Source organism: Elephas maximus, chromosome 10 (assembly GCF_024166365.1).
Source record: "Elephas maximus indicus isolate mEleMax1 chromosome 10, mEleMax1 primary haplotype, whole genome shotgun sequence".
Taxonomy (NCBI): Eukaryota; Metazoa; Chordata; class Mammalia; order Proboscidea; family Elephantidae; genus Elephas; species Elephas maximus.
Window position 1 is genome coordinate 32,112,714 of NC_064828.1, and position 72,089 is coordinate 32,184,802.

Sequence of the window (72,089 nt, forward strand, 5' to 3'; positions counted from 1 at the left end):
CTGATATGAACCCCACCTGGTCATGATGTATTATTTTTTTGATATGCTGTTGAATTCTATTGGGTAGAATTTTCTTGAAAATTTTTGTTCATGAGGGACATTGGTCTGTATTTTTCTTTTTGTGTGTGTGCGTGTGTGTGTGTGTGGTGTGTTTGCCTGGCTTTGGTACCAGGGTATTGCTGGCTTCATATAACAAATTCAAATGTATTCCTTCTTTTTCTATGCTCTGGAATAATTTGAGTAGTACTTGTGTGAGTTCTTCTCTGAAAGTTTGGCAGAATTCTCCAATGAAGCCGTCTGAGCCTGAGGTTTTTTTTTTTGGTTCATTTATTTATTTATTTTTATTACCTCTTCAATCTCTTGTTTTGTTACAGGTCTGTTTAGTTTTTCTACGTCAGTTTGTGTTAGTAGGTAGATAGTGTGTTTCTAGAAATTTATCCATTTCCTCTAGGTTTTCAAATTTGTTGGAGTACAATTTTTCGTAGTATTCCATTATGATCCTTTTTATTTCAGTTGGGTCTGTTGTGATATCACCCATCTAATTTCTTTTTTTGGGTTATTTGATTCCTCTCTCTCTTTTTTTTTTTGTCAGTTTGGCCAACAGTTTGTTGATTTTGTTGATGTTTTCAAGGAACCATGTTTTGGTCTTGTAGATTCTTTTTATTGGTTTTCTATTCTCTATTCCATTTATTTCCTTTATTATTTCCTTTATTTTGGTGCCCAAGGGCTCCTTTCGCTTCTCTCTTTCTGTGTGTTTGAGTTGTAGGGTTAGTGTTTTGATTTTGACCCTTCTTTTTTGATGTATGTGTTTATTGCTGTAAATTGATGTCTAAGCACAGCTTTTGCTGTTTCAAAGCTTTTGGTAGGATGTGTTTTCATTCTCATTTGAGTCAATTAATTTTTTTATTCCATCCTTGATTTCTTTTATTTCTCATTAGTTTTTAAGCAAAGTGTTGTTCAGTTTCCATGTATTTGACTTTTTTCCCTTGTTGTTTCTGTTATTGATTTCTACTCTTATGGCATTGTGATTAGAGACATTGCTTTGTATTATTTTGATGTTTTGGTTTTAGTTAAGACTTTCTTTGTGGCCTAACATGTGGTGTCTTCTGAAGAATGGTCCAAGTGCATTGGAAAGGAGTGTATACTTTGCTGCTGTTGGGTGGAGTGTTCTGTATATGTCTATGAGGTTGAGTCGTTAGATTGTGACATTTAGATCTTCTGTGTCTTTATTGAGTTTCTTTCTGGACGTACTGTCCTTCACTGAGAGTGGTGTGTTGAATTCTCCCACTGTTATTGTGGAACTGTTTATTTCTCTTTTCAATGCTGTTTGAGTTTCTTTTATATATTTTGGAGCCCTGTCATGGGGTGTGTATATGTTCATTATGGTTATGTCCTCTTGACCCCTTAATCATTATATAGTGTCCTTCCTTATTCTTTAAGGTGGATTTTGCTTTAAACTCTGTTTCATTGGAGATTAATATTGCCACTTGTACTCTTTTTTTGGTTATTGTTTGCTTGATATATTTTTTTGCATCTTTTGAGTTTTAGTTTGTCTACGTCTTTGTGTCTAAGTCATGTCTCTTGTAGATAGCATATAGACGGACCATGTTTTTAACCCATTCTGCTACTCTGTGTCTCTACACTGTTGCATTTAGGCCATTTCTACAATTACATTTCTAGTCAGTGTAATTATTGATAGGTACGAGTTTACTGCTGTCTTTTTTTTTTTTTTTTGGTCATGTTGATAGTTTATTTGTTCCACTTAATTTTGTGTGCTAAGTTCTTTTTGTTTATGGATTTTCTTTTTATTTCTTTCATAATTGTTGATTTTGTGTTTGCTGAGTCTTTATGTTTTCTTCTTTTTTATTTTGATGGTTTGGTTTGTTAGCTTCATTTGTGGTTACCTTGAAATTTACCTTTATTTTTCTAAGCTTAAACCAGTTTTTTATTTCTACTTATCTCATTGACTTCTTGTCCATATGGATGGTCTGTGACTACAACATTTATTCCCTTTTTTGTCTTGATGTTGTCATCTTTTACATACTGATGTTTTTGATTCCCTCAATTTAGCCTTTTAGCTTTATTTTATTTTTGTGAATTCCCTGAGTTGGTTTCTGGTTGATTTGTCCTATGTCCTAGTCTTGGTTGGTTGTCCTACGTGGCTGGTTCTCTAAGTGGAGGTCTTCCTTTAATATTACTTGTAATTTTGGCCTGGTTTTTACATATTCCCTTAATTTCTGTTTAAATGGAAATGACCTAATTTCATTATCATATTTGAGAGACAGTTTTGCTGGATATATAATTCTTGGATGGCAGTTTTTTCCTTCAAGGCTTTATATATGTCATCCCATGGCTTTCTTGCCTGCATGGTTTCTGCTGAGTAATCAGAGTTTAGTCTTACTGGTTCTCCTTTGTAGGTGACTTTCATGCCTAGCCACTCTCAGGATTCTTTGTTTGTCTTTAGTTTTTGGCAAGCTTGAGTATAATATGTCGTGTTGACTTTCTTTTGGGGTCTATCCTATATTGGTTACTTTGAGCTTTTTGGATAGATATTGTCTCATCTTTCATGATATCAGGGAAGTTTTCTGCCGGCAAATCTTCACAATTCTCTCTGTGTTTTCTGTTACCCTCCCTGTTTTTGTGCTCTGATCACTTGTAGATTTTTCCTCTTGATAGTATCCCACATAATTCTTAGGCTTTCTTTATTCTTTTTTCTGACTTTTCCTCAAACAAATTGATGTCAAGAGGTTTATCTTCAATCTCACCAATTCTGACCTCCACTTTCTCAATTCTGCTTCTATGACCTTCTATTGAGTTGTCTAATCTTGAAATTTTATTGTTAATCTTTTGGATTTCTGGTTGCTGTTTTTGTATGGTTCCTAGCATCCTGTTTTTTCTGTTGTTTTCTTCTTGTATTGTTTTCCTGGGCTCTTCTCTTGCTTTGTCTGTGTGCCTTGGTTTTGTCTATGTCTTGCCCGATGTCTTTTTTTGATCTCTTGGAGAGCTCTATATATTAGTCTTTTGAATTCTTTATCGGATAGTTCCATTGCCTTATCTTCCTCTGGATGTTTTTCTGGTTCTTTATTTTGGTTACTTGTTGTAGCAGCCATTTTGTCCTACTTTATGTGATGTGATATTGATTGCTGTCTCCGAGGCATCAATGTTATTGTGTTTATTTATTGTATTTTTGTTTACTGCATGCTGAATTTTTGTTTTGTTTTCCTTTGTTTTGATATGTCCAGTAGGCTGGGTGTGTGTGCTAATCTGGTTGAACTGGCTATGTCGAAGCTCTCGCCTCCTGTCTCCAGGGGGTTGGAGTAGCTACTAGGTATGCGAACCCGGGTGTCTGTTTAATGTTCTTTTGGGGTTGCTGAAGATGTAGGTGGCATTTTTGATGAGGTGTTGTGTCTGTCATACTGGTCACCTGGTAATGGATGCTGGGGGTTTTATCCCTGGTCACTGGGTTGGGTGTTGTGTGTGTGGTCCACCACTTACCAGTTTTTTGGGTGCAGGTATATGGGTTGTCAGTAACTGAGTGCATGGTCCGGAGACTCCTACAGTCTTGGGTGGGCAGGGCTGCATGGTAGTGTTCAGAGCAGGCACAGGTCTCTGGTTGCATTGGGGGAGCAATACTGGGGACAAAGCAGGGGACTCTGTGCTGCCCCAGGTGCCCATGTGGAAGGTGTGTTCCTGTCCTTTAGAGTGCATAGTGGGGTAGGATATTACAGTTGGTTTTGGGGCACCCAGTGCCATTGCTTGGAGTTATTGGGGGTGCCACTGGTTCTCAGGTCCGCATTGTGGGTCATGGGCAGCTTGATGGAGTGAGTGGTACTGCCAGTCTTCAAGTCTCTGGTGTGAGTGGGTGAGGCCCCTCCTTAGGGGGCATAAGGTGTCTAGTGTCACAAATTACAGTTCCCACGTGGTTGCTGCAGGTGAAAATGGGCTTTAGCTGGGAGCCCTGTCTGCTGAGTCAGCCAGCAAGGCAAAGATGTGGGTGATCAGCAGGTGTGAAGGGCATCTGCCTTCACTTTGTGAAGGAGCAGGTGCCACCGACTGCACTGTGAGTTCTCTGCTTAGGGTGCATGACAGTATTGAATGCCTCAGGTAATAGTGCCAGAATGGATAGGGTGATGGGTGAGGAGAGGGAGTGCTCCTTGGCCATGATGCTCTGGTGGAGAAAGAGGTATGGCAGTTGTGGTGGGTTGGGAGCTTGCAATTACCTTTTGCAGGTCTGATATTGGTCCTGTTTGGTTCCGGAATTGCGTGCAGATTTGCGGCTGCTTAGCTGAACCAGATGGGGTGGGTTTTCTCTTAGGATGCTGTTGCTTGCCTCATTATGTCTGCTCAAACCCTAGTGGAAGAGTGGTAAAATGCTACGGCTGCTAACCAAAAAGTTGGCAGTTCGAATCCTCCAGGCGCTCCTTGGAAACTCTACAGGGCAGTTCTCCTCTTTCTTATAGGGTCTCTGTGAGTTGGAATCGACTCGATGGCAGTGGGTTTGGTTTTTTGGTTTGGTGCAGGTTCAGCTGGCAGGACATAGGCAATCCATAATTCCCCATATCTGCTGTTTCTGCATTGTCTTTCCTTCTACCTGTCACTGAGTCTGATTCTTCAGCTTTGTCTTTGATGCTTAAGATTCTTAGATTGTTGCGTATATCCAATTTACTTGTTATTTTGGGTCTTTGTTGTAAGAGGGACAACACAAAGCATTTGACTCTTCAGCCACCTTGGCCCTGCCTCTGAGTCCACAATATTAAACAGTGCAATGTTCTCCTTCCTCAGGAGGGTAATTATATATAGGGATAAATATACACAATGTTTTCATTTAAGCAATGACTCAAGAAACATAGTTTGGTAGTTTCTAAACAGTGACTTTTAAGGAAAAGAAAGTTTGAGGCTGCCTACAACCTACATGAATGAGCCCTGGTACTGCAATGGTTAAGACCTTGGCTGCTAAATGGAAGGTGGGTAGTTTGAACCCACTAGCTGCTCTGTGGGAGAAAAGACCTGGTGATCTGCTTCTTTAATGACTACAGCCTAGAAAACCCTATAGGGGCTGTTCTGCTCTGTCCTGTCAGGTTGCTGTGAGTCAGAATTGACAGCACAAAATCACAACAACCTTAATGTGTATGATATTTACCATTGTCCTCAGATCTGTAAATTCCTTCACTACTGCCTCCAGTAGGTGACAGTGTCCCAGGCAGGACAGGCAAGAAGACAATAGTGGCCAGGACTGCCACATGATTCAACTGCAGACTCACACCCTACCAGGCCACTGAGGATGTGCTTTCTTCGATTTAGTAGAGAAGTGGCCAATATTATTTTACTTGGAGTTTTTTTCGGCATTCATTTGTGCAACAAATATTTACCTTGCCGTACTGTAATAGGCACTAGTTAGTGGTTGAAGTTATCATATTCTGCAATATAGATAAGTTTTCTGCTGTTACAGAATATTTAATCTATTGTGGGGAGAGAGCATAAGGAAACAAACAAATGATTTCAAAATATAAGTACTATTGAGAAAATAAAATAGGGTGATGTGAATGAGAATCACAGTGTTCATGGAGGTTTTCTGGAGTGGTGACATTTGAGCTGAGTCTTGAATGACAAAAACAGATCAACTGTGCTAAGACTGGGGTAAGGAAGAGTTCTCAGCATGCAACCACGGTCATTATGCAGAAGGTAGTTTGGTGTGTTTGTGACAGATCCATTGTGTAGGTGAAACAACAAGACTGGCTGATGGCTTGAATGTGGGGGATGAGAAAAAGATGAAAATGTAGGGTGAATTTTAGGATTTTGGCTTATGAAGTTGCATGAAAGTTGGTGTCATTTACAAGGTGAAGAATTCTGAACTTGGAAAATGTTTGTGATTATAGTAGGCAGATAAGAGAATTGTTTTGGACATGTTAGGTTTGAGATGTGTTTAGGAGGTCCAAGTGAAGATGTTGACTTGGCAGTTGGATATTAAGCTTGGACCTCAGCAAGGACATGGCTGGCTTATGAATGATATCAAAGCCATCTGAATTGACTGAACAGAGCTCATGGGCTCTTGCTTGAGGTTTAGCAGAGAAGGAGGAGTTGGCAAAAGACACTGAGGTCAATAATTGAAGTGAAGACCAATAACGTGTGGTGTGACAAGGTAAGACAAGAAAATACCTCATAAAGTATTAATACATAAGCTTTTGCCTCAGGCACTGTTTTCTAGGGAACTGAAACTAAGACAATATCCAATAAGGTAACATCCCCCATTTTTGCTCTTCTTTTTAAGCATTTAAACTTCACTGAATTTGGTCTCTAGAGTGGGAGATGCTGTATGAATAGTACTCTGGAGTAGTGAAACAAGGAGCCACAAAGCAAACATGCTTTTTGAGGAAGAGCCTTTTGCTCTACATAGTTTTAATCTCATCTACCTCTTTCCAGGCTTTCCAGGTTGTGAAGTTTTTTACACCTAATAATCACCTACCAGTTGCTATTGAGTTGATTCAGATTCACAGTGACCCCATGTGTACGACAGTAGAACTGTGCTCCATATGGTTTCAGTGGTTGATTTTTCAGAAGGAGATTGCCAGGCCTTTCTTCCAAGGCATATCTGAGCATACTTGACTCTCCAACCTTTCGGTTAGCAGCTAAGCACATTAACTGTTTGCAATCCCATAGGTCTCCACTTAATGTACCTCTGGAAAGGAGCTCCGTGGCTCACATGTCATCAGTGCTTGAGATGATGATCTTCATCTTCAGAGGAAGATCTGATGAGTTTTAAAACAATGTGTTCACACCTTAAAGCTCATTAAGGAGGAAGGTCTTTGTTGTTTCCAGAGCCTCTGAAATATGAGTGGAGGGATGGAAACAGCATTCTTGGGTATAGTTTACCTTAGGTCACTCCAACAGATGAAGCTATATGTGTGTTCATGTGTTTATGCGACTGTGGATATGTGTTGTGTGTGCGCATGAACATGCACATGCGCTCATGTCTGATGAGGTTTGGGAGAATGTGAGCAAAAGAAGAGACAAGGTAAGTGAATTAACATTTATTAAGCACATACTGGGAACTAGAAATGTTGTCAGGTACATTTCATATATTACCTCGTTTAGTCCCAAGACATCTCTTTTAAGTAGTGTAGCACTCAAAGTGTATTCCTTCCATCTTGTTTTGATGCTTCCTTGCATTGTTCAATTTTTTGCCTGTAGATTCCTTCAAAATTGCAACTCTGAGGCTTGAATTTTTTTTCTTCAATTCTTTCATCTTGAGAAATGCCGAGAGCCTTCTTCCCTTTTGGTTCTTCTAACTCCATGTCTTTGCACATTTCATTAAAATACTTCACTTTGTCTTCTTGAGTCGTGGTTCTAAATCTTCTGTTCAGGTCTTTTACTTCATTATTTCTTCCATTTGCTTTAGCTACTCTACATTCAAAAGCAGGTTTCAGGGTCTCTTCTGACATGCATTTTGGTCTTTTCTTTCTTTTCTGCCTTTTCAATAATCTTTTCCTTTCTATGTGTATGATGTCTTTAATGTCTTCCCAGAACCTGTTTGGTCTTTTGTCATTAGTGCTCAATGTTTCAAATCTGTTCTTGAAATGGTCTCTAAATTCAGATGGGTCTCTAAACTCAAGGTCATACTTTGGCTCTCGTGGACTTATTTTAATTTTCTTCAGCTTCGACTTGAATTTGCACCTGAGTAATGATGGTCCGTTCTGCAGTCAGCTGGTGGCCTCATTCTGAATGATGCTATTGAGCTTCTCCATCATCTCCTTCTAAAGATGTAGTCAATTTGATTCCTGTGTATTCCATCTGGCGAGGTCCAAATGTGTATTCACCGTTTATGTTGTTGAAAAAGGTATTTCCAATGAATAACTCATTGTTCTTGCAAAATTCTATCATGAGATCTCCTGTGCCATTTCTATCACCAAGGCCGTATTTTCCAACTACTGATCCTTCTTTGCTTTTCACTTTTGCATTTCAATCATGAGTAATTATCAGTGTATCTTGATTGCATGTTTGATCACATTCAGATGCCAGGTTGGTAAAAATCTTTGATTTCTTCATCTGTGGCATTAGTGGTTGGTGCGTCAATTTGAATGAGTCGTATTAAGTGGTTCCTTGTGCGCTTATGGATAACATCCTGTCATTGACAGCACTGTACATGAAAGATAGATCTTCAAATATTCTTTTTGACAATGAATGTGATGCTATTTCTCTTCAATTTATTATTCCTGGGATAGCGGACCGTGTGATTGTCAGATTCAGAATGGCTAATACCAGTCCATTTCAGCTCGTTAATGCCTAGGATTTTGATCTTCAAGCATTCCATTTCATTTTTGACAACTTCTAATTTTCCTTGATTCCCACTTTGTACATTACTCATGGAAGTTTGCAGCTTTTTCTTTTCCTTTTTAGTCATGCCACATTAGTATGTGAAGGTCCTGAAATGTTTACTCCATCCACATTATTAATGATAACTCTACTTTCAGGGGGAATTTGCCCCATAACAATGTCAGTTTCCTGGGAATGGCAGGATCAGGGAAAGTCCAGGCCGGGAGAAGTAGAGGTTACAGGGTTGCGTATCTGACATATACAGTGGACCTTTCTCTTTTACACCAATCTATGCACTAAAATGTTACCTTTTTTTTTTTTTTTTTATGCACTAAAATGTTACGTTTAGGAAGAATTTTCCACTGTGAGAGCTAAACCAAGATGACTTAGATAATTAATTCTCTGGCAAGTTTAAAAAGAGGATGGTGAGGAGGAAAGCTTTACTCCTCAATGGCTTAGCAGAGTCAATCATGGTATTTTTCTTAAGTAGAGCAAGCCCATATTGAATAAACATAGGAAACATCCAACTCTTTCCAATTAATTGAAAGTGACTCCGAGTGTGCTGAGGAGAGAAAATAGAATTCTGAACCCTATGTTTTTATTATGTTTATTTCTTGCTATCCCACATACTTTCTGATTGAAAACACACTTGGAACCCAGTTTATCTGACCTATTGCTGCTTTGTGTGTCAGTGTCTGTCGTGTCAGTTAAGAGTAGAGGATTTGACTAGCTGGTTTAGTAGTTGGGGTCTGACCAGAAGATGGCAGAGCATCTCTGCTGATGCAGAACATCTGAAAGGTTCCTTTTGGTGGATTTCTCTGAGAAGGCTAAAGGCAGCAGCACATTCCTCTGTAGGTGACTTAGGACACTACTGTGTTTTGGAGGAAGGATATACGTAACCTGATTAAAGAAGGAGCTCTCTTGTCTGGAGGCTGCAGGTCCCAATTGGGAGGACAATGAAGACACTTACTGGGCCTTTGTTAATATTCTTGTGGCTGCAGCTAGACTGTAAGTGAGGGTTTTGTGGGAGTGGGATGGTTTAGTAAATACTCATTAGAAGTCTGAGCGGGAGACCAGCCTTGTCAGATTTCCAGTAGTTGCTGTAGGAAAAGAAATGCAAACTCTGGAGAATGGTGACCTGATGACATTTTCCTTTGTCTGATGTTTCCTTTTTGTACAGGTATTGGTAGCGGAGAGAAGGTGGAGCAGAGTCCTTCTTTGCTGAGTGTCCAGGAGGGAGAGAGCTCTGCTTTCAACTGCACTTATACTGACAGTACTTCCAACTATTTCCTCTGGTATAAACAAGAACCTGGAAAAGGTCTTCAGCTTCTTATATATATTTTTTCAAGTGATGACACGAAACAAGAGCAAAGACTCACTCTTCTATTGAATAGGAAAGAGAAACATTTCTCACTGCACATCGCAGATGCTCACCCTGGGGACTCAGCCACCTACTTCTGCGCGTCAAGAGCACAGTGCTCCCCAGGCACCTGCAGCCTATACCCAAACCTGAGCCTGGGGTCAAGGTCCACCCTCATCCTTTAGCAGATTTTCGAGTCAGAGACTTTTCTGTATTATATTTCTAATTCATAAAACCAGTTGCCATTGAGTTGACTCAGACTCAGGGCCAGCCCGTGTCAGAATGGAATCATGCTTCATAAGATTTGCCATGGTTTATTTTTTGGAAGTAGATTGCCAGGTCTTTCTTCCACAGTTCTTCTGGATGGACTGGAACCTCCCAGCATTTGGTTAGCAGTGAGCATTTTAACTCCTTGCAGCACATAAGGATTGTTTTAGAATTACTAATACACAGACATTCTAAAACATCCCCGGAGAAGGTCAGTTTCAAAATGACGCAACAACAGTTGGAACATTTGGAATTGAATCTTAAGGGGAATTAGTGATTTCTTGTTACATATCGAGGCTTCAGGGTTGACTTTGTGGATGTCATTCAGATTTTTCCGCTAGCAAAAACACCTTGGAGTCAATGTCAGAGAATATTCTTCTTTTAGAAAGACTTAAGACTATAACTCTTCCTGATTAGTATTAATTGCATATTAGGGGAAAACACCAGGGAAAAAGAAAATCAAAATCTTTTGTAATCTTATCAATGAATGTAATAGCAAAGTAAGTGATACTCACTTAGCACTTACATATGGTGAGCACTGTACAACGTTGTTTAATATCATTTAATCTTTACAGTGCCTTATGAAGCAGGTACTGCTGTTGTCCTTATTTAGTTTATTTTTTTTACAGACCAGGGAACGAGGTTTAGAGTAGTTTAAATGACTTTCCCAAGATCATGTTATAAAATGGCTGATCCAATATTGGAAGGAAGCAAACTTCCTCCAGGTTCCACAATCTGTGTTTTAGATGAAAGTTGTTTTTATTAATGAAAACAGCATTTTCATACATGTAAAAAATGTGAAACCTTTTTTTTGTTTGTTTTCCCTTGGAGTTTTAAACTTTAGCAGTTTTTTTAAACTTCATTGTGCTTGAGGTGAAAATTTATCGCTCAAGTTAATTGCTCATTCAAAAACTTATCCACATATTCTTTTGTGACATTGATTGTGACCCCCACAATGTGAAAGCTAGCTCAGCCTTTCTACCTGGGTTCCCTGTGTCCATTTATTCAGGTCGTGTCCCTTCCTGCCTTTTTGTCTTGCTTTTGGGCAGGAGTTGTCCATTTGGTCTTGCATATTTCATTGAACTAAGAAGCATGTTCCTCATGTGTGTTATTGTTTGTTTTATAGGCCTGTTTAATCTTTGTCTGAAAAGTGAGCTTCGGGAGTGAATTCAGTTCTGAGGCAGCAGAGGGCCATAGTCTCTGGGTTTCCTCCAGCCTCTGTCAGAGCATTAAGTCTGGTCTTTTTTCATGAATTTGAATTCTGTTTTACAGTTTTCTCCTGTTCTGGCCAGGAGTCTGTTGTGATTCTTGTCAGAGTGATTTGTGGTGGTAGCTGGGCACCATCTAGTTCTTCTGGATCAGGCTGGTAGAAGTTCTGGTTTCTGTGGTCTTTAGTCCTTTAAGTTAATATTTTCTTTGTGTCTTTATTCTCCTTTACTCTGGACAGAATGGCACCAATACATGTGTTTTGATGGCTGCTGCAAGCTTTTAAGACCTCAGATGTTACTCAGCAAAATGGGATGTAGAATGTTTTCTGAACTATGTTATGCCAATTGACCTAGATGTCCCCTGACTGAGAGCATGAGTGGGATTGCTGGATCTAATCGTATTTGTAATTCTAGCCTTTTAAGGAAGCGCCATATGGTTTCCCAATGTGGTTGTACCAATTTTCATTCAAACATTTGTTATTTTCTGTTGTTTTTTATTTTTTATTTGTGCCAGTACTGTCAGGGTGAGATGGTATGTCGTTGTTTTGATTTGTGTTTCTCTAATGGCTAATGATCACAATCATTTCACCACGTGTGTGTTATCTTCCTGAATGTCTTCTTTGGTGAAGTATCTGTTCAGATCCTTTGCCCAGTTTTAAACTGGATTATTTATCTTTTTGTTATTAAGGTGTTGAAGTATTTTCTAGATTTTAGAGATTAGGCCCGTGTTGGATATGTGGTAGCCAAAAAATTTTCCCAGTCTGTAGGTTCTCTTTTTACTCTTCTGATGAGCATAAGTATTTAATTTTTTGGAGATCCCAGTTATCTATTTTCTCTTCTGGTGTTTATGCACTGTTAGTTGTGTTTTGGATACTATTTAGGCCATATGTTGTCCCTAGTTTTTCTTCCATGATCTTTTTCTTTTTAGATTTTATATTTAGGTCTTTGATCCATTTGGAGTTAGTTGTTTTTTTTTTTTAAATTGTGCTTTGAGTGAAAGTTTACAATTCAAGTCAGTCTCTCATACAAAAAGTTGTACACGCCTTGCTATGTGCTCCTAGCTGCTCTCCCCCTAATGAGACAGCACATTCCTCTTTCCTTCCCTGTATTCCCCGTGTCCATCCAACCAGCACCTGTCCCCCTCTTCCTTCTCACCTCGCCTCTGGACAGGAGTTGCTCACATAACCTCATGAGTCTCTACTTGAGCCAAGGAGCTCACTCCTCACCAGTATTGCCTATCTTGTAGACCAGTCCAATCCCTGTCTGAAGAGTTGTCTTCAGGAATGGTTCCAGTCTTGGGCTAACAAAGGGTCTGGGGACCATGACCTCCAGGGTTCCTCTAGTCTCATCAGACTGTTAAGCCTGGTTTTTTATGAGAATTTGAGATCTGTATCCTACTGTTCTCCTGTACCATCAGGGATTCTCTGTTGTGTTCCCTGTCAGGGCAGTGATTGGTGGTAAGACGGGCACCATGTAGTTTTTCCAGCCTCAGGCTGATGTGGTTGAGTCAGTTTTTGTGTATGGTGTGAAGTAAGGATCTTGTTCATTTATTTTATTAATTTTTTTTTTTTTACAGATGGATATCCAGTTATGCCAGCACCACTTGTTATAGAGACTGTCTTTTCCCTATTTAATGGACTTTGACCCTTTGTCAAATATTAATTTCTCACAGACGGATGGATTTCGGGGTAGATTCTCAGTTCTGTTACATTTGCCTATGTCTCTGTTCTTGTACCAGTACCAGGCTGTTTTGACCACCGTCTTTCTCATAGGTTCAAAAATCAGGTAGTATGAGGCCTCCCACTTTGTTATTCCTCTGCAGTAATGTTTTACTTATCTGGGACCTCTTTCCTTTCCATATAAAGTTGGTGATTTTTTTTCGCATTTCGTTAAAGAATGCTGTTGAAATTTGGATCAGAATTGCATTGTATTTGTAGACTGCTTTTGGTAGAATTGATATTTTCACAATGTTGCGTCTTGCTGTCCATGAACACGGTATGTTTTTCCACTTAACGTAGGTCTCTTTTGGTTCCTTGCAGTAGGATTTTAGAGTTTTCTTTGTACAGGTCTTTTCCATCTCTGGTTAGATTTATTCCTAAGTACTCTGTCTTCTTGGGGGCTACTGTAAATGGTATTGATTTGGTGATTTCCTTTTTTGAATTTGTCTTTGTTGGTGTAGAGGAATCCACCTGATTTTTTGTGTTAATCTTGTGTCTTGCTACTTTGCTGAAATCTCCTATTCATTCCAGTAGCTTTCTTGGGTATTCTTTGGAGTTTTCTTTGTATAAGACCCTATCCTCTGCGACTAGGGATAGTTTTACCTCTTCCTTACCAATTTGGATGCCTTTTATTTCTTTTTCTTACCTTATTGCTCTAGCTAGGACCTCCTGCACAATGTAGAATAAAAGTGGTGATAAAGGCCATTCTTGTTTGGCTCCTGTCCTCATGGGGAATGCTTTCAGCCTCTCTCCATTTAGAATGATGTTGGCTGTTGGCTTTGTATAAAAAAAATATTATGTTGAGAGATTTCCCTTCTATTCCTATTTTGCTTAGAGTTTTTATCAGAAATTGGTGTTAGACTTTGTCAAATGCCTTTTCTGTTTAGTTTGATAAGGTCATGTGGTTCTTTTGTTTTATTTATGTGGTGGATTATGTTGACTGATTTTCTGATGTTGAACCATCCCTGCATATCTGTATGAGTCCCACTTTTCCTGATTTCTTTTTGGATATGCTGTAGAATTCTATTGGCTTGGATTTTGTTGAGAATTTTTGTGTCTATGTTCCTGAAGGCTATTGGTCTGTAGTTTTCTTTCTTTCTTTTTGTAGTATGTTTCCCTGGCTTTGGCATCAAGGTTATGCTAGCTTTTTTGTTGGGAAGTTATTATTATTATTATTTTATCTCTTCAGTCTCATCTTTTGTAACCGTTTTGTTTAGGTTTCTATCTCAGTTTGTGTTAGTTTAGGTAGGTAGTGTGTTTCTAGAAGTTTGCCCCTTTCCTCTAAGTTTGCAAATTCATTGGAATAAGATTTTTCTTAGTGTTCTGTTACAATCCTTTTTATTTCAGTTGGGTCTGTTGTGATATCACTCAGCTGATTTCTTCTTTGGGTTATTTGTTTCTTCTCCTGTTTTTCTTTTCTTTTTTTTTTTAATAACTTTTATTAAGCTTCAAGTGAACGTTTAGAAATCCAATCAGTCTGTCACATATAAGTTTACACACATCTCACTCCCTACTCCCACTTACTCTCCCCGTCTTGAGTCAGCCCTTTCAGTCTCTCCTTTCTTGACAATTTTGCCGGCTTCCCTCTCTCTCTATCCTCCCATCCCCCCTCCAGACAAGAGTTGCCAACACAATCTCAAGTGTCCACCTGATATAATTAGCTCACTCTTCATCAGCGTCTCTCTCCCACCCGCTGACCAGTCCCTTTCATTTCTGATGAGTTGTCTTCCGGGATGGTTCCTGTCCTGTATCAACAGAAGGTCTGGAGAGCATGGCCGCCGGGATTCCTCCAGTCTCAGTCAGACCATTAAGTTTGGTCTTTTTATGAGAATTTGGGGTCTGCATCCCACTGATCTCCTGCTCCCTCAGGGGTCCTCTGCTGTGCTCCCTGTCAGGGTAGTCATCGATTGTGGCCGGGCACCAACTAGTTCTTCTGGTCTCAGGATGATGTAGGTCTCTGGTTCATGTGGCCCTTTCTGTCTCTTGGGCTCTTAGTTGCCGAGTGGGCTTGGTGTTCTTCATTTTCCTTTGCTCCAGGTGGGTTGAGACCAATTGATGCATCTTAGATGGCTGCTTGTTAGCATTTAAGACCCCAGACGCCACATTTCAAAGTGGGATGCAGAATGATTTCATAATAGAATTATTTTGCCATTTGACATAGAAGTCCCCGCAAACCATGTTCCCCAGACCACCGCGCTTGCTCCGCTGAGCTTTGAAGCATTCATTTTATCCCGGAAACTTCTTTGCTTTTGGTCCAGTCCAATTGAGCTGACCTTCCATGTATTGAGTGTTGTCTTTCCCTTCACCTAAAGCAGTTCTTATCTACTGATTAATCAATAAAAAACCCTCTCCCTCTCTCCCTCCCTCCCCGCCTTGTAACCACAAAAGTATGTGTTCTTCTCAGGTTTACTATTTCTCAAGATCTTATAATAGTGGTCTTATACAATATTTGTCCTTTTGCCTCTGACTAATTTCGCTCAGCATAATGCCTTCCAGGTTCCTCCATGTTATGAAATGTTTCAGAGATTCGTCACTGTTCTTTATGGATGCGTAGTATTCCATTGTGTGAATATACCACAATTTATTTACCCATTCATCCGTTGATGGACACCTTGGTTGCTTCCAACTTTTTGCTATTGTAAACAGAGCTGCAATAAACATGGGTGTGCATATATCTGTTTGTATGAAGGCTCTTGTATCTCTAGGGTATATTCCTAGGAGTGGGATTTCTGGGTTGTATGGTAGTTCTATTTCTAACTGTTTAAGATAACACCAGATAGATTTCCAAAGTGGTTGTACCATTTTACATTCCCACCAGCAGTGTATGAGAGTTCCAATCTCTCCGCAGCCTCTCCAACATTTATTATTTTGTGTTTTTTGGATTAATGCCAGCCTTGCTGGTGTGAGATGGAATCTCATCGTAGTTTTAATTTGCATTTCTCTAATGGCTAATGATCGAGAGCATTTTCTCATGTATCTGTTGGCTGCCTGAATATCTTCTTTAGAGAAATGTGTGTTCATATCCTTTGCCCACTTCTTGATTGGGTTGTTTGTCTTTTTGTGGTTGAGTTTTGACAGAATCATGTAGATTTTAGAGATCAGGCGCTGGTCGGAGATGTCATAGCTGAAAATTCTTTCCCAATCTGTAGGTGGTCTTTTTACTCTTTTGGTGAAGTCTTTAGATGAGCATAGGTGTTTGATTTTTATGAGCTCCCAGTTATCGGGTTTCTCTTCATCATTTTTGGTAATGTTTTGTATTCTGTTTATACCTTGTATTAGGGCTCCTAGGGTTGTCCCAATTTTTTTTCCATGATCTTTATCGTTTTAGTCTTTATGTTTAGGTCTTTGATCCACTTGGAGTTAGTTTTTGTGCATGGTGTGAGGTATGGGTCCTGTTTCATTTTTTTGCAAATGGATATCCAGTTATGCCAGCACCATTTGTTAAAAAGGCTATCTTTTCCCCAGTTAATTGACACTGGTCCTTTGTCAAATATCAGCTGCTCATACGTGGATGGATCTATGTCTGGGTTCTCAATTCTGTTGCATTGGTCTATGTGTCTGTTGTTGTACCAATACCAGGCTGTTTTGACTACTCTGGCTGTATAATAGGTTCTGAAGTCAGGTAAGGTGAGGCCTCCCACTTTCTTCTTCTTTTTCAGTAGTGCTTTGCTTATCCGGGGCTTCTTTCCCTTCCATATGAAATTGGTGATTTGTTTCTCTATCCCCTTAAAATATGACATTGGAATTTGGATTGGAAGTGCGTTAAATGTATAGATGGCTTTTGGTAGAATAGACATTTTTACTATGTTAAGTCTTCCTATCCATGAGCAAGGTATGTTTTTCCACTTAAGTATGTCCTTTTTAATTTCTTGCAGTAGAGCTTTGTAGTTTTCTTTGTATAGGTCTTTTACATCCTTGGTAAGATTTATTCCTAAGTATCTTATCTTCTTGGGGGCTACTGTGAATGGTATTGATTTGGTTATCTCCTCTTCGGTGTTCTTTTCGTTGATGTAGAGGAATCCAAGTGATTTTTGTATGTTTATTTTATAACCTGAGACTCTGCCAAACTCTTCTATTAGTTTCAGTAGTTTTCTGGAGGATTCCTTAGGGTTTTCTGTGTATATAATCATGTCATCTGCAAATAGTGATATCTTTACTTCTTCCTTGCCAATCCGGATACCTTTTATTTCTTTGTCTAGCCTAATTGCCCTGGCTAAGACTTCCAACACGGTGTTGAATAAGATCGGTGATAAAGGGCATCCTTGTCTGGTTCCCGTTCTCAAGGGAAATGCTTTCAGGTTCTCTCCATTTAGAGTGATATTGGCTGTTGGCTTTGCATAGATGCCCTTTATTATGTTGAGGAATTTTCCTTCAATTCCTATTTTGGTAAGAGTTTTTATCATGAATGGGTGTTGGACTTTGTCAAATGCCTTTTCTGCATCAATTGATAAGATCATGTGGTTTTTATCTTTTGTTTTATTTATGTGATGGATTACATTAATGGTTTTTCTGATATTAAACCAGCCTTGCATACCTGGTATAAATCCCACTTGATCAGGGTGAATTATTTTTTTGATGTGTTGTTGGATTCTATTGGCTAGAATTTTGTTGAGGATTTTTGCATCAGTGTTCATGAGGGATATAGGTCTATAATTTTCTTTTTTTGTAATGTCTTTACCTGGTTTTGGTATCAGGGAGATGGTGGCTTCATAGAATGAGTTGGGTAGTATTCCATCATTTTCTATGCTTTGGAATACCTTTAGTAGTAGTGGTGTTAACTCTTCTCTGAAAGTTTGGTAGAACTCTGCAGTGAAGCCGTCCGGGCCAGGGCTTTTTTTTGTTGGGAGTTTTTTGATTACCGTTTCAATCTCTTTTTTTGTTATGGGTCTATTTAGTTGTTCTACTTCTGAATGTGTTAGTTTAGGTAGGTAGTGTTTTTCCAGGAATTCATCCATTTCTTCTAGGTTTTCAAATTTGTTAGAGTACAATTTTTCATAATAATCTGAAATGATTCTTTTAATTTCATTTGGTTCTGTTGTGATGTGGTCCTTCTCATTTCTTATTTGGGTTATTTGTTTCCTTTCCTGTATTTCTTTAGTCAGTCTAGCCAATGGTTTATCAATTTTGTTAATTTTTTCAAAGAACCAGCTTTTGGCTTTGTTAATTCTTTCGATTGTTTTTCTGTTCTCTAATTCATTTAGTTCAGCTCTAATTTTTATTATTTGTTTTCTTCTGGTGCCTGATGGATTCTTTTGTTGCTCACTTTCTATTTGTTCAAGTTGTAGGGACAGTTCTCTGATTTTGGCTCTTTCTTCTTTTTGTATGTGTGCATTTATTGATATAAATTGGCCTCTGAGCACTGCTTTTGCTGTGTCCCAGAGGTTTTGATAGGAAGTATTTTCATTCTCGTTGCTTTCTATGAATTTCCTTATTCCCTCCTTGATGTCTTCTATAATCCAGTCTTTTTTCAGGAGGGTATTGTTCATTTTCCAAGTATTTGATTTCTTTTCCCTCGTTTTTCTGTTATTGATCTCTAGTTTTATTGCCTTGTGGTCTGAGAAGATGCTTTGTAATATTTCGATGTTTTGGACTCTGCAAAGGTTTGTTTTATGACCTAATATGTGGTCTATTCTAGAGAATGTTCCATGTGCGCTAGAAAAAAAAGTATGTTTTGCAGCAGTTGGGTGGAGAGTTCTGTATAAGTCAATGAGGTCAAGTTGGTTGATTGTTGTAATTAGATCTTCCGTGTCTCTGTTGAGCTTCTTACTGGATGTTCTGTCCTTCTCCGAAAGTGGTGTGTTGAAGTCTCCTACTATAATTGTGGAGGTATCTATCTCGCTTTTCAATTCTGTTAAAATTTGATTTATGTATCTTGCAGCCCTGTCATTGGGTGCGTAAATATTTAATATGGTTATGTCTTCCTGATCAATTGTCCCTTTTATCATTATATAGTGTCCTTCTTTATCCTTTGTGGTGGATTTAAGTCTAAAGTCTATTTTGTCAGAAATTAATATTGCTACTCCTCTTCTTTTTTGCTTATTGTTTGCTTGATATACTTTTTTCCATCCTTTGAGTTTTAGTTTGTTTGTGTCTCTAAGTCTAAGGTGTGTCTCTTGTAGGCAGCATATAGATGGATCGTGTTTCTTTATCCAGTCTGTCACTCTCTGTCTCTTTATTGGTGCATTTAGTCCATTTACATTCAGGGTAATTATAGATAAATAAGTTTTTAGTGCTGTCATTTTGATGCCTTTTTATGTGTGTTGTTGACCATTTCATTTTTCCACATACTTTTTTGTGCTGAGGCGTTTTTCTTAGTAAATTGTGAGATCCTCATTTTCATAGTGCTTGACTTTATGTTAGTTGAGTCGTTATGTTTTTCTTGGTTTTTATCTTGAGTTATAGAGTTGTTATACCTTTTTGTGGTTACCTTATTATTTACCCCTATTTTTCTAAGTAAAAACCTAACTTGTATTGTTCTATATCGCCTTGTATCACTCTCCATCTGGCAGTTCAATGCCTCCTGTATTTAGTCCCTCTTTTTGATTATTGTGATCTTTTACCTATTGACTTCCATGATTCCCTGTTATGTGTATTTTTTTTTTAATTAATCTTAATTTGTTTGTTTTTGTGATTTCCCTATTTGAGTTGATATCAGGACGTTCTGTTTTGTGACCTTGTGTTGTGCTGATATCTGATATTATTGGTTCTCTGACCAAACAATATCCTTTAGTATTTCTTGTAGCTTTGGTTTGGTTTTTGCAAATTCTCTAAACTTGTGTTTGTCTGTAAATATCTTAATTTCGCCTTCATATTTCAGAGAGAGTTTTGCTGGATATATGATCCTTGGTTGGCAGTTTTTCTCCTTCAGTGTTCTGTATATGTCGTCCCATTCCCTTCTTGCCTGCATGGTTTCTGCTGAGTAGTCAGAACATATTCTTATTGATTCTCCCTTGAAGGAAACCTTTCTTTTCTCCCTGGCTGCTTTTAAAATTTTCTGTTTATCTTTGGTTTTGGTGAGTTTGATGATAATATGTGTTGGTGTTTTTCTTTTTGGATCAATCTTAAATGGGGTTCGATGAGCATCTTGGATAGCTATCCTTTCGTCTTTCGTGATGTCAGGGAAATTTTCTGTCAGGAGTTCTTCAACTATTTTCTCTGTGTTTTCTGTCCCCCCTCCCTGTTCTGGGACTCCAGTCACCCGCAGGTTATCCTTCTTGATAGAGTCCCACATAATTCTTAGGGTTTCTTCATTTTTTTAAATTCTTTTATCTGATTTTTTTTCAGCTATGTTGGTGTTGATTCCCTGGTCCTCCAGATGTCCCAGTCTGCATTCTCATTGCTCGAGTCTGCTCCTCTGACTTCCTAGTGTGTTGTCTAATTCTGTTATTTTATTGTTAATCTTTTGGATTTCTACATGTTGTCTCTCTATGGATTCTTGCAACTTATTAATTTTTCCAGTATGTTCTTGAATAATCTTTTTGAGTTCTTCAACAGTTTTATCAGTGTGTCCCTTGGCTTTTTCTGCAGATATCCTAATTTCATTTGTGATATCATTAAGCATTCTGTAAATTAGTTTTTTATATTCTGTATCTGATAATTCCAAGATTGTATCTTCATTTGGGAAAGATTTTGATTCTTTTGTTTGGGGGGTTGGAGAAGCTGTCACGGTCTGCTTCTTTAAGTGGTTTGATATGGATTGTTGTCTCCGAGCCATCACTGGGAAACTAGTTTTTCCAGAAAATCCGCTAAAAAAAAAACTGCAGTCAGATCCCTAACAGAGTTCTCCCTCTGGCTCAGGCTATTCAGATGTTAATGAAGCCGCCTGGGGAGGGTGGGGGAGGGAACAGAGAGATAGGAGAGTAGCACCTCAGAATATAGCCAGAGTTGCTTGTCTTGCTTGGAATGACTATTATATCTGAGACTCCCGCGGGGCGCGTCGCCTATGTGTGCTGGCTGTGTGGAGATTGCCCCCCGGGGGGTCTGGCCCGCTGGAGTCACGGTCAGATCCTCCGCTTCCAGCCCCACGCCCAGCGTCAAGGCTCCCCTACTGGGACAGTGCACTCTCGACTCCAAAATCAGTCGCTGCCTCCCGGGGACTTCTCGTCCCTCCAGCCACGTGGCCGTGCCGCCTCCGAGAACCAGTTGGGCCTCCTCCCGGGGTTAGTTCAGGTGGGTGGAGCAGGTCCCCGTGCTTGTGCCGTGACCGAGTGTCCCGGCTGGGACGCCGTTCTCCCCGCTCCAATACCAGTCGCTGCCTCCCGGGGACTTCTCCTACCGGCTGCGTCCCACGCCGCCGGCGCGACCCGGCTGGTCCCCTTCCCGGGGTTAGTTCAGGGGGGTGGAGCAACTCTCCGTGTTTATGGCATACCTGCGTCCAGTCCAAATCCCTGCGGGACGGTTCTCCGTCTCGGATGCTGCTCTTTCTGCTCCAAGATCAGTCACTGCCTCCCGGGGACTTCTCCTACCGGCTGCGTCCCACGCCGCCGGTGGAACCGGCTGGTCCCCCTCCCGGGGTTAGTTCAGGGGGGTGGAGCACGTCTCTGTGCTTGTGCCGTACCTGACTGGTACGCTGGCTCCAGGCTCTGGAAACAATCGCTGCTTCCCCGTATTAGTTCGTTCTCCGTCTCTAAATCTGTGTTTGTTTTTCAGGGTTTGTAGATTGTTATGTATGTGATCGATTCACTTGTTTTTCCGTGTCTTTGTTGTAAGAGGGATCCGAGGTAGCGTCTGCCTAGTCCGCCATCTTGGCTCCGCCTCCTCCTGTTTTTCTTTTGTCAGTTTGGCCAGTGGTTTGTCACTTTTGTTGATTTTTTCAAAGAACCAACTTTGTTGATCTTGTTGGTCTTGTTGATACTTTCTATTGTTTTTCTGTTCTCTATTTCATTTATTTCTGCTCTAATCTTTATTTTTTCCTGTCTTCTGGTGCCTGAAGGGTCCTTTTGCTTCTCTCTTTCTACATGTTTGAGCTGTAAGATTAATGTTTTGATCTTGGCCCTTTCTTCTTTTTTGATATGTGCATATGTTGCTGTAATTGACCTCTAAGCTCTGCTTTTGCTGTGTAACACATGTTTTGGTAAGATGTATTTTCATTCTCATTGGATTCTATGAATTTTTTTTTCCATCCTTGATTTCTTCTATTACCCAGTAGCTTTTATGCAAGATGTTTTTCAGTTTCCATGGATTTGATTTTTTTCCTTGCAGTTTCTGTTATTGATTTGTAGTTTTATGGCATTTGAATCAAGGAAGATACTTGCATTATTTTAATGCTTTGGATTTTATTAAGTTTTTTTTTTTTTTTTTTCCCATGGCATAACATGTGGTCTATTCTGCAGAATGTTCCATGTGCACTGGAAAGAATGCATACCTTGTCGCTGTTGGATGGAACATTCTGTATATGGCTATCAGGTCAAGTTGGTTGATTGTGGAATGAGTTTCTTTCTAGATGTTCTGTCCTTCACTGAAAGTGGTATGTTGAAACCTCTCACTATTATTGGGGTACTGTCTATGTCTCTTTTCAATGCTATTAGTGTTTGTTTTATGTATTTTGGAGCCCTGTCATTGGGTGTGGATGTATTTATTATGGTTATGTCTTCCTGCTGTATTGATCCTTTAGTCATTATATAGTGTCCTTCCTTATTCTTTATGGTGAATTTTGCTTTAAAGCCGATTTTATCAGAGATTAATATTGCCGCTCCTGTTCTTTTTTGCTTATTGATTGCTTGATATATATATTTTTCCATCCTTTGAGTTTTAGTTTGTTTATGTGTTTGTGTCTTGTAGACAACATATAGGTGGATTGTGTTTTTTTTTTATCCATCCTACCACTCTGTGTCTCTTTATAGGTGCATTTAGGCCATTTCCAGTCAGTGCAATTATTGATAGGTGTGAGTTTATTGTCATTTTATTTTTTGTGGCATTGACGGTTTCTTTGTTCCACTTAATTTTCTGTGCTGAGTTCTTTTTGTTTATGGATTTTCTTTTCTTTTTTTTCATTACTGTTAATTTTGTGTTTTCTATGTCTGTGTGTTTCTTCTTTTTTATTTTGATGGGTTTGTTTGTTAGCTTTGCTTGTGGTTACCTTGAAATTTACTTTTATTTTTCTAAGTTTAAACAAGTCTTTTTTTCTTGGTATTGCTTTTACTTCCTCTCCATATGGAAGTTCTATAACTACAGTTCCTATACTCTTTTTTTGTTTTGACTTTGTCATTTTTTACATACTGACATGTCTGGCTCTCTATTTTTTTTGCCTTTTAGCTTTGTTTTATTTTTGTGAATTCCCTAAATTGGTATCTGGTTGATCTGTCCGATGTCCTTGTCTTGGATTATTGTCTGATATGGTTGTTTCTCTAACCAGAGGATTTCCTTTAATATTTCTTGTCATTTTGGTCTGGTTTTCACATATTCCCCTAATTTCTGTTTATCTGGAAATGATCTAATTTTGCAGTCATATTTGAGAGGGAATTTTCCTGGATATATAATTCTTGGCTGGCAATTTTTTTTCCTCAAGTTTTCATATATGTCATTCCATTGTCTTCTTGCCTTCATGGTTTCTGCTGAGTAATCAGAGATTAGTCTTATTGGTTCTCCTTTGTAATGACTCTTTGTTTATCCCTAGCCATTCACAGGATTCTTTATTTGTCTTTGGTTTTGGCAAGTTTTATTATGATATGTCTTGGTGACTTTCTTTTGGCATCTATCTTTTATGGGATTCTTTGAGCTTCTTGGCTAGATATCTTCTTGTCTTTCATGATATTAAAGAAGCTTCGTGCCAGCAAATCTTCAACAGTTCTCTCTATGTTTTCTGTTATCCTCCCTGTTCTGGTGCTCCAATCACTTGTAGGTTTTTCTATTGGTAGAATCCCACATGATTCTTAGGCTTTCTTCCTTTTTCTTCATTCTTTTTTCTGATTTTTCCTCAAACAAATTGCTGTCAAGGGATTTATCTTCAATTTCACTAATTCTGAGTTTCATTGTCTCAATTCTATTCCTATGATCTTCTATTTAGTTGCGTAATTCTGAAATTTTGTTGTTAATCCTTTGGATTTCTCGTAGTTGTTTTTGTACAATTTCTAGCAACCTGTTTATTCTGTCATTTTGTTCTTGTATTGTTTTTCTGAATGATTTTATTGCTCTGTCTGTGTGTTCCTCAGTTTATCTGTATTTTGCCTGATCTTCTTGATCTCTTGGAGAGCTCTGTACATTAGTGTTTTGAATTCTTTATCAGGTAGTGCTATTGACTTATTTTCCTCTGGAAGGTTTTCTGGTTCTTTATTTTGGTTGCTTGGTGGAGCCATCTTGTCCTGCATCTTTATGTGATGTGATATGGATGGTCGCCTCTAAGGCATCAATGAGTTGTTACATTTGTTTATTTATTGTATTTTTGTTTGTTGCATCCTGAATGTTTTGTTTTGATATGTGCAACTTGTCTTCTCAGGTCTTTGTTGTAAGAGGAACAACACAAAACATCTGAATATTCCTATATCTTGGTCCCGCCTCTCAGATTCCACATCCTTAAACTCTGCAATGTCACTACTTCCTCAGAAATCTGAAAGGAAAACTATTTATAGTGAGAAATGTGCACAATATTTTCATTTAAGCCAATAAATGAAGAATCACATTTTGATAATTTCTAAACAGTGACTTCTAAGGAAAAGAAAGTTTGAGGCTCCATAGAACCTACATGAAGGAGCCCTGGTGGTACAATGGTTAAGACCTCTGGTGGTAAATGAAAGGTTGGCAGTTTGAAACCACCAGCTGCTCTATAGGAGAAAAGACCTGGTGGTCTTCTCCTTTAATGATTATATGCTAGAAAATGCTATGGGGGTGGTTCTACTCCATCCTGTATGGTTGCTATGAGGCAGAATCAACTTGACAGCACAAAACCACAACAACCTAAATGTGTATGGCATTCACCCATTGTCTTCAGTTCTGTAGATTCACACATTGCTGCCTCCAGCAGGTCTCAGTGACCCAGGCAGTAGAAGCCAGAAGACAAAAGAGGCCAGGATTGCCACATGATTCAACTGCAGACTAATACTCTACCAGGCCCTTGGGGATCTACTTTCTTTGATCTAGTAGAAAAATGGCCAATATTAGTTTACTTGGAGTTCTTTCAGACATATTCTGCAATACAGAAAGTTTATTGCTATTATGGAACTTTTAAACTACTATGGTGAGATAGTAGAGTAGATTTTTAATCTACTATTGGGAAACAATTAAACAAATGTTTTCAAAATAGAAGTTCTGTTAAGAAAATAAACTAGGGTAATGTGAATAAGAATCATAATGTTCATGGATAATTTAAGTTTTAGAAGGATCATGCTCCGGGCTCTGGGGAATGACTCATGGAGGGGTGGGGTGGGGCTAGACTGGAGGATAATGAGAAGTTAGCAAGATCTCTGTTGGGAATGCAATAAGACTTGATAAGGCATGAACTAAGGTTGCAGGAGTGGGAATGGAAAGAAGTGAATGAATTAAGGTACATCATTAAGGTCAACTCTACTTTAAGGAGGCATCTCTTCCTCAGTGGTATTTCGAGTGCCTTCCAAACTGGAGCCCTGGTAGTGCAGTTGTTAAAAGCTTGGTTGCTGACCAAAACTTTGGCAGTTTGAATCCACCAGCTGCTGCTTGGAAACACTATGGGGCAGTTCTACTTCATTCTATAGGGTTACTATGATTGGAATCGACTTGATGGCAATGGGTTTGGTTTTTAGTTTCCAACCTGAGGGGCTCATCTTCTGGCATTATATCAGACAATTTTCTGCAGCCATCCATAAGGTTTTTAGAGGTCAATTTTTTTCAGAGGTAGAACACCGGGTCCGTCCTCGTCTGTCTTAGTCTGGAAGCTCAGCTGAAAGGTGTCAATCATGAGTGACTCTGCTGGTATTTGAAATACCGGTGTCATAGCTTCCAGCACCACAGCAACATGCAAACTACCACAGTAGGACAAAGTGACAGACAAGAGGTGGGATTTGGCCCATAGCATTATCAATTTTATGGGAATGATAAGATTAGGGATAAGTCGATAAGTCCAGGCTTGAAGGAGTAGAGGCTACAAGGTTGTGTTTCTGAAATACATAGCTGACCTCTCTCTTTTTCTCAATCTTGTGCTTAAATGTAACTTTAAAGTTTTCCATTGTGAGTGCTAATCCAAATGACTGATTTGGCTATTTAATTCTCTGGCCAATTTAAAAAGAGATGGGTGAGGAGGACTGTTTTATTCCTCAGTGGCTTAGCAGGGTCAATCATGGTATCTTCCTTACTTTAACTAGTGCCAACCCATGTTGAATAAACAAGGAAAACATCCAACTCTTTCCAATTAATTCAAAGTGAGTCAGCAGTGTGGTGAGGAGATAAAATGGAATTCTGAATCATATATTTTTAGTGTGTTTACTTTCTGCTAACCCACATACTTTCTGATTAGAGACACACTTGGAATATAGTTTATTTGGTGCATTGCTGGTTTGTGTGTCAGCGTCTCACATATGCTGGTAAGAGTAGAGGATTTGACTAGCTGGTTTAGCAGTTGAGGATCTGACCACAAGATGGCAGAGTACTTCTGCTGATGCAGAACATTTGAAAGTTTCCTTTTGGTTGATTTCTCTAAGTAGGCTAAAGGCAGCAGCACATTCCTGTGTTGGTAGTTGAAGAAACTACTGTGTTTTGGAGGAAAGGAAGGGGTAACTTGATCAAAGAAGTAGCTCTCTTGGCAGGAGGTTGCAGGTCCCAATTGGGAGAACAATGAAGACAGTTAATGGACCTTTGTTACTGTTCTTGTGGCTTCAGCTAGACTGTAAGTTGAGGGCTTTTGGGTGGTTCAGTAAATATTCATTAGAAGTCTGAGAGGGAACCAGCCTTTCCAGATTTCCAGGAAAAGAAATGGAAACTCTGGAGGATGATGACCTGATGACATTTTCCTTTGTCTGATGTTTCCTTTTTGCACAGGTATGGGGAGAGGAGAGAAGGTGGAGCAGAGTCCTTCTTTCCTGAGTGTTCAGGAGGGAGAGAGCTCTGCTTTCAATTGCACTTATACTGACAGTACTTCCACCTACTTCTTTTGGTATGAACAAGAACCTGGAAAAGGTCTTCAGTTTCTTAAATCTATTTTTTCAAGTGACGGCAAGAAAGAAGAGCAAAGACTCACTCTTCTAGTGAATACCAAAGAGAAATATTTCTCACTGCACTTTGAAGACACTCATCCTGGAGACTCAGCTACTTACCTCTGTGCAATGAGAGCACAGTGCTCCCCAGGCACCTGCAGCCCATACCCAAACCTGAGCCTGGGCTGAAGACTCACCCCCTTCCTTTGGCAGATCTTCGAGTTGAGGGTTTTTCTATATTGTATTTCTTATTTATAAAACCGGTTTGAATTGAGTTGACTCAGACTCAGGGGCTCCCTACGTGTATCAGAGTAGAACTGAACTCCATAGTATTTTCAATGGCTGATTTTTCAGAAGCAGATTGCCAGACCTTTCTTCCAAATTGTTTCTGGGTAGACTTGAACCTCCGGTCTTTCGGTTAGCTGAAAGCATGTTAACTCTTTGCACCATCCAAAGATTGTCTTGAAATTACTCATATATAGACATTCTAAAACATCCTAAAAGAAGGTCAGTTTTGAAATGAACCAGTAAGTGCTGAGACATTTGGAATGGGATGTTAAAGGAAATTAGTGATTTCTTGTTATATATCCCAGCTTTAGAGTTGTATTTGTGCGTATTATTCGGATTTCTGTGCTAGGAAAACACCTTGGTGTCTATGTCAGAGAATAGTCTTCTTTTAGAAAGACTCAAGAATAGTAGCATTTATTAACTTTTTCTGATTATAAAAGTATTAATTGCATACCAAAACCAAAAAAAGTAGAACTGCCCCATAGAGTTTCCAAGGAGCACCTGGCGGGTTTGAACTGCCGACCCTTTGGTTAGCAGCCGTAGCGCTTAACCAGTACGCCACTATGGTTTCCCATTAATTGCATATTCAAGGAAAAAACCAGAAAAATATAAAATGAAAATCTTTTGTAATCTTATCATCCACATAAATCGTGGCTTACATTAGGTATACTTTCCTTATTAGAGTCTTATTTAAAATTAGGATCAAACACTATGGTATTCTGACTTACTTCCACTTAATATTATATCCTATTTTGTGTATTTTACATTTTGTCAAAAATTTCAGATCCTAGTTTTTAATGATATCATGAGTGATTTTTTTTTGTCACCATTTTATTTCTCTTCTAATTGTGCCTTATATTTGTGGTGATAGGCAATATTTTTCTGAAGTTAGATGTTACCCTTTAAAGAGATACTTTCTTACATGTAGGAAGTGTAAATTTCTCTCCTACTCCTGGAAGTAATTTGTTTCATCTGTAACAGGTGCTCTGTCTGCTCAGTTCTCTCCCCTTCCTTGAAGTATTGAATGTTTTCATTTCTCCTATAATTTTCCCATTTTTACATCATTATACAGGGGAATTTTTGTGTTTCTGACATTGGGAGTTAAGAAGATTTGTTTTAATACCGATGACATTGGAGTTTATTAGAAATCTTTTAGGTCCAGACAAGAAGGCCAAACCGGAAGCCAGTCAAATGCTAGTCAAAATGGTGCCTCACCCATGCTGAGGCCCAGATTAGTTGGAGACCTGCGCAGACAGTCTGGGACAACTTCTGTGCCTGAATTCCTTTTATACCTCCATCTCCATGTATAACTGAATATTTATAATAGGGAGAGTAGTTTGGTGCCTTAATAATGACAGTGATGCTATTTGGTATTCTTCTAAGGGCCCGCAAACATAGCATGTTTTGTTTCTAAGATAAAATTTTTGATGAAAGCAGGTATTTACTTTCTGAAATGTCTTATAGAGAAGAGTTGATGTTAAGCTGACCTATTTGTTTTTTGTTTCTACTCTCTTTTCACTTGTTCTTATTATCATTATTTTCATTAAATGCAAGCCTGCTCTTCCTCATATATTTTGTGATCAGATTTAACCTTCACTTCAACCCTTCGATCTCTTCCTACTACCCAGCCCTCCATTCGCTGCCATGTAAGCTTGAGGCTCGTTGCTCATTTGATCCTACTTGTGTCTTGTGTGGGCTTTATTTCATGGAGGCAGTAGCACATGAGTTGGTTGGACATGCCTCAAGCCCATCTCCTTTGCATTATCTTGAACAAATTCCCCAGTGTTTTTGGTCTAAGTCTCGTGCCCTTCCCTGGGCCCAGAATTTGTATGTACTTCCTCTCTATTTTTATGTGTTATCAATGGGAATGTAGGAAAGGGGCTAAGTAAAATGCATTGGCACAGGCCACCAACTTCAGTCAACATGTCTGAAATACAGTAAGTCCTCAGGCTACGAACATATGACTTACAGACAATGAATGTCTGACTTATGGACAACTCCTACTTGCCCTTTAATGTTATGTAAATTTGCCCTCATTTTGAAGCGATTTAACCAACCCCTACTTGCAACACATTCTTCAAAACAATTACCTTCACTTGCTGCGCATGCAGCTTTCAGATCATTGAAAAGGTTTTGAGCCTTTTCTTGTACTAAAAGTAAGGCTAAAGAAGAACAACGTGCACCTGTTATGGTTTACCTACAAATTCCTAAAGACACACTTGGGAGCGAATCTCGTTAGTAACCTAGTGACTGCCTTTTATGTATGGGAAGCACCTAGCATGATGGGCATATATTCATCGTCATTTAATACAACAAAAACAAAAACCAAACCCGTTCCTGTTGAGTCAATTCCAGCCCATAGTGACCCTAAAGGACAGAGTGGACCTGCCCCATAGGGTTTCCAAGGAGCACCTGGTGGATTTGAACTGCTGACCTTTTGGTTAGCAGCTATAGCTCTTAACCACACACGCCACAGGATGGGTATTAATATATTAGCAGTATTTAGTCTACTCACTATGGATGTAGATAGAGAAAAATGAATAGGAGATAGCTTTCTCTCATTTCCCATTTCAAGCTATATGTTCAAGTATTTCTGCCTATCATGGTGCATACTATATTCGATACGTCCAAGTCTAAAAGTTGTCTTTCTTTAATGTAACTTTTTCTCCTTACATCTCTTATTTCTTTCAGACAGGCCTGAAATGTTGGGGGAATCTTTCGATACCTGCCCCATTGGTCTCATATCCATTATTTTTCCCATAAGTTTTCAGAGAATCAGAAAGCTACCTTCTGCGGTCTTTTTGGCCACCTTATTTAAATTATAAGCGCCCTGCCTTGAGTCTCCCATATTCATTTCCTGCTTTGTTTTTTCCACAGCACTAATCATTATCTAACGAGCCCTGGTGGCACAGTGATTTTTGCTTGCTTGTTTTCCACTGGAGTTTTAAACTTTAGCAGTTTTTAGAAAATTTTATCATGCTTCAGGTTAAGTTTACTGCTCAAATTAATTTGTCATTTAAAAATTTATGCACATATTGTTTTGTGACATTGGCTGCCATCTCCATGATGTGACAGCAAGCTTCCCTTTTCCACCAGGGTTCCCTGTGCCCATTCGTCTAGTTCTTGTCCCTTCCTGCCTTCTTGTCTTGCTTTTGGGCAGAAGTTGCCCATTTGGTCTTGTATATTGGATTGAACTAAGAAGCAAGTTCCTCATGTGTGTTATTGTTCATTTTATAGCCCTGCCTAGTATTTGTCTGAAAAGTGAACTTTGGGAGTGGTTTCATTTCTGAGTTAGCAGAGGGTCATGAGGCCATAGGCTCGGGGTTTCTGCAGTCTCCGTCAGACCAGTAAGTTTGGTCTTTTTTCTTGAATTTGAATTCTGTTCCACATTTTAATCCCGTTCTGGCCAGTAATCTCTGTTGTGATCCCTGTCAGAATGGTATATGGTGGTAGCCAGGCACCATCTACTTCTTCTGGGTAAGGATGGTGGCGGCTCTGGTTTATATTGTCCTTTATTTATTTATTTATTTAGTCCATTGGGCTATTTTCCTTTTGTCTTTATTCTCCTTTGCTCTGGACAGGATGGAACAAATTAGATGTGTCTTTGATGGCCGCTCACAAGCTCTTAAGACCCCAGATGCTACTCAGCACAATAGGATGTAGAACATTTTCTTTATGAACTATGTTATGCCAATTGACCTAGATGTCCCTTGGGACTATGTTCCGCAGTGCCCAGCCCCAGCTACTTGGTCTCTTGAAGTGTTTGGATGTGTCTAGGAAACTTCTGTGCTTTTGTTTTGGTCCAGTTGTGCTGCCTTCCCCTGTATTCTGTGTTGTCCTTCCCATCTCTGAAGTTGACACTTGTCTACTATCTAGTTAGTGATCTCCCGTTCGCATCCCTATCCACCCCTGTAACCATGAAGGAGTGCTTGTTTCTGTGTGTAAACCTTTTTTTGAGTTCTTAAAATAGTGTTCTCATACAATATTGTCATTTCGTGACTCAGTTATTTCACTCAGTATAATGCTCTCCAGATTCATCCATGTTGTGAGATGTTTTGAGGATTCATTACTGTGCTTTATTGTTGCATAGTATTCCGTTGTGCGTATGTACCATAATTTGTTTATCCGTTTATTTGTTGATGGGCATTTCATTTGTTTCCATCAGTTTGCTATTGTGGATAGTGCTGCAAGGAATGTGGTTGTGCATACGTCTATTCTCTGATGGCTCTTATTTCTCTAGGTTATATTCCGAGAGGTGGGATTGCTGAATCATATAGTACTTCTACCTGTAGGCTTTTAAGGAAGCCCCAGATTGTCTTCCAAAGTGGTTACAGAGTTTTTCCTTCCCCCCAGCAGTGCATAAAATTTCCAATCTCCCCAAAACCTCTTCAACATTTTTTATTTGAGTAGCGTCAGTATTGTTGGGGTGAGATGGTATCTCATTATAGTTTTGATTTGCATTTTTCTCATGGCTAACGATCACAAACATTTCCTCATGTGCCTGTTAGGTGCCTGAAATTTTTGGTGAAGTGTCCATTAATATCCTTTGCAGAGTTTAATTTGGATTATTTGCCTTTTTGTTATGGAGGTATTGTAGTATTTTGTAGATTTTAGAGATTAGAGTATTGTTGAATATGTGGCAGCCAAAGTTTCTTTTTTTTCCCAGTCTGTAGTTCTATTTTCACTCTTCCAGTGATGTCTTTTGGTAGAGGTGTTTAATTTTTAGGAGCTCCCAGTTATCTAGTTTCTCTTCTGGTGTTTGTACATTATTAGTTATGGTTTGTATATTAATTATGCAGCATATTAGGGCTCATAATGTTGTCCATATTTTTCCCTCCATGATCTTTCTCATTTTAGATTATATTTTTAGGTCTTTGATCCATTTTGAGCTAGCTTTTGTTAATGGTGTGAGGTATAGTTCTTGTTCCATTTTTTTACAGCTGGATATCCAGTTAGGCCAGCATCATTTGTTCAAGAGATTGTCTTTTCCCCATTTGTCAAATATCAACTGCTGATAGATGGATGGATTTATGTCTGGGTACTCAATTCTGTTCCATTCATCTCTGTGTCTGTTTTTGTACCAGTACCAGGCTGTTTTGACTAACATGGGTATATAATGGGTTCTAAAATCAGGTAGTGTGAGGCCTCTCACTTTGCTCTATTTTGTCAGTAATGCTTTATTTATCTGGGGACTCTTCCCTTTTTTTTTTTTTTTAAATAATTTTTATTGTGATTTAAGTGAAAGTTTACAGATCAAGTCAGTCTCTCACACAAAAACTTAAATACACCTTGTTACATACTCCCAATTACTCTCGCCCTAGTGAGACAGCCTGCTCTCTCCCTCCACTCTCTCTTTTTGTGTCCATTTCGCCAGCTTCTAACCCCCTCTACCCTCTCATCTCCCCTCCAGGCAGGAGATACCAGCATAGTCTCAAGTGTCCACCTGATCCAAGAAGCTCACTCCTCACCAGCATCCCTCTCCAACCCATTGTCCAGTCCAATCCATGTCTGAAGAGTTGGCTTTGGGAATGGTTCCTGTCCAGGGTCAACAGAAGGTCTGGGGGCCATGACCCCTGGGGTCCTTCCAGTCTCATTCAGACCATTAAGTCTGGTCTTTTTATGAGAATTTGGGGTCTGCATCCCACTGCTCTCCTGCTCCCTCAGGGGTTCTCTGTTGTGTTCCCTGTCAGGGCAGTCATCGGTTGTAGCCGGGCACCATCTAGTTCTTCTAGTCTCAGGATGATGTAGTCTGTGGTTCATGTGGCCCTTTCCGTCCCTTGGGCTCATAATTACCTTGTGTCCTTGGTGTTCTTCATTGTCCTTTGATCCAGGTGGGTTGAGACCAATTGATGGATCTTAGATGGCCACTTGCTAGCCTTTAAGACCCCAGACGCCACTCTTCAAAGGGGGATGCAGAATGTTTTCTTAATAGACTTTATTATGCCAATTGACTTAGATGTCTCCTGAGATCATGGTCCCCAAACCCTTGAGGGGCCTCTTTTCTTTCCATATAAAGTTGGTGATTTATTTTGGTATCTCGTTAAAAAAATGCTGCTGGAATGTGGATCCGGGTTGCATTGTATCTGCTGAGCTCTTTGTGTAGAATTCACATTTTCACAATGTTGAGCCTTCCTATCCGTGAGCATGGTAAGTTTTTCCACTTACATAGATCTCTTTTGGTGTCTTGTGGTAGTGTTTTGTAGTGTTCTTTGTATAGGTCTTTTACACCCCTGGTTAGATTTATTCCTAAGTATTTTATCTTCTTGGTGGGGTATAGTAAATGAGATTAATTTGGTGATTTTGTTTTTAAAGTCTTCGTTGATATAGAGGAGTCCTACTGATTTTTGTATGTTAATCTTGTATCCTGCCACTTTGCTGAAATCTATTAGTTTCAGTAACTTTTTAAATAGATTTTTTGGAATTTTCTGTGTATAATATCATATCAGGTGTGAATAAGGATAGTTTTTACCTCTTCCTTACCCACTTGCATTTCCTTTATTTCTTTTCCTTACGTTATTGCTCTGGCTAGATCTTCCAGCATGATGTTGAGTAAAAGGCATCCTTTTCTGGTTCCTGTTGTCAAGGGGAATTCTTTCAGTCTCCATTAAGAATGATGTTAGTTTTGTATAAATGCCCTCATTACATCCAGGAATTTCCCTTCTATTCCTATTTTGCTTAGAGTTTTTATCAGGAGTAGGTGTTGGACTTTGTCAAATGTCTTTTCTGTGTGAATTGATATGATCATGTGATTCTTTTATTTTATTTATGTGGTGGATGACATTGATTGATTTAAAAAATGTTGAACTAACCCTGCATACCTGATATGAACCCCACCCGGTCATGATGTATTATTTTTTTGATCCGCTGTTGAATTTTATTGGGTAGAATTTTCTTGAAAATTTTTGTGTTTTTGTTCATGAGGGACTTTGGTCTGTATTTTTCTTTGTGTGTGTGTGTGTGTGTGTGTGTGGTGTGTTTGCCTGGCTTTGGTACCAGGTTATTGCTGGCTTCATATAACAAATTCGAGTGTATTCCTTCTTTTTCTATGCTCTGGAATAATTTGAGTAGTACTTGTGTGAGTTCTTCTCTGAAAGTTTGGCAGAATTCTCCAATGAAGCCATCTGTGCCTGGGGTTATTTATTTATTTATTTATATTACCTCTTCAATCTCTTCTTTTGTTACAGGTCTGTTTAGTTTTTCTACATCAGTTTGTGTTAGTAGGTAGATAGTGTGTTTCTAGAAATTTATCCATTTCCTCTAGGTTTCCAAATTTGTTGGAGTACAATTTTTTGTAGTATTCCATTATGATCCTTTTTATTTCAATTGGGTCTGTTGTGATATCACCCATCTAATTTCTTTTTTGGGTTATTTGATTCCTCTCTCTCTTTCTTTTTTTTTGTCAGTTTGGCCAACGGTTTGTTGATTTTGTTGATGTTTTCAAGGAACCATGTTTTGGTCTTGTAGATTCTTTTTATTGTTTTTCTATTCTCTATTCCATTTATTTCCTTTGTTATTTCCTTTATTCTGGTGCCCAAGGGCTCCTTTCGCTTCTCTCTTTCTGTGTGTTTGAGTTGTAGGGTTAGTGTTTTGATTTTGACCCTTCTTTTTTGATGTATGTGTTTATTGCTGTAAATTGCTGTCTAAGCACAGCTTTTGCTGTTTCAAAGCTTTTGGTAGGATGTGTTTTCATTCTCATTTGAGTCAATTAATTTTTTTATTCCATCCTTGATTTCTTTTATTTCTCATTAGTTTTTAAGCAAAGTGTTGTTCAGTTTCCATGTATTTGACTTTTTTCCCTTGTTGTTTCTGTTATTGATTTCTACTCTTATGGCATTGTGATTAGAGACATTGCTTTGTATTATTTTGATGTTTTGGTTTTAGTTAAGACTTTCTTTGTGGCCTAACATGTGGTGTCTTCTGAAGAATGGTCCCTGTGCATTGGAAAGGAGTGTATACTTTGCTGCTGTTGGGTGGAGTGTTCTGTATATGTCTATGAGGTTGAGTTGTTAGATTGTGACATTTAGATCTTCTGTGTCTTTATTGAGTTTCTTTCTGGACGTACTGTCCTTCACTGAGAGTGGTGTGTTGAATTCTCCCACTGTTATTGTGGAACTGTTTATTTCTCTTTTCAATGCTGTTTGAGTTTCTTTTATATATTTTGGAGCCCTGTCATGGGGTGTGTATATGTTCATTATGGTTATGTCCTCTTGACCCCTTAATCATTATATAGTGTCCTTCCTTATTCTTTAAGGTGGATTTTGCTTTAAAGTCTATTTCATTGGAGATTAAAATTGCCACTTGTACTCTTTTTTTGGTTATTGTTTGCTTGATATATTTTTTTGCATCCTTTGAGTTTTAGTTTGTCTGTGTCTTTGTGTCTAAGTCATGTCTCTTGTAGATAGCATATAGACGGACCATGTTTTTAACCCATTCTGCTACTCTGTGTCTCTTCACTGTTGCATTTAGGCCATTTCTACAATTACATTTCTAGTGAGTGTAATTATTGATAGGTACGAGTTTACTGCTGTCATTTTTTTTTTTTTGATCATGTTGATAGTTTATTTGTTCCACTTAATTTTGTGTGCTAAGTTCTTTTTGTTTATGGATTTTCTCTTCATTTCTTTCATTATGGTTGATTTTGTGTTTGCTGAGCCTTTATGTTTTCTTCTTTTTTATTTTGATGGTTTGGTTTGTTAGCTTCATTTGTGGTTACCTTGAAATTTACCTTTATTTTTCTAAGCTTAAACCAGTCTTTTATTTCTACTTATCTCATTGACTTCCTGTCCATATGGATGGTCTCTGACTACAACATTTATTCCCTTTTTTTGTTTTGATGTTGTCATCTTTTACATATTGATGTTTCTGATTCCCTCGATTTAGCCTTTTAGCTTTGTTTTATTTTTGTGAATTCCCTGAGTTGGTTTCTGGTTGATTTGTCCTTTGTCCTAGTGTTGGTTGGTTGTCCTACGTGGCTGGTTCTCTAAGTGGAGGTCTTCCTTTAATATTACTTGTAATTTTGGCCTGGTTTTTACATATTCCCTTAATTTCTGTTTAAGTGGAAATGCCCTAATTTCATTATCATATTTGAGAGACAGTTTTGCTGGATATATAATTCTTGGATGGCAGTTTTTTCCTTCAAGGCTTTATATGTGTCATCCCATGGCTTTCTTGCCTGTATGGTTTCTGCTGAGTAATCAGAGTTTAGTCTTATTGGTTCTCCTTTGTAGGTGACTTTCATGCCTAGCCACTCTCAGGATTCTTTGTCTTTAATTTTTGGCAAGCGTGAGTATAATATGTCGTGTTGACTTTCTTTTGGGGTCTATCCTATATTGGTTACTTTGAGGTTTTTGGATAGATATCGTCTCATCTTTCATGATATCACGGAAGTTTCCTGCCGGCAAATCTTCACAATTCTCTCTGTGTTTTCTGTCACCCTCCCTGTTTTTGTGCTCTGATCACTTGTAGATTTTTCCTCTTGATAGTATCCCACATAATTCTTAGGCTTTCTTTATTCTTTTTTCTGACTTTTCCTCAAACAAATTGATGTCAAGGGGTTTATCTTCAATCTCACCAATTCTGACCTCCACTTTCTCAATTCTGCTTCTATGACCTTCTATTGAGTTGTCTAATCTTGAAATTTTATTGTTAATCTTTTGGATTTCTAGTTGCTGGATTTGTATGGTTCCTAGCATCCTGTTTTTTCTGTTGTTTTCTTCTTGTATTGTTTTCCTGGGCTCTTCTCTTGCTTTGTCTGTGTGTCCCTTGGTTTTGTCTGTGTCTTGCCTGATGTCCTTTTTTGATCTCTTGGAGAGCTCTATATATTAGTCTTTTGAATTCTTTATCGGATAGTTCCATTGCCTTATCTTCCTCTGGATGTTTTTCTGGTTCTTTATTTTGGTTACTTGTTGTAGCAGCCATTTTGTCCTACTTTGTGTGATGTGATATTGATTGATGTCTCCGAGGCATCAATAAGTTATTGTGTTTATTGTATTTTAGTTTACTGCATGCTGAATGTTTGTTTTGTTATGCTTTGTTTTGATATGTCCAGTAGGCTGGGTGTGTGTGCTAATCTGGTTGAACTGGCTATGTCGAAGCTCTCGCCTCCTGTGTCCCGGGGGTTGGAGTAGATACTAGGTATGCGAACCCAGGTGTCTGTTTAATGTTCTTATGGGGTTGCTGAAGATGTAGGTGGCATTTTTGATGAGGTGTTGTGTCTGTCATACTGGTCACCTGGTCATGGGTGCTGGGGGTCTTATCCCTGGTCATTGGGTTGGGTGTTGTGTGTGTGGTCCACCACTTACCAGTTTTTTGGGTGCAGGTATATGGGTTGTCAGTAACTGAGTGCATGGTCTGGAGACTCTAACCTACAGTCTTGGGTGGGCAGGGCTGCATGGTAGTGTTCAGAGCAGGCACAGGTCTCTGGTTGCATTGGGGGAGCAATACTGGGGACAAAGCAAGGGACTCTGTGCTGCCCCAGGTGCCCATGTGGAAGGTGTCTTCCTGTCCTTTAGAGTGCGTAGTGGGGTAGGATATTACAGTTGGTTTTGGGGCACCCAGTGCCAGAATGGATAGGGTATTGGGTGAGGAGAGGGAGTGCTCCTTGGCCATGATGCTCTGGTGGAGAAAGAGGTATGGCAGTTGTGGTGGGTTGTGAGCTTGCAATTACCTTTTGCAGGTCTGATATTGGTCCTGTTTGGTTCCGGAACTGCGTGCAGATTTGCGGCTGCTTAGCTGAACCAGATGGGGTGGGTTTTCTCTTAGGATGCTGCTGCTTGCCTCATTATGTCTGCTCAAACCCTAGTGGAAGAGTGGTAAAATGCTACGGCTGCTAACCAAAAAGTTGGCAGTTCGAATCCTCCAGGCGCTCCTTGGAAACTCTACAGGGCAGTTCTCCTCTTTCTTATAGGGTCTCTTTGAGTTGGAATCGACTCGATGGCAGTGGGTTTGGTTTTTTGGTTTGGTGCAGGTTCAGCTGGCAGGACATAGGCAATCCATAATTCCCCATATCTGCTGTTTCTGCATTGTCTTTCCTTCTACCTGTCACTGAGATTGATTCTTCAGCTTTGTCTTTGATGATTAAGATTCTTAGATTGTTGCATATATCCAATTCACTTGTTTTTTCGGGTCTTTGTTGTAAGAGGGACAACACAAAGCATTTGACTCTTCAGCCATCTTGGCCCTGCCTCTGAGTCCACAATATTAAACAGTGCAATGTTCTCCTTCCTCAGGAGGGTAATTATATATAGGGATAAATATACACAATGTTTTCATTTAAGCAATGACTCAAGAAACATAGGTTGATAGTTTCTAAACAGTGACTTTTAAGGAAAAGAACGTTTGAGGCTGCCTACAACCTACATGAAAGAGCCCTGGTACCGCAATGGTTAAGACCTTGGGTACTAAATGGAAGGTTGGTAGTTTGAACCCACTAGCTGCTCTGTGGGAGAGAAGACCTGGTGATCTGCTCCTTTAATGACTAAAAAAAAAAAAACTAGAAAACCCTATAGGGGCTGTTCTGCTCTGTCCTGTCAGGTTGCTGTGAGTCAGAATTGACAGCACAAAATCACAACAACCTTAATGTGTATGATATTCACCATTGTCCTCAGATTTGTGGATTCCTTCACTACTGCCTCCAGTAGGTGACAGTGTCCCAGGCAGGACAGGCCAGAAGACAAAAGTGGCCAGGACTGCCACATGATTCAACTGCAGACTCACACCCTACCAGGCCACTGAGGATGTGCTTTCTTCGATTTAGTAGAGAAGTGGCCAATATTATTTTACTTGGAGTTTTTTTAGGCATTCATTCGTGCAACAAATATTTACCTTACAAAAAAAAAATTTTTTTTTCTTTTTTTTTTTTTTTACTATACTAGGCACTGGTTAGTGGTTGAAGTTATCATATTCTGCAATATAGATAAGTTTTCTGCTGTTACAGAATATTTAACCTCTTGTGGGTGGAGAGCATAAGGAAATGAACAAATGATTTCAAAATATAAGTGCTATTGAGAAAATAAAATAGGGTAATGTGAATGAGAATCACAGTATTCATGGAGGTTTTCTGGAGTGGTGACATTTGAGCTGAGTCTTGAATGACAAAAACAGATCAACTGTGCTAAGACTGGGGTAAGGAAGAGTTCTCAGCATGCAACCACGGTCATTATGCAGAAGGTGTGTTTGTGACAGAAGGCTGGTGTTCTTAGAAGGTAGTGAGGAGGGTAGTGGGTGATCATGACAAAAGATAGGCAGGCACCACATCCTATGTAGCCTTGTACTGTCATTGTTAGGTTCAGATTTTATTCCATGTGTAACAGGAAGCATTTAAAGGGTTTTAAATAGGGATATCGAACCTAACCTAATTTTAGAAGGACCGTGCTTGAGGCTATGGAGAATGACTCATGGATGAGTGGGGAGTTGGGGGACAAGACTGGATCATAAAAGTTACAGAGGAAGATCTTGTAGGGGACCCAACAAGACTTGATAAGGCATGGACTAAGGTGGCAGGAGTGGGAAGGAAGGGAAGTGCATGAATTAAGATACATTGTATAGGTGAAAGAACAAGACCGGCTGATGGCTTGAATGTGGGGATGAGAAAAAGAGGAAAATCAAGGGTGAATTTTAGGATTTTGGCTTATGAAGTTGCATGAAAGTTGGTGTCTCTAACAAGGTGAAGAATTCTGAACTTGGAAAATGTTTGTGATTATAGTAGGCAGATAAGAGAATTGTTTTGGACATGTTAAGTCTGAGATGTGTTTAGGAGGTCCAAGTGAAGATGTTGACCTGGCAGTTGGATATTAAGCTTGGACCTCAGCAAGGACATGGCTGGCTTATGAATGATATCAAAGCCATCTGAATTGACTGAACAGAGCTCATGGGCTCTTGTTTGAGGTTTAGCAGAGAAGGAGGAGTTGGCAAAAGACACTGAAGTCAATGAGATAATTGAAGGGGAGACCAATAATGTGTGCTCCTTGGAAACTCTATGGGGCAGTTCTACTCTGTCCTATAGGGTTGCCATGAGTCGGAATCGACTCGACGGCAGTGGGTTTTTGGTCATAAGGCAAGACAGGAAAATGCCTTATAAAGCTTTTGCCTCAGGCACTGTGTTCTAGGGAACTTGAACTGAGACAATATCCAATAAGGTAACATCCCCCATTTTTGCTCTTCTTTTTAAGCATTTAAACTTCACTGGATTTGGTCTCTAGCGGGAGATGCTGTATGAATGGTACTATGGAGTAGTGAAACAAGGAGCCACAAAGCAAGCAGACTTTTTGAGGAAGATCTTTTTCTGTACCAGTTTTAATCTCATCTACCTCCTTCCAGGCTTTCCAGGTTGTGAAGTTCTTTACACTTAATAATCAGCTACCAGTTGCTACTGAGTTGGCTCAGACTCACAGTGACCCCATATGTATCAGAGTAGAACTGTGCTCCATATGGTTTTCAGTGGTTGATTTTTCAGAAGGAGATTGCCAGACCTTTCTTCCAAGGCACATCTGAGCATACTTGACTCTCCAACCTTTCGGTTAGCAGCTAAGCACATTAACTGTTTGCAGTCCCATGGGACTCCACTTAATGTGCCTCTGGAAAGGAGCTCCGTGTCTCACATGTCATCAGTGCTTGAGATGATGATCTTCATCTTCAGAGGAAGATCTGATGAGTTTTATAACAATGTGTTCACACCTTAAAGCTCATCAAGGAGGAAGGCCTTTTGTTGTTTCCAGAGCCTCTGAAGTATGAGTGGAGGGATGGAAACAGCATTCTTGGGTATAGTTTACCTTAGGTCACTCCAACAGATGAAGCTATATGTGTGTTCATGTGTTTATGCGACTGTGGATATGTGTTGTGTGTCCACACGAACATGTACATGCGCTCATGTCTGATGAGGTTTGGGAGAATGTGAGCAAAAGAAGAGACAAGGTAAGTGAATTAACATTTATTAAGCACATACTGGGAACTCGAAATGTTGTCAGGTACATTTCATATATTACCTCGTTTAGTCCCAAGACATCTCTTTTAAGTAGTGTAGCACTCAAAGTGTATTCCTTCCATCTTGTTTTGATGCTTCCTTGCATTGTTCAATTTTTTGCCTGTAGATTCCTTCAAAATTGCAACTCTGAGGCTTGAATTTTTTTTCTTCAGTTCTTTCATCTTGAGAAATGCCGAGAGCCTTCTTCCCTTTTGGTTCTTCTAACTCCATGTCTTTGCACGTTTCATTAAAATACTTCACTTTGTCTTCTTGAGTCGTGGTTCTAAATCTTCTGTTCAGGTCTTTTACTTCATTATTTCTTCCATTTGCTTTAGCTACTCTACATTCAAAAGCAGGTTTCAGGGTCTCTTCTGACATGCATTTTGGTCTTTTCTTTCTTTTCAATAATCTTTTCCTTTCTATGTGTATGATGTCTTTAATGTCTTCCCAGAACCTGTTTGGTCTTTCGTCATTAGTGTTCAATGTTTCAAATCTGTTCTTGAAATGGTCTCTAAATTCAGATGGGTCTCTAAACTCAAGGTCATACTTTGGCTCTCGTGGACTTATTTTAATTTTCTTCAGCTTCGACTTGAATTTGCACATGAGTAATGATGGTCCGTTCTGCAGTCAACTGGTGGCCTCATTCTGAATGATGCTATTGAGCTTCTCCATCATCTCCTTCTAAAGATGTAGTCAATTTGATTCCTGTGTATTCCATCTGGCGAGGTCCAAATGTGTATTCACCGTTTATGTTGTTGAAAAAGGTATTTCCAATGAATAACTCATTGTTCTTGCAAAATTCTATCATTAGATCTCCTGTGCCATTTCTATCACCAAGGCCATATTTTCCAACTACCGATCCTTCTTTGCTTCTCACTTTTGCATTTCAATCCTCAGTAATTATCAGTGTATCTTGATTGCATGTTTGATCACATTCAAATGCCAGGTTGGTAAAAATCTTCGATTTCTTCATCTTTGGCATTAGTGGTTGGTGCGTCAATTTGAATGAGTCAAGTTAACTGGTTCCTTGTGCGCTTATGGATAACATCCTGTCATTGACAGCACTGTACATCAAGATAGATCTTGAAATGTTCTTTTTGGCAATGAACGTGATGCCATTTCTCTTCAATTTATTATTCCTGGGATAGCGGACCGTGTGATTGTCAGATTCAGAATGGCTAATACCAGTCCATTTCAGCTCGTTAATGCCTAGGATTTTGATCTTCAAGCATTCCATTTCATTTTTGACAACTTCTAATTTTCCTTGACTTGCACTTCGTACATTACTCATGGAAGTTTGCAGCTTTTTCTTTTCTTTTTTAGTCATGCCACATTAGTTTGTGAAGGTCCTGAAATGTTTACTCCATCCACATTATTAATGATAACTCTACTTTCAGGGGGAATTTGCCCCATAACATTGTCAGTTTCCTGGGAATGGCAAGATCAGGGAAAGTCCAGGCTGCAAGAAGTAGATGTTACAAGGTTGTGAATCTGACATATACAGTGGACCTCTCTCTTTTACACCAATCTATGTGCTAAAATGTTACCTTCAGAAAGAATTTTCCACTGTGAGAGCTAAACCAAGATGACTTAGATAATAATTCTCTGGCAAGTTTAAAAAGAGGATGGTGAGGAGGAAATCTTTACTCCTCAATGGCTTAGCGGAGTCAATCATGGTATTTTTCTTAAGTAGAGCAAGCCCATATTGAATAAACATAGGAAACATCCAACTCTTTCCAATTAATTGAAAGTGACTCCGAGTGTGCTGAGGAGAGAAAATAGAATTCTGAACCCTATGTTTTTATTATGTTTATTTCTTGCTATTCCACATACTTTCTGATTGAAAACACACTTGGAACCCAGTTTATCTGACCTATTGCTGCTTTGCGTGTCAGTGTCTGCTGTATCAGGTAAGAGTAGAGGATTTGACTAGCTGGTTTAGCAGTTGGGGATCTGACCACAAGATGGCAGAGCATCTCTGCTGATGCAGAACATCTGAAAGGTTCCTTTGGTGGATTTCTCTGAGTAGGCTAAAGGCAGCAGCACATTCCTCTATAGGCGACTTAGGAAACTACTGTGTTTTGGAGGAAGGATATAGGTAACGTGATAAAAGAAGGAGCTCTCGTGTCTGGAGGTTGCAGGTCCCAATTGGGAGGACAATGAAGACACTTACTGGACCTTTGTTAATATTCTTGTGGCTGCAGCTAGACTGTAAGTTGAGGGTTTTGGGGGAGTGGGATGGTTTAGTAAATACTCATTAGAAGTCTGAGTGGGAGACCAGCCTTGTCAGATTTCCAGTAGTTGCTGTAGGAAAAGAAATGCAAACTCTGGAGAATGGTGACCTGATGACATTTTCCTTTGTCTGAGGTTTCCTTTTTGTACAGGTATTGGTAGCGGAGAGAAGGTGGAGCAGAGTCCTTCTTTGCTGAGTGTCCAGGAGGGAGAGAGCTCTGCTTTCAACTGCACTTATACTGATAGTACTTCCAAGTATTTCCTCTGGTATAAACAAGAACCTGGAAAAGGTCTTCAGCTTCTTATATATATTTTTTCAAGTGATGACACGAAACAAGAGCAAAGACTCACTCTTCTATTGAATAGCAAAGAGAAACATTTCTCACTGCATATCGCAGATGCTCACCCTGGGGACTCAGCCACCTACTTCTGCGCGTCCAGAGCACAGTGCTCCCCAGGCACCTGCAGCCTATACCCAAACCTGAGCCTGGGGTCAAGGTCCACCCTCATCCTTTAGCAGATTTTCGAGTCAAAGACTTTTCTGTATTATATTTCTAATTCATAAAACCAGTTGCCATTGAGTTGACTCAGACTCAGGGCCACCCCGTGTCAGAATAGAATCATGCTTCATAAGATTTGCCATGGTTTATTTTTTGGAAGTAGATTGCCAGGTCTTTCTTCCACAGTTCTTCTGGATGGACTGGAACCTCCCAGCATTTGGTTAGCAGTGAGCATTTTAACTCCTAGGAGCACACAAGGATTGTTTTAGAATTACTAATACATAGACATTCTAAAACATCCCAGGAGAAGGTCAGTTTGAAAATGATGCAATAACAGTTGGAACATTTGGAATTGAATCTTAAGGGGAATTAGTGATTTCTTGTTACATATCGAGGCTTCAGGGTTGACTTTGTGGATGTCATTCAGATTTTTCCGCTAGCAAAAACACCTTGGGGTCAATGTCAGAGAATATTCTTCTTTTAGAAAGACTTAAGACTATAACTCTTGCTGATTAGTATTAATTGCATATTAGGGGAAAACACCAGGGAAAAAGAAAATCAAGATCTTTTGTAATCTTATCAGTGAATGTAATAGCAAAGTAAGTGATACTCACTTAGCACTTACATATGGTGAGCAGTGTACAATGTTGTTTAATACCATTTAATCTTTACAGTGCCTTATGAAGCAGGTACTGCTGTTGTCCTTATTTATTTTATTTTTTTTACAGACCAGGGAATGAGGCTTAGAGTAGTTTAAATGACTTTCCCAAGATCATGTTATAAAATGGCACATCCAATATTGGAAGGAAGCAAACTTCCTCCAGGTTCCACAATCTGTGTTTTAGATGAAAGTTGTTTTTATTAATGAAAACAGCATTTTCATACATGTAAAAAATGTCGAACCTTTTTTTTGTTTGTTTTCCCCTGGAGTTTTAAACTTTAGCAGTTTTTTTTTTTTTTTAAACGTCATTGTGCTTGAGGTGAAAGTTTACCGCTGAAGTTAATTGCTCATTCAAAAACTTATCCACATATTCTTTTGTGACATTGATTGTGACCCCCACAATGTGAAAGCTAGCTCAGCCTTTCTACCTGGGTTCCCTGTGTCCATTTATTCAGTTCGTGTCCCTTCCCGCCTTTTTGTCTTGCTTTTGGGCAGGAGTTGTCCATTTGGTCTTGCATATTTCATTGAACTAAGAAGCATGTTCCTCATGTGTGTTATTGTTTGTTTTATAGGCCTGTTTAATCTTTGTCTGAAAAGTGAGCTTCGGGAGTGAATTCAGTTCTGAGGCAGCAGAGTGTCAGGGGGCCATAGTCTCTGGGTTTCCTCCAGCCTCTGTCAGAGCATTAAGTCTGGTCTTTTTTCATGAATTTGAATTCTGTTCTACAGTTTTCTCCTGTTCTGGCCGGGACTCTGTTGTAATTCTTGTCAGAGTGATTTGTGGTGGTAGCTGGGCACCATCTAGTTCTTCTGGATCAGGCTGGTGGAGGTTCTGGTTTCTGTGGTCTTTAGTCCTTTAAGTTAATATTTTCCTTGTGTCTTTATTCTCCTTTACTCTGGACAGAATGGCACCAATAGATGTGTTTTTGATGGCTGCTGCAAGCTTTTAAGACCTCAGATGTTACTCAGCAAAATGGGATGCAGAATGTTTTCTGAACTATGTTATGCCAATTGACCTAGATGTCCCCTGACTGAGAGGATGAGTGGGATTGCTGGATCTAATCGTGTTTGTAATTCTAGCCTTTTAAGGAAGCGCCATATGGTTTCCCAATGTGGTTGTACCAATTTTCATTCAAACATTTGTTATTTTCTGTTGTTTTTTGATTTGTGCCAGTACTGTCAGGGTGAGATGGTATGTCGTTGTTGTTTTGATTTGCGTTTCTCTAATGGCTAATGATCACAATCATTTCATCACATGTGTGTTATCTTCCTGAATGTCTTCTTTGGTGAAGTATCTGTTCAGATCCTTTGCCCAGTTTTAAACTGGATTATTTGTCTTTTTGTTATTAAGGTGTTGAAGTATTTTCTAGATTTTAGAGATTAGGCCCTTGTTGGATATGTGGTAGCCAAAAAATTTTCCCAGTCTGTAGGTTCTCTTTTTACTCTTCTGATGAGCATAAGTATTTAATTTTTTGGAGATCCCAGTTATCTATTTTCTCTTCTGGTGTTTATGCACTGTTAGTTGTGTTTTGTGTACTATTTAGGCCATATGTTGTCCCTATTTTTTCTTCCATGATCTTTTTCTTTTTAGATTTTATATTTAGGTCTTTGATCCATTTGGAGTTAGTTGTTTTTTTTTAAATTGTGCTTTGAGTGAAAGTTTACAATTCAAGTCAGTCTCTCATACAAAAAGTTGTACACGCCTTGCTATGTGCTCCTAGCTGCTCTCCCCCTAATGAGACAGCACATTCCTCCTTCCTTCCCTGTATTCCCCGTGTCCATTCAAGCAGCTCCTGTCCCCCTCTTCCTTCTCACCTCGCCTATGGACAGGAGTTGCCCATGTAGCCTCATGAGTCTCTACTTGATCCAAGGAGCTCATTCCTCACCAGTATTGTCTATCTTGTAGACCAGTCCAATCCCTGTCTGAAGAGTTGTCTTCAGGAATGGTTCCAGTCTTGGGCTAACAAAGAGGCTGGGGACCATGACCTCCAGGGTTCCTCTGGTCTCATCAGACTGTTAAGCCTGGTTTTTTATGAGAATTTGAGATCTGTATCCTACTGTTCTCCTGTACCATCAGGGATTCTCTGTTGTGTTCCCTGTCAGGGCAGTGATTGGTGGTAAGATGGGTATCATGTAGTTTTTCCGGTCTCAGGCTGATGTGGTTGAGTTTAGTTTTTGTGTATGGTGTGAAGTAAGGATCTTGTTTATTTTATTTTATTTTTTACAGATGGATATCCAGTTATGCCAGCACCATTTGTTATAGAGACTGTCTTTTCCCTATTTAATGGACTTTGGCCCTTTGTCAAATATCAATTTCTCACAGACGGATGGATTTCGGGGTAGATTCTCAGTTCTGTTACATTTGTCTATGTCTCTGTTCTTGTACCAGTACCAGTACCAGGCTGTTTTGACCACCGTCTTTATCATAGGTTCGAAAATCAGGTAGCATGGGGCCTCCCACTTTGTTCTTCCTCTTCAGTAATGTTTTACTTATCTGGGACCTCTTTCCATTCCATATAAATGTGGTGATTTTTTTTCGCATTTCGTTAAAGAATACTGTTGAAATTTGGATCAGAATTGCAGTGTATTTGTAGACTGCTTTTGGTAGAATTGATATTTTCACAATGTTGAGTCTTGCTGTCCATGAACATGGTATGTTTTTCCACTTACTTAGGTCTCTTTTGGTTCCTTGCAGTAGGATTTTAGAGTTTTCTTTGTACAGGTCTTTTCCATCTCTGGTTAGATTTATTCCTAAGTACTCTGTCTTCTTGGGGGCTGCTGTAAATGGTATTGATTTGGTGATTTCCTTTTTTGAATTTGTCTTTGTTGGTGTAGAGGAATCCACCTGATTTTTTGTGTTAATCTTGTGTCTTGCTACTTTGCTGAAATCTCCTATTCATTCCAGTAGCTTTCTTGGGTATTCTTTGGAGTTTTCTTTGTATAAGACCCTATCCTCTGCGACTAGGGATAGTTTTACCTCTTCCTTACCAATTTGGATGCCTTTCATTTCTTTTTCTTACCTTATTGCTGTAGCCAGGACCTCCTGCACAATGCTGAATAAAAGTGGTGATAAAGGCCATTCTTGTTTGGCTCCTGTCCTCATGGGGAATGCTTTCAGCCTCTCTCCATTTAGAATGATGTTGGCTGTTGGCTGTGTATAAATGTCCTTTATTATGTTGAGAGATTTCCCTTCTATTCCTATTTTGCTTAGAGTTTTTATCAGGAATTGGTGTTAGACTTTGTCAAATGTCTCTTCTGTTTAGATTGATAAGGTCATGTGGTTCTTTTGTTTTATTTATGTGGTGGATTATGTTGACTGATTTTCTGATGTTGAACCATCCCTGCATACTTGTATGAGTCCCCCTTTTCCTTATTTCTTTTTTTTTTCCTTGGATATGCTGTAGAATTCTATTGGCTTGGATTTTGTTGAGAATTTTTGTGTCTATGTTCCTGAAGGCTATTGGTCTGTAGTTTTCTTTCTTTCTTTCTTTCTTTTTGTGGTATGTTTCCCTGCCTTTGGCATCAAGGTTATGCTGGCTTTTTTGTTGGAAAGTTATTATTTTTTTTAATTTTATCTCTTCGGTCTCATCTTTTGTAACAGTTTTGTTTAGTTTTCTATCTCAGTTTGTGTTAGTTTAGGTAGGTAGTGTGTTTCTAGAAGTTTGCCCATTTCCTCTAAGTTTGCAAATTCGTTGGAATAAGATTTTTCTTAGTGTTCTGTTACAATCCTTTTTATTTCAGTTGGGTCTGTTGTGATATCACTCAGCTGATTTCTTCTTTGGGTTATTTGCTTCTTCTCCTGTTTTTCTTTTGTGAGTTTGGCCAATGGTTTGTCACTTTTGTTGATTTTTTCAAAGGACCAACTTTGTTGATCTTGGTGATACTGTCTACTGTTCTTCTGTTCTCTATATCATTTATTTCTGCTCTAACCTTTATTTTTCCTGTCTTCTGGTACCTGAAGGCTCCTTTTGCTGCTCTCTTTCTACATGTTTGAGTTGTGGGGTTAATATTTTGATCTTGGCCCTTTCTTCTTTTTTGTTATGTGCATAAGTGCATATGTTGATATAATTGACCTCTAAGCACTGCTTTTGCTGTGTAACACATGTTTTGGTAAGATGTATTTTCATTCTCATTGGATTCTATGGATTTTTTTTATTCCATCCTTGATTTCTTCTATTACCCAGTAGCTTTTATGCAAGATGTTTTTCAGTTTCCATGGATTTGATTTTTTTCCTTGCAGTTTCTGTTATTGATTTCTAGTTTTATGGCATTTGAATCAAGAAAGATACTTGCATTATTTTAATGCTTTGGATTTTATTAAGGTTTTTTTTTTTTTTTCTGTGGCATAACATGTGGTCTATTCTGGAGAATGTTCCATGTGCATTGGAAAGAATGCATACCTTGTCGCTGTTGGAGGGAACATTCTGTATATGGCTATGAGGTCAAGTTGGTTGATTATGGAATGAGTTTCTTTCTAGATGTTCTGTCCTTCACTGAAAGTGGTATGTTGTAACCTCCCTCTATTATTGGGGTACTGTCTATGTCTCTTTTCAATGCTGTTAGTGTTTGTTTTATGTATTTTGGAGCCCTGTCATTGGGTGTGGATGTATTTATTATGGTTATGTCTTCCTGCTGTATTGATCCTTTAATCATTATATAGTGTCCTTCCTTATCCTTTATGGTGAATTTTGCTTTAAAGTCTATTTTATCAGAGATTAATATTGCCGCTCCTGTTCTTTTTTGCTTATTGATTGCTTGATATATATATTTCCATCCTTTGAGTTTTAGTTTATGTGTTTGTGTCTTGTAGACAACATATAGGTGGATTGTGTTTTTTTTTTATCCATCCTGCCACTCTGTTTCTCTTTATTGGTGCATTTAGGCCATTTGCAGTCAGTGTAATTATTGATAGGTGTGAGTTTATTGTCATTTTATTTTTTGTGGCATTGACGGTTTCTTTGTTCCACTGAATTTTCTGTGCTGAGTTCTTTTTGTTTATGGATTTTCTTTTCTTTTTTTTCTCATTACTGTTAATTTTGTGTTTTCTTTGTACATGTGTTCCTTCTTTTTATTTTGATGGGTTTGTTTGTTAGCTTTGCTTGTGGTTACCTTGAAGATTACTTTTAGTTTTCTGAGTTTAAACAAGTCTTTCTTTTCTTGATATTGCATTTACTTCCTCTCCATATGGAAGTTCTATAACTACACTGTTCTTTTCCTCTTTTTTTGTTTTGATTTTGTCATTTTTTACATACTGACATGTCTGGCTCTCCATTTTTTTTTTTTTTTTTTTTTTGCCTTTAAGCTTTGTTTTATTTCTGTGAATTCCCTAAATTGGTATCTGGTTGATCTGTCCTATGTCCTTGTCTTGGATTATTGTCTGATACGGTTGTTTCTCTAACCAGAGGATTTCCTTTAATATTTCTTGTCATTTTGGTCTGGTTTTCACATATTCCTCTAATTTCTGTTTATCTGGAAATGATCTAATTTTGCAGTCATATATGAGAGGGTATTTTCCTGGATATATAATTCTTGGCTGGCAATTTTTTTTCCTCAAGTTTTCATATATGTCATTCCATTGTCTTCTTGCCTTCATGGTTTCTGCTGAGTAATCAGAGATTAGTCTTATTGGCTCTCCTTTGTAATGACTCTTTGTTTATCCCTAGCCATTCTCAGGATTCTTTATTTGTCTTTGGTTTTGGCAAGTTTCATTATGATATGTCTCGGTGACTTTCTTTTGGCATCTATCCTTTATGGGGTTTGTTGAGCTTCTTGGCTAGATATCTTCTTGTCTTTCATGATATTAAGGAAGCTTCGTGTCAGCAAATCTTCAACAGTTCTCTCTATGTTTTCTGTTATCCTCCCTGTTCTGGTGCTCCAATCACTTGTAGGTTTTTCTATTGATAGAATCCCACATGATTCTTAGGTTTTCTTCCTTTTTCTTCATTCTTTTTTCTGATTTTTCCTCAAACAAATTGCTGTCAAGGGATTTATCTTCAATTTCACTAATTCTGAGTTTCATTGTCTCAATTCTATTCCTATGATCTTCTATTGAGTTGCGTAATTCTGAAATTTTGTTGTTAATCCTTTGGATTTCTAGTAGTTGTTTCTGTACAATTTCTAGCAACCTGTTTATTCTGTCATTTTGTTCTTGTATTGTTTTCTGAATGCTTTTATTGCTCTGTCTGTGTGTTCCTCAGTTTATCTGTATTTTGCCTGATCTTCTTGATCTCTTGGAGAGCTCTGTCCATTAGTCTTTTGAATTCTTTATCAGGTAGTGCTATTGACTTATTTCCCTCTGGAAGGTTTTCTGGTTCTTTATTTTGGTTGCTTGGTGGAGCCATCTTGTCGTGCATCTTTATGTGATGTGATATTGATGGTCGCCTGTAAGGCATCAATGAGTTGTTACATTGGTTTATTTATTGTATTTTTGTTTGTTGCATCCTGAATGTTTTGTTTTGATATGTGCAACTTGTCTTCTCAGGTCTTTGTTGTAAGAGGAACAACACAAAACATCTGAATATTCCTATACCTTGGTCCCACCTCTCAGATTCCACATCCTTAAACTCTGCAATGTCACTACTTCCTCAGAAATCTGAAAGGAAAACTATTTATAGTGAGAAATGTGCACAATATTTTCATTTAAGCCAATAAATAAGGAATCATATTTTGATAATTTCTAAACAGTGACTTCTAAGGAAAAGAAAGTTTGAGGCTCCATAGAACCTACATGAAGGAGCCCTGCTGGTACAATGGTTAAGACCTCTGGTGGTAAATGAAAGGTTGGCAGTTTGAAACCACCAGCTGCTCTATAGGAGAAAAGACCTGGTGGTCTTCTCCTTTAATGATTATATGCTAGAAAATGCTATGGGGGTGGTTCTACTCCATCCTGTATGGTTGCTATGAGGCAGAATCAACTTGACAGCACAAAACCACAACAACCTAAATGTGTATGGCATTCACCCATTGTCTTCAGTTCTGTAGATTCACACATTGCTGCCTCCAGCAGGTCTCAGTGACCCAGGCAGTAGAAGCCAGAAGACAAAAGAGGCCAGGATTGCCACATGATTCAACTGCAGACTAATACTCTACCAGGCCCTTGGGGATCTACTTTCTTTGATCTAGTAGAAAAATGGCCAATATTAGTTTACTTGGAGTTCTTTCAGACATATTCTGCAATACAGAAAGTTTATTGCTATTATGGAACTTTTAAACTACTATGGTGAGATAGTAGAGTAGATTTTTAATCTACTATTGGGAAACAATTAAACAAATGTTTTCAAAATAGAAGTTCTGTTAAGAAAATAAACTAGGGTAATGTGAATAAGAATCATAATGTTCATGGATAATTTAAGTTTTAGAAGGATCATGCTCCGGGCTCTGGGGAATGACTCATGGAGGGGTGGGGTGGGGCTAGACTGGAGGATAATGAGAAGTTAGCAAGATCTCTGTAGGGAATGCAATAAGACTTGATAAGGCATGAACTAAGGTTGCAGGAGTGGGAATGGAAAGAAGTGAATGAATTAAGGTACATCATTAAGGTCAATTCTACTTTGAGGAGGCATCTCTTCCTCAGTGGCATTTCGAGTGCCTTCCAAACTGGAGCCGTGGTGGTGCAGTGGTTAAAAGCTTGGTTGCTAACCAAAACGTTGGCAGTTTGAATCTACCAGCAGCTCCTTGGAAGCCCTATGGGGCAGTTCTACTTCATTCTATAGGGTTACTATGATTGGAATCGACTTGATGGCAGTGGGTTTGGTTTTTAGTTTCCAACCTGAGGGGCTCATCTTCTGGCATTATATCAGACAATTTTCTGCAGCCATCCATAAGGTTTTCAGAGGTCAGTTTTTTCAGAAGTAGAACACCGGGTCCATCCTCATCTTTCTTAGTCTGGAAGCTCAGCTGAAAGGTGTCAATCATGAGTGACTCTGCTGGTATTTGAAATACCGGTGTCATAGCTTCTAGCACCACAGCAACATGCCAACTACCACAGTATCACAAAGTGACAGACAAGAGGTGGGATTTGGCCCATAGCACTATCAATTTTCTGGGAATGATAAGATCAGGGATAAGTCCAGGCTTGAAGGAGTAGAGGCTACAAGGTTGTGTTTCTGACATACATAGCGGGCCTCTCTCTTTTTCTCAGTCTTTGTGCTTAAATGTAACTTTAAAGTTTTCCATTGTGAGTGCTAATCCAAATGACTGATTTGGCTATTTAATTCTCTGGCCAATTTAAAAAGAGATGGGTGAGGAGGACTGTTTTACTCCTCAGTGGCTTAGCAGGGTCAATCATGGTATCTTCCTTACTTTAACTAGTGCCAGCCCATGTTGAATAAACAAGGAAAACATCCAACTCTTTCCAACTAATTCAAAGTGAGTCAGCAGTGTGCTGAGGAGATAAAATGGAATTCTGAATCGTATATTTTTATTGTGTTTACTTTCTGCTAACCCACATACTTCCTGATTGGAGACACACTTGGAATATAGTTTATTTGGTGCATTGCTGGTTTGTGTGTCAGCATCTCACATATACTGGTAAGAGTAGAGGATTTGACTAGCTGGTTTAGCAGTTGAGGATCTGACCACAAGATGGCAGAGTACTTCTGCTGATGCAGAACATTCGGAAGTTTTCTTTTGGTTGATTTCTCTGAGTAGGCTAAAGGCAGCAGCACATTCCTGTGTTGGTAGTTGAAGAAACTACTGTGGTGTGGAGGAAAGGAAGAGGTAACTTGATCAAAGAAGTAGCTCTCTTGGCAGGAGGTTGCAGGTCCCAATTGGGAGAACAATGAAGACACTTAATGGACCTTTGTTACTGTTCTTGTGGCTTCAGCTAGACTGTAAGTTGAGGGCTTTTGGGTGGTTCAGTAAATATTCATTAGAAGTGTGAGAGGGGTCCAGCCTTTCCAGATTTCCAGGAAAAGAAATGGAAACTCTGGAGGATGATGACCTGATGACATTTTCCTTTGTCTGATGTTTCCTTTTTGCACAGGTATGGGGAGAGGAGAGAAGGTGGAGCAGAGTCCTTCTTTCCTGAGTGTCCAGGAGGGAGAGAGCTTTGCTTTCAACTGCACTTATACTTACAGTGCTTCCGACTACTTCTTTTGGTATAAACAAGAACCTGGAAAAGGTCTTCAGTTTCTTAAATCTATTTTGTCAAGTGACGGCAAGAAACAAGAGCAAAGACTCACTCTTGTAGTGAATACCAAAGAGAAATATTTCTCAATGCACATTGAAGATGCTCATCCTGGAGACTCAGCCACCTACTTCTGTGCAGTGAGAGCACAGTGCTCCCCAGACACCTGCAGCCCGTACCCAAACCTGAGCCTGGGCTGAAGACTCACCCCCTTCCTTTGGCAGATCTTCGAGTTGAGGGTTTTTCTATATTGTATTTCTTATTTATAAAACCGGTTTCAATTGAGTTTAGTCAGACTCAGGGACTCCCTACGTGTGTCAGAGGAGAACTGAACTCCATAGTATTTTCAATGGCTGATTTTTCAGAAGCAGATTGCCAGACCTTTCTTTCAAATTGTTTCTGGGTAGACTTGAACCTCCAGTCTTTTGGTTAGCTGAAAGCATGTAAACCCTTTGCACCACCCAAAGATTGTCTTGAAATTACTAACATATAGACATTCTAAAGCATCCTAAGAGAAGGTCAGTTTCAAAATGAACCAGTAAGTGTTGAAACATTTGGAATGGGATGTTAAAGGAAATTAGTGATTTCTTGTTGTATATCCCAGCTTTAGGGTTGTATTTGTGGGTATTATTCAGATTTCTATGCTAGGAAAACACCTTGGTGTCTATGTCAGAGAATAGTCTTCTTTTAGAAAGACTCAAGAATAGTAGCATTTATTAACTTTTTCTGATTATAAAATTATTAATTGCATACCCAAAACAAAAAAGTAGAACTGTCCCATAGAGTTTCCAAGGAGCGCCTGGTGGATTTGAACTGCTGACCCTTTGGTTAGCAGCTGTAGCACTTAAGCACTATGCCACCAGGGTTTCCCATTAATTGCATATTCAAGGAAAAAAACAGAAAAATATAAAATGAAAATCTTTTGTAATCTTACCATCCACATAAATCATGGCTTACATCAGGTATACTTTCCTTATTAGAATCTTATTTAAAATTAGGATGATACACTGTGGCATTCTGACTTACTTCCACTTAATATTATATCCTATTTCGCGTATTTTACATTTTCAAAAATTTCAGATCCTAATTTTTAATGATATCATGAGTGATTTTTTTGTCAGCATTTTATTTCTCTTCTAATTGTTCCTTAAAGTTGTGGTGATAAACAATATTTTTCTGAAGTTAGTTGTTACCCTTTAAGGAGATAATTTCTTGCACGTAGGAAGTTTAAATTTCTCTCCTACTCCTAGAAGTAATTTGTTTCATCTGTAACAGGTGCTCTGTCTCCTCAGTTCTCTCCCCTTCCTTGAAGTACTGAATGTTTTCATTTGTCCTATAATTTTCCCATTTTTACATCACTATAAAGGGGAATTTTTGTGTTTCCGACATTGGGAGTTAAGAAGATTAGTTTTAATACCGATAACATTGGAGTTTATTAGAAATCTTTTAGGCCCAGACAAGAAGGCCAAACCGGAAGCCAGTCAAATGCTAGTCAAAATGGTGCCTCACCCATGCTGAGGCCCAGATTAGTTGGAGCCCTGCCCAGACTGTCTGGGACAACTCTTTGCCTGAATTCCTTTTATACCTCCATCTCCATGTATAACTGAATATTTATAATAGGGAGAGTAGTTTGGTGCCTTAATAATGACAGTGATGCTATCTGGTATTCTTTTAAGGGCCTGCAAACATAGCATGTTTTGTTTCTAAGATAAAATTTTTGATGAAAGCAGGTATTTACTTTCTGAAATGTCTTATAGAGAAGAGTTGATGTTAAGCTGACCTATTTGTTTTTTGTTTCTACTCTCTTTTCACTTGTTCTTATTATCATTATTTTCATTAAAAGCAAGCCTGCTCTTCCTCATATATTCTGTGAATAGATTTAACCTTCACTTCAACCCTTCGATCTCTTCCTACTACCCAGCCCTCCATTCGCTGCCATGTAAGCTTGAGGCTCGTTGCTCATTTGACCCGACTTATGTCTTGTGTGGGCTTTATTTCATGTAGGCAGTAGCACATGAGTTGGTTGGACATGCTTCAAGCCCATCTCCTTTGCATTATCTGGAACAAATTCCCCAGTGTTTTTGGCCTAAGTCTCGTGCCCTTCCCTGGGCCCAGAATTTGTATGTACTTCCTCTCTATTTTTATGTGTTATCAATGGGAATGTAGGAAAGGGGCTAGGTAAAATGCATTGGCACAGGCCACCAACTTCAGTCAACATGTCTGAAATACAGTAAGTCCTCAGGCTACGAACATATGACTTACAGACAATGAATGTCTGACTTATGGACAACTCCTACTTGCCCTTTAATGTTATGTAAATTTGCCCTCATTTTGAAGTGATTTAACCAACCCCTACTTGCAACACGTTCTTCAAAACAATTACCTTCATTTGCTGCGCATGCAGCTTTCAGATCATTGGAAAGGTTTTGAGCGTTTTCTTGTACTAAAAGTAAGGCTAAAGAAGAACAACGTGCACCTGTTATGGTTTACCTACAAATTCCTAAAGACACACTTGGGAGCGAATCTCGTTAGTAACCTAGTGACTGCCTTTTATGTATGGGAAGCACCTAGCATGATGGGCATATATTCATCGTCATTTAATACAAAAAAAAACAAAAACCAAACCCATTGGTATTGAGTCAATTCCAACCCACAGTGACCCTAAAGGACAGAGTGGAACTGCCCCATAGGGTTTCCAAGGAGCACCTGGTGGATTTGAACTGCTGACCTTTTGGTTAGCAGCTATAGCTCTTAACCACTATGCCACAGGATGGATATTAATATATTGGCAGTATTTAGTCGACTCACTGTGGATGTAGATAGAGAAAAATGAATAGGAGATAGCTTTCTCTCATTTCCCATTTCCAGCTATATGTTCAAGTGTTTCTGCCTATCATGGTTCATACTATATTCGATACGTCCAAGTCTAAAAGTTGTCTTTCTTTAATGTAACTTTTTCTCCTTACATCTCTTATTTCTTTCAGACAGGCCTGAAATGTTGGGGGAATCTTTCGATACCTGCCCCATTGGTCTCATATCCATTATTTTTCCCATAATTTTTCAGAGAATCAGAAAGCTACATTCTGCGGTCTTTTCTGGCCACCTTATTTAAATTATAAGCCCCCTGCCTTGAGTCTCCCACATTCATTTCCTGCTTTGTTTTTTCCACAGCACTTATCATTATCTAGCGAGCCCCGGTGGCACAGTGCTTTTTGCTTGCTTATTTTCCACTGGAGTTTTAAACTTTAGCAGTTTTTAGAAAATTTTATCATGCTTCAGGTTAAGTTTACTGCTCAAATTAATTTGTCATTTAAAAATTTATGCACATATTGTTTTGTGACATTGGCTGCCATCTCCATGATGTGACAGCAAGCTTCCCTTTTCCACCAGGGTTCCCTGTGCCCATTCGTCTAGTTCTTGTCCCTTCCTGCCTTCTTGTCTTGCTTTTGGTCAGAAGTTGCCCATTTGGTCTTGTATATTGAATTGAACTAAGAAGCAAGTTCCTCATGTGTGTTATTGTTCGTTTTATAGCCCTGCCTAGTATTTGTCTGAAAAGTGAACTTTGGGAGTGGTTTCATTTCTGAGTTAGCAGAGGGTCATGAGGCCATAGGCTCGGGGTTTCTGCAGTCTCCGTCAGACCAGTAAGTTTGGTCTTTTTTCTTGAATTTGAATTCTGTTCCACATTTTAATCCCGTTCTGGCCAGTAATCTCTGTTGTGATCCCTGTCAGAATGGTATATGGTGGTAGCCAGGCACCATCTACTTCTTCTGGGTAAGGATGGTGGCGGCTCTGGTTTATATTGTCCTTTATTTATTTATTTATTTAGTCCATTGGGCTAATATTTTCCTTTTGTCTTTATTCTCCTTTGCTCTGGACAGTATGGAACAAATTAGATGTGTCTTTGATGGCCACTCACAAGCTTTTAAGACCCCAGATGCTACTCAGCACAATAGGATGTAGAATATTTTCTTTATGAACTATGTTATGCCAATTGACCTAGATGTTCCTTGGGACTATGGTCTGCAGTGCCCAGCCCCATCTACTTGGTCTCTTGAAGTGTTTGGATGTGTCTCGGAAACTTCTGTGCTTTTGTTTTGGTCCAGTTGTGCTGCCTTCCCCTGTATTCTGTGTTGTCCTTCCCATCTCTGAAGTTGACACTTGTCTACTATCTAGTTAGTGATTTCCCCTTCCCATTCCTACCCACCCCTGTAACCATCAAGAAGTGCTTGCTTCCGTGTGTAAACCTTTTCTTGAGTTCTTAAAATCGTGTTCTCATACAATATTGTCATTTCGTGACTAAGTTATTTCACCCAACATAATGCTTTCCAGATTCATCCATGTTGTGAGATGTTTTGAGGATTCATTACTGTGTTTTATTGTTGCATAATATTCCGTTGTGCGTATGTACCATAATTTGTTTATCCATTTATGTTGATGGGCATTTCGTTTGTTTCCATCAGTTTGGTATTGTGGATAGTGCTGCAAGGAATGTGGTTGTGCATAGGTCTATTCTTTGATTGCTCTTATTTCTCTAGGTTATATTCCTAGAGGTGGGATTGCTGAATCATATAGTACTTCTACTTGTAGGCTTTTAAGGAAGCCCCAGATTGTCTTCCAAAGTGGTTACACAGTTTTTCATCCCCCCCAGCAGTGCATAAAATTTCCAATCTCCCCGAAACCTCTTCAACATTTTTTATTTGAGTAGCGTGAGTATTGTTGGGGCGAGATGGTATCTCATTATAGTTTTGATTTGCATTTTTCTCATGGCTAACGATCAGAAACATTTCCTCATGTGCCTGTTAAAAAAAAAAAAAGTTAGGTGCCTGAAATTTTTGGTGAAGTGTCCATTAATATCCTTTGCACTGTTTAATTTGGATTATTTGCCTTTTTGTTATGGAGGTATTGTAGTATTTTGTAGATTTTAGAGATTAGAATCTTGTTGGATATGTGGCAGGCAAAGTTTCTTTTTTTTCCCAGTCTGTGGTTCTATTTTCACTCTTCCAGTGATGTCTTTTGGTGAAGGTGTTTAATTTTTAGGAGCTGCCAGTTATCTAGTTTCTCTTCTGGTGTTTGTACATTATTAGTTATGGTTTGTATATTAATTATGCAGCATATTAGGGCTCATAATGTTGTCCATATTTTTCCCTCCATGATCTTTCACATTTTAGATTATATTTTTAGGTCTTTGATCCATTTTGAGCTAGCTTTTGTTAATGGTGTGAGGTATAGATCTTGTTCCATTTTTTTACAGCTGGATATCCAGTTAGGCCAGCACTATTTGTTCAAGAGATTGTCTTTTCCCCATTTAATGGACTTTAGCCGTTTGTCAAATATGAACTGGTCATAGATGCATGGATTTATGTCTGGGTACTCAATTCTGTTCCATTCATCTATGCGTCTGTTTTTGTACCAGTACCAGGCTGTTTAGACTAACATGGGTCTATAATGGGTTCTAAAGTCAGGTAGTGTGAGGCCTCTCACTTTGCTCTATTTTCTCAGTAATGCTTTATTTGTCTGGGGCCTCTTCCCTTTTTTTTTTAAATAATTTTTATTGTGCTTTAAGTGAAAGTTTACAAATCAAGTCAGTCTCTCACACAAAAACTTATATACACCTTGCTACACACTCCGAAATACTCTCGCCCTAATGAGACAGCCTGCTTTCTCCCCTCTACTCTCTCTTTTTGTGTCCATTTCGCCAGCTTGTAACCCCCTCTACCCTCTCATCTCCCCTCCAGGCAGGAGATGCCAACATAGTCTCAAGTGTCCACCTGATCCAAGAAGCCCACTCCTCACCAGCAACCCTCTCCAATCCATTGTCCAGTCCAATCCATGTCTGAAGAGTTGGCTTCGGGAATGGTTCCTGTCCTGGGCCAACAGAAGGTCTGGGAGCCATGACCACTGGGGTCCTTCCAGTCTCATTCAGACCATTAAGTCTGGTCTTTTTATGAGAATTTGGGGTCTGCATCCCACTGCTCTCCTGCTCCCTCAGGGGTTCTCTGTTGTGTTCCCTGTCAGGGCAGTCATCGGTTGTAGCTGGGCACCATCTAGTTCTTCTAGTCTCAGGATGATGTAGTCTCTGGTTCATGTGGCCCTTTCCATCCCTTGGGCTCATAATTACCTTGTGTCCTTGGTGTTCTTCATTGTCCTTTGATCCAGGTGGGTTGAGACCAATTGATGGATCTTAGATGGCCGCTTGCTAGCATTTAAGACCCCAGACGCCACTCTTCAAAGGGGGATGCAGAATGTTTTCTTAATAGACTTTATTATGCCAATTGACTTAGATGTCTCCTGAGATCATGGTCCCCAAACCCTTGAGAGGCCTCTTTTCTTTCCATATAAAGTTGGTGATTTATTTTGGTATCTCGTTAAAAAAATGCTGCAGGAATGTGGATCCGGGTTGCATTGTATCTGCTGAGCTCTTTGTGTAGAATTCACATTTTCACAATGTTGAGCCTTCCTATCCATGAGCATGGTAAGTTTTTCCACTTACATAGATCTCTTTTGGTTTCTTGCCGTAGTGTTTTGTAGTGTTCTTTGTATAGGTCTTTTACACCCTTGGTTAGATTTATTCCTAAATATTTTATCTTCTTGGGGGTATAGTAAATGAGATTAATTTGGTGATTTCGTTTTTAAAGTCTTCGTTGATATAGAGGAATCCTACTGATTTTTGTATGTTAATCACGTATCCTGCCACTTTGCTGAAATCTTCTATTAGTTTCAGTAACTTTTTAAATAGATTTTTTGGAATTTTCTGTGTATAAGATCATATCATGTGTGAATAAGGATAGTTTTTACCTCCTCCTTACCCATTTGCATTCCCTTTATTTCTTTTCCTTACCTTATTGCTCTGGCTAGATCTTCCAGCATGATGTTGAGTAAAAGGCATCCTTTTCTGGTTCCTGTTGTCAAGGGGAATTCTTTCAGTCTCCATTAAGAATGATGTTAGTTTTGTATAAATGCCCTCATTACGTCCAGGAATTTCCCTTCTATTCCTATTTTGCTTAGAGTTTTTATCAGGAGTAGGTGTTGGACTTTGTCAAATGTCTTTTCTGTGTCAATTGATATGATCATGTGATTCTTTTATTTTATTTATGTGGTGGATGACATTGATTGATTTAAAAAATGTTGAACTAACCCTGCATACCTGATATGAACCCCACCTGGTCATGATGTATTATTTTTTTGATATGCTGTTGTATTCTATTGGCTAGAATTTTCTTGAAAATTTTTGTGTTTTTGTTCATGAGGGACATTGGTCTGTATTTTTCTTTTTGTGTGTGTGCGTGTGTGTGTGTGTGGTGTGTTTGCCTGGCTTTGGTACCAGGGTATTGCTGGCTTCATATAACAAATTCGAGTGTATTCCTTCTTTTTCTATGCTCTGGAATAATTTGAGTAGTACTTGTGTGAGTTCTTCTCTGAAAGTTTGGCAGAATTCTCCAATGAAGCCGTCTGAGCCTGAGGTTTTTTTTTTTTGGTTAATTAATTAATTTATTTTTATTACCTCTTCAATCTCTTGTTTTGTTACAGGTCTGTTTAGTTTTTCTACGTCAGTTTGTGTTAGTAGGTAGATAGTGTGTTTCTAGAAATTTATCCATTTCCTCTAGGTTTTCAAATTTGTTGGAGTACAATTTTTCGTAGTATTCCATTATGATCCTTTTTATTTCAGTTGGGTCTGTTGTGATATCACCCATCTAATTTCTTTTTTTGGGTTATTTGATTCCTCTCTCTCTCTCTCTTTTTTTTTTTTTGTCAGTTTGGCCAACGGTGTGTCAGTTTTGTTGATGTTTTCAAGGAACCATGTTTTGGTGTTGTAGATTCTTTTTCATTGCTTTTCTATTCTCTATTCCATTTATTTCCTTTATTCTGGTGCCCAAGGGCTCCTTTTGCTTCTCTCTTTCTGTGTGTTTGAGTTGTAGGGTTAGTGTTGTGATTTTGACCCTTCTTTTTTGATGTATGTGTTTATTGCTGTAAATTGATGTCTAAGCACAGCTTTTGCTGTTTCAAAGCTTTTGGTAGGATGTGTTTTCATTCTCATTTGAGTCAATTAATTTTTTTATTCCATCCTTGATTTCTTTTATTTCTCATTAGTTTTTAAGCAAAGTGTTGTTCAGTTTCCATGTATTTGACTTTTTTCCCTTGTTGTTTCTGTTATTGATTTCTACTCTTATGGCATTATGATTAGAGACATTGCTTTGTATTATTTTGATGTTTTGGTTTTAGTTAAGACTTTCTTTGTGGCCTAACATGTGGTGTCTTCTGAAGAATGGTCCCTGTGCATTGGAAAGGAGTGTATACTTTGCTGCTGTTGGGTGGAGTGTTCTGTATATGTCTATGAGGTTGAGTCGTTAGGTTTTGACATTTAGATTTTCTGTGTCTTTATTGAGTTTCTTTCTGGACGTACTGTCCTTCACTGAGAGTGGTGTGTTGAATTCTCCCACTGTTATTGTGGAACTGTTTATTTCTCTTTTCAATGCTGTTTGAGTTTCTTTTATATATTTTGGAGCCCTGTCATGGGGTGTGTATATGTTCATTATGGTTATGTCCTCTTGGTGTATTAACCCTTTAATCATTATACAGTGTACTTCCTTATTCTTTATGGTGGATTTTGCTTTAAAGTCTATTTCATTGGAGATTAATATTGCCACTCGTACTCTTTTTTTGGTTATTGTTTGCTCGATATTTTTTTTGCATCCTTTGAGTTTTAGTTTGTCTACGTCTTTGTGTCTAAGTCATGTCTCTTGTAGATAGCATATAGACGGACCATGTTTTTAACCCATTCTGCTACTCTGTGTCTCTACACTGTTGCATTTAGGCCATTTCTACAATTACATTTCTAGTCAGTGTAATTATTGATAGGTATGAGTTTACTGCTGTCATTTTTTTTTTTTTTTTGGTCATGTTGATAGTTTATTTGTTCCACTTAATTTTGTGTGCTAAGTTCTTTTTGTTTATGGATTTTCTTTTTATTTCTTTCATTATTGTTGATTTTGTGTTTGCTGAGTCTTTATGTTTTCTTCTTTTTTATTTTGATGGTTTGGTTTGTTAGCTTCATTTGTGGTTACCTTGAAATTTACCTTTATTTTTCTAAGCTTAAACCAGTCTTTTATTTCTACTTATCTCATTGACTTCCTGTCCATATGGGTGGTCTCTGACTACAACATTTATTCCCTTTTTTTGTTTTGATGTTGTTATCTTTTACATATTGATGTTTCTGATTCCCTCTATTTAGCCTTTTAGCTTTGTTTTATTTTTGTGAATTCCCTGAGTTGGTTTCTGGTTGATTTATCCTATGTCCTAGTCTTGGTTGGTTGTCCTACGTGGCTGGTTCTCTAAGTGGAGGTCTTCCTTTAATATTACTTGTAATTTTGGCCTGGTTTTTACATATTCCCTTAATTTCTGTTTAAGTGGAAATGCCCTAATTTCATTATCATATTTGAGAGACAGTTTTGCTGGATATATAATTCTTGGATGGCAGTTTTTTCCTTCAAGGCTTTATATATGTCATCCCATGGCTTTCTTGCCTGCATAGTTTCTGCTGAGTAATCAGAGTTTAGTCTTATTGGTTCTCCTTTGTAGGTGACTTTCATGCCTAGCCACTCTCAGGATTCTTTGTCTTTAGTTTTTGGCAAGCTTGAGTATAACATGTCGTGTTGACTTTCTTTTGGGGTCTATCCTATATTGGTTACTTTGAGCTTTTTGGATAGATATAGTCTCATCTTTCATGATATCAGGGAAGTTTCCTGCCGGCAAATTTTCACAATTCTCTCTGTGTTTTCTGTTATCCTCCCTGTTTTTGTGCTCTGATCACTTGTAGATTTTTCCTCTTGATAGTATCCCACATAATTCTTAGGCTTTCTTTATTCTTTTTTCTGACTTTTCCTCAAACAAATTGATGTCAAGGGGTTTATCTTCAATCTCACCAATTCTGACCTCCACTTTCTCAATTCTGCTTCTGTGACCTTCTACTGAGTTGTCTAATCTTGAAATTTTATTGTTAATCTTTTGGATTTCTAGTTGCTGTATTTGTATGGTTCCTAGCATCCTGTTTTTTCTGTTGCTTTCTTCTTGTATTGTTTTCCTGGGCTCTTCTCTTGCTTTGTCTGTGTGTTCCTTGGTTTTGTCTGTGTCTTGCCTGATGTCCTTTTTTGATCTCTTGGAGAGCTCTATATATTAGTCTTTTGAATTCTTTATCGGATAGTTCCATTGCCTTATCTTCCTCTGGATGTTTTTCTGGTTCTTTATTTTGGTGACTTGTTGTAGCAGCCATTTTGTCCTACTTTGTGTGATGTGATATTGATTGATGTCTCCGAGGCATCAATAAGTTATTGTGTTTATTGTATTTTTGTTTACTGCATGCTGAATTTTTGTTTTGTTATGCTTTGTTTTGATATGTCCAGTAGGCTGGGTGTGTGTGCTAATCTGGTTGAACTGGCTATGTCGAAGCTCTCGCCTCCTGTCTCCAGGGGGTTGGAGTAGATACTTGGTATGCGAACCCGGGTGTCTGTTTAATGTTCTTATGGGGTTGCTGAAGATGTAGGTGGCATTTCTGATGAGGTGTTTTGTCTGTCATACTGGTCACCTGGTCATGGGTGCTGGGGATTTTATCCCTGGTCATTGGGTTGGATGTTGTGTGTGTGCTTCACCACTTACCAGTTGGTTGGCTCCAGGTGTATGGGTTGTCAGTAACTGAGTGCATGATCCGGAGACTCTAACCTACAGTCTTGGGTGGGCAGGGCTGCATGGTAGTGTTCAGAGCAGGCACAGGTCTCTGGTTGCATTGGGAGAGCAATACTGGGGACAAAGCAGGGGACTCTGTGCTGCCCCAGGTGCCCATGTGGAAGGTGTCTTCCTGTCCTTTAGAGTGCGTAGTGGGGTAGGATAGTACAGTTGGTTTTGGGGCACCCAGTGCCATTGCTTGGAGTTACTGGGGGTGCCACTGGTTCTCAGGCCCGCATTGTGGGTCATGGGCAGCTTGATGGAGTGAGTGGTACTGCCAGTCCTCGAGCCCCTGGTGTGAGTGGGTGAGGCCCCTTCTTAGGGGGCATAAGGTGTCCAGTATCACAAATTACAGTTCCCACGTGGTTGCTGCAGGTGAAAATGGGCTTTAGCTGGGAGCCCTGTCTGCTGAGTCAGCCAGCAAGGCAAAGATGTGGGTGATCAGCAGGTGTGAAGGGCATCTGCCTTCACTTTGTGAAGGAGCCTGTGCCACCGACTGCACTGTGAGTTCTCTGCTTAGGGTGCATGACAGTATTGAATGCCTCAGGGACTAGTGCCAGAATGGATAGCGTGATGGGTGAGGAGAGGGAGTGCTCCTTGGCCATGAAGCTCTGGTGGGGAAAGAGGTATGGCAGTTGTGGTGGGTTGGGAGCTTGCAGTTACCTTTTGCAGGTCTGATATTGCTCCTGTTTAGTTCTGGAACTGCGTGCAGATTTGCGGCTGCTTAGCTGAACCAGATGGGGTGGGTTTTCTCTTGGGATGCTGCTGCTTGCCTCATTATGTCTGCTCAAACCCTAGTGGCATAGTGGTTAAGTGGTACGGCTGCTAACCAAAAAGTTGGCAGTTTGAATCCTCCAGGCGCTCCTTGGAAACTCTACAGGGCAGTTCTCCTCTTTCTTATAGGGTCTCTGTGAGTTGGAATCAACTCGATGGCAGTGCGTTTGGTTTTTTGGTTTGGTGCAGGTTCAGCTGGCAGGACATAGGCAATCCATAATTCCCCATATCTGCTGTTTCTGCATTGTCTTTCCTTCTACCTGTCACTGAGTCTGATTCTTCAGCTTTGTCTTTGATAATTAAGATTCTTAGATTGTTGCATATATCCAATTCGCTTGTTATTTTGGGTCTTTGTTGTAAGAGGGACAACACAAAGCATCTGACTCTTCAGCCACCTTGGCCCTGCCTCTGAGTCCACAATATTAAACAGTGCAATGTTCTCCTTCCTCAGGAGGGTAATTATATATAGGGATAAATATACACAATGTTTTCATTTAAGCAATGACTCAAGAAACATAGTTTGGTAGTTTCTAAACAGTGACTTTTAAGGAAAAGAACGTTTGAGGCTGCCTACAACCTACATGAAAGAGCCCTGGTACCGCAATGGTTAAGACCTTGGGTACTAAATGGAAGGTTGGTAGTTTGAACCCACTAGCTGCTCTGTGGGAGAAAAGACCTGGTGATCTGCTCCTTTAATGACTACAGCCTAGAAAACCCTATAGGGGCTGTTCTGCTCTGTCCTGTGAGGTTGCTGTGAGTCAGAATTGACAGCACAAAATCACAACAACCTTAATGTGTATGATATTCACCATTGCCCTCAGATCTGTAGATTCCTTCACTACTGCCTCCAGTAGGTGACAGTGTCCCAGGCAGGACAGGCCAGAAGACAAAAGCGGCCAGGACTGCCACATGATTCCACTGCAGACTCACACCCTACCAGGCCACTGAGGATGTGCTTTCTTCGATTTAGTAGAGAAGTGGCCAATATTATTTTACTTGGGGTTTTTTTAGGCATTCATACGTGCAACAAATATTTACCTTACCAAAAAAAAAATTTTTTTTTTTTTTTTTTTTTTTTTTACTATACTAGGCACTGGTTAGTGGTTGAAGTTATATTCTGCAATATAGATAAGTTTTCTGCTGTTACAGAATATTTAACCTCTTGTGGGTGGAGAGCATAAGGAAATGAACAAATGATTTCAAAATATAAGTGCTATTGAGAAAATAAAATAGGGTAATGTGAATGAGAATCACAGTGTTCATGGAGGTTTTCTGGAGTGGTGACATTTGAGCTGAGTCTTGAATGACAAAAACAGATCAACTGTGCTAAGACTGGGGTAAGGAAGAGTTCTCAGCATGCAACCACGGTCATTATGCAGAAGGTAGTTTGGTGTGTTTGTGACAGAAGGCTGGTGTTCTTAGAAGGTAGTGAGGAGGGTAGTGGGTGATCATGACAGAAGATAGGCAGGCACCACATCCTATGTAGCCTTGTACTGTCATTGTTAGGTTCAGATTTTATTCCATGTGTAACAGGAAGCATTTAAAGGGTTTTAAATAGGGATATCAAACCTAACCTAATTTTAGAAGGACCGTGCTTGAGACTATGGAGAATGACTCATGGATGAGTGGGGAGTTGGGGGACAAGACTGGATCATAAAAGTTACAGAGGAAGATCTTGTAGGGGACCCAACAAGACTTGATAAGGCATGAACTAAGGTGGCAGGAGTGGGAATGAAGGGAAGTGCATGAATTAAGATGCATTGTATAGGTGAAAGAACAAGACCGGCTGATGGCTTGAATGTGGGGGATGAGAAAAAGAGGAAAATCAAGGGTGAATTTTAGGATTTTGGCTTATGAAGTTGCATGAAAGTTGGTGTCTCTAACAAGGTAAAGAATTCTGAACTTGGAAAATATTTGTGATTATAGTAGGCAGATAAGAGAATTGCTTTGGACATGTTAAGTCTGAGATGTGTTTAGGAGGTCCAAGTGAAGATGTTGACCTGGCAGTTGGATATTAAGCTTGGACCTCAGCAAGGACATGGCTGGCTTATGAATGATATCAAAGCCATCTGAATTGACTGAACAGAGCTCATGGGCTCTTGTTTGAGGTTTAGCAGAGAAGGAGGAGTTGGCAAAAGACACTGAAGTCAATGAGATAATTGAAGGGGAGACCAATAATGTGTGCTCCTTGGAAACTCTATGGGGCAGTTCTACTCTGTCCTATAGGGTCGCTATGAGTCGGAATCGACTCGACGGCAGTGGGTTTTTGGTCATAAGGCAAGACAAGGAAATGCCTTATAAAGCTTTTGCCTCAGGCACTGTTTTCTAGGGAACTTGAACTGAGACAATATCCAATAAGGTAACATCCCCCGTTTTTGCTCTTCTTTTTAAGCATTTAAACTTCACTGGATTTGGTCTCTAGCGGGAGATGCTGTATGAATGGTACTCTGGGGTGGTGAAACAAGGAGCCACAGAGCAAGCAGACTTTTTGAGGAAGATCTTTTTCTCTACTAGTTTTAATCTCATCTACCTCCTTCCAGGCTTTCCAGGTTGTGAAGTTCTTTACACTTAATAATCAGCTACCAGTTGCTACTGAGTTGGCTCAGACTCACAGTGACCCCATATGTATCAGAGTAGAACTGTGCTCCATATGGTTTTCAGTGGTTGATTTTTCAGAAGTAGATTGCCAGACCTTTCTTCCAAGGCACATCTGAGCATACTTGACTCTCCAACTTTTCGGTTAGCAGCTAAGCACATTAACTGTTTGCAGTCCCATGGGACTCCACTTAATGTGCCTCTGGAAAGGAGCTCTGTGGCTCACATGTCATCCGTGCTTGAGATGATGATCTTCATCTTCAGAGGAAGATCTGATGAGTTTTAAAATAATGTGTTCACACCTTAAAGCTCATCAAGGAGGAAGGTCTTTGTTGTTTCCAGAGCGTCTGAAGTATGAGTGGAGGGATGGAAACAGCATTCTTGGGTATAGTTTACCTTAGGTCACTCCAACAGATGAAGCTATATGTGTGTTCATGTGTTTATGCGACTGTGGATATGTGTTGTGTGTCCACACGAACATGCACATGCACTCATGTCTGATGAGGTTTGGGAGAATGTGAGCAACAGAAGAAACAAGGTAAGTGAATTAACATTGATTAAACACGTACTGGGAACTAGAAGCGTTGTCAGGTACATTTCATATAGTACCTTGTTCAGGCGCAAGACATCTCTTTTAAGTAGTGTAGCACTCAAAGTGTATTCCTTCCATCCTGTTTTGATGCTTCCTTGCATTGTTCAATTTTTTGCCTGTAGATTCCTTCAAAATTGCAACTCTGAGGCTTGAGTTTTTTTCTTCAGTTCTTTCATCTTGAGAAATAGCGAGAGCCTTCTTCCCTTTTGGTTCTTCTAACTCCATGTCTTTGCACATTTCATTAAAATACCTTATTTTGTCTTCTCGAGCTGTGATTCTAAATCTTCTGTTCAGCTCTTTTACTTCATTATTTCTTCCATTTGCTTTAGCTACTCTACATTCAAAAGCAGGTTTTAGGGTCTCTTCTGACATGTATTTTGGTCTTTTCTTTCTTTTCTGCCTTTTCAATAACCTTTTTCTTTCTACGTGTATGATGTCTTTAATGTCTTCCCAGAACCTGTTTGGTCTTTTGTCATTAGTGTTCAATGTTTCAAATCTGTTCTTGAAATGGTCTCTAAATTCAGATGGGTCTCTAAACTCAAGGTCATACTTTGGCTCTCGTGGACTTATTTTAATTTTCTTCAGCTTCGACTTGAATTTGCACATGAGTAATGATGGTCCGTTCTGCAGTCAACTGGTGGCCTCATTCTGAATGATGCTATTGAGCTTCTCCATCATCTCCTTTTAAAGATGTAGGCAATTTGATTCCTGTGTATTCCATCTGGCGAAGTCCAAATGTGTATTCACTGTTTATGTTGTTGAAAAAGGTATTTCCAATGAATAACTCATTGTTCTTGCAAAATTCTATCATGAGATCTCCTGTGGCATTTCTATCACCAAGGCCGTATTTTCCAACTACTGATCCTTCTTTGCTTCTCACTTTTGCATTTCAATCCTCAGTAATTATCAATGTATCTTGATTGCATGTTTGATCACATTCAAATGCCAGGTTGGTAAAAATCTTCAATTTCTTCATCTTTGGCATTAGTGGTTGGTGCGTCAATTTGAATGAGTCATATTAAGTGGTTCCTTGTGCGCTTATGGATAACATCCTGTCATTGACAGCACTGTACATCAAGATAGATCTTGAAATGTTCTTTTTGGCAATGAATGTGATGCCATTTCTCTTCAATTTGTTATTCCTGGGATAGCAGACCGTGTGATTGTCAGATTCAGAATGGCTAATACCAGTCCATTTCAGCTCGTTAATGCCTAGGATTTTGATCTTCAAGCATTCCATTTCATTTTTGACAACTTCTAATTTTCCTTGACTTGCACTTCGTACATTACTCATGGAAGTTTGCAGCTTTTTCTTCTCTTTTTTAGTCATGCTACATTAGTTTGTGAAGGTCCTGAAAAGTTTACTCCATCTACATTATTAATGATAACTCTACTTTCAGGGGGAATTTGCCCCATAACATTGTCAGTTTCCTGGGAATGGCAAGATCAGGGAAAGTCCAGGCTGGGAGAAGCAGAGGTTACAAGGCTGTGAATCTGACATATACAGTGGACCTCTCTCTTTTACACCAATCTATGTGCTAAAATGTTACCTTTAGAAAGAATTTTCCACTGTGAGAGCTAAACCAAGATGACTTAGATAATTAATTCTCTGGCAAGTTTAAAAAGAGGATGGTGAGGAGGAAAGCTTTACTCCTCAATGGCTTAGCAGAGTCAATCATGGTATTTTTCTTAAGTAGAGCAAGCCCATATTGAATAAACATAGGAAACATCCAACTCTTTCCAATTAATTGAAAATGACTCCGAGTGTGCTGAGGAGAGAAAATAGAATTCTGAACCCTATGTTTTTATTATGTTTATTTCTTGCTATCCCACATACTTTCTGATTGAAAACACACTTGGAACCCAGTTTATCTGACCTATTGCTGCTTTGCGTGTCAGTGTCTGTCGTATCAGGTGAGAGTAGAGGATTTGACTAGCTGGTTTAGCAGTTGGGGATCTGACCACAAGATGGCAGAGCATCTCTGCTGATGCAGAACATCTGAAAGGTTCCTTTTGGTGGATTTCTCTGAGTAGGCTAAAGGCAGCAGCACATTCCTCTGTAGGTTACTTAGGAAACTACTGTGTTTTGGAGGAAAGATACAGGTAACCTGATAAAAGAAGGAGCTCTTGTGTCTGGAGGTTGCAGGTCCCAATTTGGAGGACAATGAAGACACTTACTGGACCTTTGTTAATATTCTTGTGGCTGGAGCTAGGCTGTAAGTTGAGGGTTTTGGGGGAGTGGGATGGTTTAGTAAATACTCATTAGAAGTCTGAGCGGGAGACCAGCCTTGTCAGATTTCCAGTAGTTGCTGTAGGAAAAGAAATGCAAACTCTGGAGAATGGTGACCTGATGACATTTTCCTTTGTCTGATGTTTCCTTTTTGTACAGGTATTGGTAGCGGAGAGAAGGTGGAGCAGAGTCCTTCTTTGCTGAGTGTCCAGGAGGGAGAGAGCTCTGCTTTCAACTGCACTTATACTGACAGTACTTCCAACTATTTCCTCTGGTATAAACAAGAACCTGGAAAAGGTCTTCAGCTTCTTATATATATTTTTTCAAGTGATGACACGAAACAAGAGCAAAGACTCACTCTTCTATTGAATAGGAAAGAGAAACATTTCTCACTGCACATCGCAGATGCTCACCCTGGGGACTCAGCCACCTACTTCTGCGCGTCCAGAGCACAGTGCTCCCCAGGCACCTGCAGCCTATACTCAAACCTGAGCCTGGGGTCAAGGTCCACCCTCATCCTTTAGCAGATTTTCGAGTCAGAGACTTTTCTGTATTATATTTCTAATTCATAAAACCAGTTGCCATTGAGTTGACTCAGACTCAGGGCCACCCCGTGTCAGAATAGAATCATGCTTCCTAAGATTTTCCATGGTTTATTTTTTGGAAATAGATTGCCAGGTCTTTCTTCCACCGTTCTTCTGGATGGACTGGAACCTCCCAGCATTTGGTTAGCAGTGAGCATTTTAACTCCTTGCAGCACATAAGGATTGTTTTAGAATTACTAATACATAGACATTCTAAAACATCCCAGAAGGTCAGTTTCAAAATGATGCAATAACAGTTGGAACATTTGGAATTGAATCTTAAGGGGAATTAGTGATTTCTTGTTACATATCGAGGCTTCAGGGTTGACTTTGTGGATGTCATTCAGATTTTTCCACTAGCAAAAACACCTTGGAGTCAATGTCAGAGAATGTTCTTCTTTTAGAAAGACTTAAGACTATAACTCTTCCTGATTAGTATTAATTGAATATTAGGGGAAAAAACCAGGGAAAAAGAAAATCAAAATCTTTTGTAATCTTATCAGTGAATGTAATAGCAAAGTAAGTGATACTCACTTAGCACTTACATATGATGAGCACTGTACAATGTTGTTTAATATCATTTAATCTTTACAGTGCCTTATGAAGCAGGTCCTGCTGTTGTCCTTATTTAGTTTATTTTTTTTACAGACCAGGGAATGAGGCTTAGAGTAGTTTAAATGACTTTCCCAAGATCATGTTATAAAATAGCTGATCCAATATTGGAAGGAAGCAAACTTCCTCCAGGTTCCACAATCTGTGTTTTAGATGAAAGTTGTTTTTATTAATGAAAACAGCATTTTCATACATGTAAAAAATGTCAAACCTTTTTTTTGTTTGTTTTCCCCTGGAGTTTTAAACTTTAGCAGTTTTT

At 39.1% G+C, this 72,089-nt stretch overlaps 1 gene segment (V, D, J or C); it reads left to right on the forward strand.

Annotated features, from left to right (window-relative positions):
- Window positions 1-9,239: 9,239 nt before the first annotated feature.
- LOC126083643 (T cell receptor alpha variable 5-like) lies at window positions 9,240-53,927 on the forward strand. The segment is given in 3 exon segments: window positions 9,240-9,318; window positions 9,491-9,628; window positions 53,584-53,927. Coding segments are annotated over 3 exon segments (534 nt in total).
- Window positions 53,928-72,089: the final 18,162 nt, after the last annotated feature.